At 47.1% G+C, this 72,089-nt stretch overlaps 1 protein-coding gene and 1 pseudogene across 1 annotated transcript; both read left to right on the top strand.

The window, feature by feature from the left end:
* The first annotated feature begins 35,762 nt into the window (after window positions 1-35,762).
* Window positions 35,763-38,534, top strand: LOC123133609 (putative F-box/FBD/LRR-repeat protein At5g22670). The gene is made up of 3 exons (XM_044553063.1): window positions 35,763-36,844; window positions 36,933-37,067; window positions 37,336-38,534. Exons 1-3 carry the CDS (start codon window positions 35,966-35,968, stop codon window positions 37,696-37,698), a joined length of 1,377 nt encoding a protein of 458 aa, XP_044408998.1. The 5' UTR covers window positions 35,763-35,965; the 3' UTR covers window positions 37,699-38,534.
* A 9,196-nt stretch (window positions 38,535-47,730) lies between these two features.
* Window positions 47,731-49,195, top strand: LOC123138887 (putative F-box/LRR-repeat protein At3g58880; annotated as a pseudogene).
* The last annotated feature ends 22,894 nt before the right edge of the window (window positions 49,196-72,089 follow it).

Here is a 72,089-nt window from a genome sequence, read left to right as displayed (position 1 = left end):
GCACCGGCGAAGTTTGCACCAACTCTCAAGGTGAGAAAGGGCAATGCACGGTACGAAGAGGCTAGCAATGATGGAAAGGTAAAAGTGCGTATAATCCATGGACTCAACATTAGTCATAAGAACTCATATACTTATTGAAAAAATTTAGAAGTCATCAAAAACCAAGCACTATGTGCATGCTCCTAGGGGGATAGATTGGTAGGAAAAGACCATCGCTCATCCCCGGCCGCCACTCATAAGGATGCACAAGCCAGGTACACTTCATGCTTCAAATTTGTTACACAACTTTATGCATGCTACGGGAATTGCTAACTTGAACACAAGCATTCTTTAAATTCATAATCACCCAACTAGCATGACTTTAATATCACTACCTCCATATCTCAAAACAATTATCAAGTATCAAGTTGATCATAGCATCCAATTCACTTCCTATGATAGTTTTCATTCAAATTACTATGCTGTTTAAGACTCTCAAAATAATATAAGTGAAGCATGAGAGTTCATTAATTTCTACAAAGTAAAACCACTGCCATGCTCTAAAAGATATAAGTGAAGCACTAGAGCAAATGACAAACTACTCCAACAAGATATAAGTAAAGATCAATGAGTAGCTAAATAATTATGCAACTATGTGAAGATTCTCTCTCATTAAAGAATTTCAGATCTTGGTATTGTATTCAAGCTGCAAGCAAAGGAAAACAAAATGACATTGCAAGGATAGCACAACTCATGTGAAGAAGCAAAAACTTAGGCTCAACCGATACTAACCGATAGTTGTCGAAGAAGAAAGGTGGGATGCCTACCGGGGCATCCCCAAGCTTAGATGCTTGAGACTTGTTGAAATATTATCTTGGGGTGCCTTGGGCATCCCCAAGCTTGAACTTTTGTGTCTCCTTAATTCCTCTCATATCATGGTTTCTCTTCTTTTCAAAAGCTTCATCCACACCAAACTCAACAAGAACTCGTGAGATAGGTTAGTATAAACCAATGCAAAACCTTATCATTTTCTACTGTAACAAATTACTAACATTATTATTAAACATTAAATACTAAATGCCTCTGCATATTTAATACTCCTATTCTCAAATATAATCATTAAACAAGCAAGCATATGCAAACAATGCAAACATAATAGCAATCTGCCAAAACAGTACATTCTGTAAAGAATGCAAGAGTATCAATACTTCCCTAACTCCAAAAATTATAAGAAAAATACTACGCTGTAAAATATTTATCAGAGCTCATTATGCAAAAAGATTCAACATTATATCACTCTCTGACTTTTCTAGGGAATTTTTGCAACAGCGGTAAACTTTCTATTTTCAAACAGCAACATGTATACTAGCAAAATAAGCATGGTAAAGGCTATCTTGACATTTTTATTGAAAATATAGATACAAAAAATTAATATAAATAACATCAAGCAAACACTAACAAAATAAAATGATGCTCCAAGCAAAACACATATCATGTGGCGAATAAAAATATAGTTCCAAGTAAAGTTACCGATGAACGAAGACGAAAGAGGGGATGCCTTCCGGGGCATCCCCAAGCTTAGTTGCTTGGTTGTCCTTGAATATTACCTTGGGGTGCCTTGGGCATCCCCAAGATTAGGCTCCTGCCACTTCTTATTCCATAGTCCACTGAATCCTTACCCAAAACTTGAAAACTTCAATCACACAAAACTAAACACAAAACTAGTAAGCTCCGTTAGTATAAGAAAATAAATCACCACTTAGGTACTGTAATGAACTCATTCTAAATTCATATTGGTGTAATATCTACTGTATTCTAACTTATCTATGGTTCATACCCTTACATACTAGCCATAGATTCATCAAAATAAGCAAACAACACAATGAAAACAGAATCTGTCAAAAACAGAACAGTCTGTAGTAATCTGTAACAAACATATACTTCTGGAACCCCAAAAATTATTAACTAAATTGTTGGACCTGAGGAATTTGTCTATTAATCATCTGCAAAAAGAATCAACCGAAAAGCACTCTTCTGTAAAAAATGGCAGCTAATATCATGAGCGCTAAAGTTTCTGTTTTTTACAGCAAGATCATATAGACTTCACCCAAGTCTTCCCAAAGGTTCTACTTGGCACTTTATTGAAACAAAAGCTATAAAACATGATTACTACAGTAGCATAATCATGTGAACACACCAAAACAGTAACGATAAATATTGGGTTGTCTCCCAACAAGCGCTTTTCTTTAATGCCTTTTTACCTAGGCATGATGATGGCAATGATGCTCACATAAAGGATAAGAATTGAAACATAACGGGAGCATCATGAAGAATATGACTAGCACATTTAAGTCTAACCCACTTCCTATGCATAGGGATTTTGTGAGCAAACAACTTATGGGAACCATAATCAACTAGCATAGGAAGGTAAAACAAGCATAACTTCAAGATTTTAAGCACATAGAGAGGAAACTTGACATTATTGCAACTCCTACAAGCATATGTTCTTCTCTCATAATAATTTTCAGTAGCATCATGAATGAATTCGACAATATAACCAGCACCTAAAACATTCTTTTCATGATCTACAAGCATAGAAAATTTACTACTCTCCAAATAAGCAAAATTCTTCTCATTGGGAATGGTAGTGGGAGCAAACTCAACAAAGTAACTATCATGTGAGGCATAATCCAATTGAAAACTAAAATCATGATGACAAGTTTCATGGTTATCATTATTCTTAATAGCATACAAGTCATCACAATAATCATCATAGATAGCAAGTTTGTTCTCACAATCAATTGGAACCTCTTCCGAAATAGTGGAATCATCACTAAATAAAGTTGACATTCTTCCAAACCCACTTTCATCAATATAATCATCATAAATAGGAGGCATGCTTTCATCATAATAAATATTCTCATCAAAACTTGGGGGACAAAACATATCATCTTCATCAAACATATCATCCCCAAGCTTCTGGCTTTGCATATCATTAGCATCATGGGTATTCAAAGAATTCATACTAACAACATTGCAATCATGCTCATCATTCAAAGATTTAGTACAAAACATTTTATAGATTTCTTCTTCTAGCACTTGAGCACAATTTTTCTTACCATCATTCTTGCGAAAGATATTAAAAAGAGGAAGCGTATGAGACAAACTCAATTCCATTTTTTTGTAGTTTTCTTTTATAGATTAAACTGGTGATAAAACAAGAAACAAAAAGATTCTTGCAAGATCTAAAGATATACCTTCAAGAACTCACCTCCCCGGCAACGATGCCAGAAAAGAGCTTAGTTGATGGGGTGTGAGTACTGTTTACCTAGCCTCCCCGGCAACGGCGCCAGAAAAGAGCTTGATGTCTACTACACAACCTTCTTCTTGTAGACGTTGTTGGTCCTGCAAGTGCACAGGTTTGTAGGACAGTAGAAAATTTCCCTCAAGTGGATGACCTAAGGTTTATCAATCCGTAGGAGGCGTAGGATGAAGATGGTCTCTCTCAAACAACCCTGCAACCAAATAACGAAGAGTCTCTTGTGTCCCCAACACACCCAATACAATGGTAGATTGTATAGGTGCACTAGTTCGGCGAAGAGATGATGATACAAGTGCAATATGGATGGTAGATAAAGGTATTTGTAATCTGAAATTATAAAAACAGCAAGGTAGCAAGCAATAAAAATGAGCGTAAACGGTATTGCATTGATAGGAAACAAGGCATAGGGTTCATACTTTCACTAGTGCAAGTTCTCTCAACAATAATAACATAGATAGATCATATAAAAATGCCTCAACATGCAACAAAGAGTCACTCCAAAGCAACTAATAGAGGAGAACAAACGAAGATATCATGGTAGGGTACGAAACCACCTCAAAGTTATTCTTTCGGATCAATCTATTCAAGAGTTCGTACTAGAATAACACCTTATAAGACACAAATCAACCAAAACCCTAATGTCACCTAGATACTCCATTGTCACCTCAAGTATCCATGGGCATGATTATACGATATGCATCACATAATCTCAGATTCATCTATTCAACCAACACAAAGTACTTCAAAGAGTGCCCCAAAGTTTCTACCGGAGAGTCAAGAACGTGTGCCAACCCCTATGCATAGGTTCATGGGTGGAACCCGCAAGTTGGTCACAAAAACATACATCAAGTGGCACATGATATTCCATTGTCACCACAGATAAGCACGGCAAGACATACATCAAGTGTTCTCATAAAAGACTCAATCCAATAAGATAACTTCAAGAGGAAAACTCAATTCATCACAAAAGAGTAGAGGGGGAGAAACATCATAAGATCCAACTACAATAGCAAAGCTCGGGATACATCAAGATCGTGCCATAGAGGGAACATGAGAGAGAACACGAGAGAGAGAGAGATCAAACACACAGCTACTGGTACATACCCTCAGCCTCGAGGGTGAACTACTCCCTCCTCGTCATGGAGAGCGCCGAGATGATGAAGATGGCCACCGGTGAAGGATCCCCCCTCCGGCAGGGTGCCGGGAAGGGCTCCCGAGAGGTTTCTGGTGGCTACAGAGGCTTGCGGCGGCGGAACTCCTGATCTATCTTGATATTCGTTGTTTTTAGGGTATGTAGGCTTATATAGGCGAAAGAAGTCGGTCGGGAGGTGCTCGAGGGGCCCACGAGACAGGAGGGCACGCCCAGTAGAGGGGGGCGCCCTCCTATCTCGTGGCCACCTCGAGGCTCTTTTGACATGAACTCCAAGTCTCCTGGGTGATATTCTTCCCAAAAATAAAGCTGCCGAAGGTTTCATTCCCTTTGGACTCCGTTTGATATTCCTTTTCTTCGAAATACTGAAATAGGCAATAAAACAGCAATATGGGTTGGGCCTCCGGTTAATAGGTTAGTCCCAAAAGTAATATAAAAGTGTATAATTGTTGGGGAACATAGTAATTTCAAAAAAATTCCTACATACACGCAAGATCATGGTGATGGCATAGCAACGAGAGGGGAGAGTGTCGTCCACGTACCCTCGTAGACCGTAAGCGGAAGCATTAGCACAATGCGGTTGATGTAGTCATACGTCTTCACGATCCGACCGATCCAAGCACCGAACGTACGGCACCTCCGAGTTCAGCACACGTTCAGCTCGATGACGATCCCCGGGCTCCGATCCAGCAAAGCTTCGGGGATGAGTTCCGTCAGCACGACGGCGTGGTGACGATGATGATGTTCTACCGGCGCAGGGCTTCGCCTAAACTCCGCGACGATATGACCGAGGTGGAATATGGTGGAGGGGGGCACCGCACACGGCTAAGGAACGATCCGTAGATCAACTTGTGTGTCCTAGGGTGCCCCCCTGCCCATGTATATAAAGGAGCAAGGGGGGAGGCTGGCCGGCCCTTGTGGGCGCGCCAAGGAGGAGGAATCCTCCTCCTAGTAGGAGTAGGACTCCCCCTTTCCTACTCCTACTAGGAGGGGAAAGGAAGGGGGAGAGGGGGAAGGAAAGAGGGGGGGCGCCGCCCCCCCTCCTAGTCCAATTCAGACCAGAGAGAGAGGGGGCGCGCGACCCACCCTGGCCGCCCTCTCTCTTTCCACCAAGGCCCATGTGGCCCATTATCTCTCCCCGGGGGGGGGGGGGTTCTGGTAACCCTCCGGCACTCCGGTTTTCTCCGAAAACGTCCGGAACACTTCTAGTGTCTGAATATAGTCGTCCAATATATCAATCTTTATGTCTCGACCATTTCGAGACTCCTCGTCATGTCTGTGATCACATCCGGGACTCCGAACAAACTTTGGTACATCAAACCTTATAAACTCATAATAAAACTGTCATCGTAACGTTAAGCGTGCGGACCCTACGGGTTCGAGAAGTATGTAGACATGACCTAGAACTATTCTCGGTCAATAACCAATAGTGGAACCTGGATGCCCATTTTGGTTCCTACATATTCTACGAAGATCTTTATCGGTCAAACTGCATAACAACATATGTTGTTCCCTTTGTCATCGGTATGTTACTTGCCCGAGATTTGATCGTCGGTATCCAATACCTAGTTCAATCTCGTTACCGGCAAGTCTCTTTACTCGTTACGTAATGCATCATCCCGTAACCAACTCATTGGTCACATTGCTTGCAAGGCTTATAGTGATGTGCATTACCGAGAGGGCCTAGAGATACCTCTCCGACAATCAGAGTGACAAAACCTAATCTCGAAATACGCCAACTCAACATGTACCTTTGGAGACACCTGTAGTACTCCTTTATAATCACCCAGTTACATTGTGACGTTTGGTAGTACCCAAAGTGTTCCTCCGGTAAACGGGAGTTGCATAATCTCATAGTTACAGGAACATGTATAAGTCATGAAGAAAGCAATAGCAATATACTAAACGATCAAGTGCTAGGCTAACGGAATGGGTCATGTCAATCACATCATTCTCCTAATGATGTGATCCCGTTAATCAAATGACAACACATGTCTATGGTTAGGAAACATAACCATCTTTGATTAATGAGCTAGTCAAGTAGAGGCATACTAGTGACTATATGTTTGTCTATGTATTCACACATGTATCATGTTTCCGGTTAATACAATCTAGCATGAATAATAAACATTTATCATGATATGAGGAAATAAATAATAACTTTATTATTGCCTCTAGGGCATATTTCCTTTAGTCTCCCACTTTCACTAGAGTCAATAATCTAGATTACATAGTAATGATTCTAACACCCATGGAGTCTTGGTGCTGATCATGTTTTGCTCGTGAGAGAGGCTTAGTCAATGGGTCTACAACATTCAGATCCGTATGTATCTTGCAAATTTCTATGTCTCCCACTTGGACTTGGTCCCGGATGGATTTGAAGCGTCTCTTGATGTGCTTGGTCCTCTTGTGAAATCTGGATTCCTTTGCCAAAGCAATTTCACCAGTATTGTCACAGAAGATCTTCATTGGTCCCGATGCACTAGGTATGACACCTAGATCGGAAATGAACTCCTTCATCCAGACTCCTTCATTTGCTGCTTCCGAAGCAGCTATGTACTCCGCTTCACATGTAGATCCCGCCACGACGCTTTGTTTAGAACTGCACCAACTTACAGCTCCATCGTTTAATAAAAACATGTATCCGGTTTGCGATTTAGAATCGTCCGGATCAATGTCAAAGCTTGCATCGACGTAACCATTTACGACTAGCTCTTTGTCACCTCCATATACGAGAAACATATCCTTAGTCCTTTTTAGGTATTTCAGGATGTTCTTCACCGCTGTCTAGTGATCCACTCCTGGATTACTTTGGTACCTCCCTGCCAAACTTATTGCTAAGCATACATCAGGTCTGGTACACAGCATTGCATACATGATAGAGCCTATGGCTGAAGCATAGGGAATATCTTTCATTTTCTCTCTATCTTCTGCTGTGGTCGGGTATTGAGTTTGACTCAACTTCACAACTTGAAGCACGGGCAAGAACCCTTTCTTTGCCTGATCCATTTTGAACTTTTTCAAAAAAAATTCAAGGTATGTGCTTTGTGAAAGTCCTATTAAGCGTCTTGATCTATCTCTATAGATCTTGATGCCCAATATGTAAGCAGCTTCACCTAGATCTTTCATTGAAAAACTTTTATTCAAGTATCCCTTTATGCTATCCAGAAATTCTATATCATTTCCAATTAACAATATGTCATCTACATATAATATCAGAAATGCTACAGAGCTCCCACTCACTTTCTTGTAAATACAGGCTTCTCCAAAAGTCTGTATAAAACCATATGCTTTGATCACACTATCAAAGCGTTTATTCCAACTCCAGATGCTTGCACCAGTCCATAAATGGATCATTGGAGCTTGCACACTTTGTTAGCACCTTTTGGATCAACAAAACCTTCTGGCTGCATCATATACAACTCTTTTTCCAGAAATCCATTCAAGAATGCAGTTTTGACATCCTTTTGCCAGATTTCATAATCATGAAATGTAGCAATAGCTAACATGATTCGGATAGACTTAAGCATCGCTACGGGTGAGAAAGTATTATCGTAGTCAACCCCTTGAACTTGTCGAAAACCTTTCGCAATAAGTCGAGCTTTATAGACAGTTATATTACCATCAGCGTCAGTCTTCTTCTTAAAAATCCATTTATTCTCAATGGCTTGCCGATCATCGGGCAAGTCAACAAAAGTCCATACTTTGTTCTCATACATGGATCCCTTCTCAGATTTCATGGCCTCTAGCCATTTTGCAGAATCTGGGCTCATCATCGCTTCCTCATAGTTCGTAGGTTCATCATGGTCAAGTAACATGACTTCTAGAATAGGATTACCGTACCACTCCGGTGCGGATCTTACTCTGGTAGACCTACGAGGTTCAGTAGAAACTTGATCTGAAGTTTCATGATCAATATCATTAGCTTCCTCACTAATTGGTGTAGTTGTCACAGGAACCGGTTCTTGTGATGAACTACTTTCCAACAAGGGAGTAGATACAGTTATCTCATCAAGTTCTACTTTCCTCCCACTCACTTCTTTCAAGAGAAACTCCTTCTCTAGAAAGGATCCAATTTTAGCAACAAAAATCTTGCCCTCAGATCTATGATAGAAGGTGTACCCAATGGTCTCTTTTGGGTATCCTATGAAGACACATTTATCCGATTTAGGTTCGAGCTTATCTGGTTGAAGTTTCTTCACATAAGCATCGCAGCCCCAAACTTTAAGAAACGACAACTTTGGTTTCTTGCCAAACCATAGTTCATAAGGCGTCGTCTCAACGGATTTTGATGGTGCCCTATTTAACGTGAATGTGGCCGTCTCTAAAGCATAACCCCAAAACGATAGCAGTAAATCAGTAAGAGACATCATAGATCGCACCATATCTAGTAAAGTACGATTACGACGTTCGGACACACCATTTCGTTGTGGTGTTCCAGGTGTCGTGAGTTGCGAAACTATTCTGCATTGTTTCAAATGTAAACCAAACTTGTAACTCAAATATTCTCCTCCACGATCAGATCGTAGAAACTTTATTTTCTTGTTACGATGATTTTCCACTTCACTCTGAAATTCTTTGAACTTTTCAAATGTTTCAGACTTGTGTTTCATCAAGTAGATATACCCATATCTGCTTAAGTCATCTGTGAAGGTGAGAAAATAACGATACCCGCCGCGAGCCTCAACATTCATTGGACCACAAACATCAGTATGTATGATTTCCAACAAATCAGTTGCTCGCTCCATAGTTCCGGAGAACGGCGTTTTAGTCATCTTGCCCATAAGGCACGGTTTGCAAGTACCAAGTGATTCATAATCAAGTGATTCCAAAAGCCCATCAGTATGGAGTTTCTTCATGCGTTTACACCGATATGACCTAAACTGTAGTGCCATAAATAAGTTGCACTATCATTATCAACTCTGCATCTTTTGGTTTCAACACTATGAATATGTGTATCACTACTATCGAGATTCAATAAAAATAGACCACTCTTCAAGGGTGCATGACCATAAAAGATATTACTCATATAAATAGAACAACCATTATTCTCTGATTTAAATGAATAACTGTCTCGCATCAAACAAGATCCAGATATAATGTTCATGCTTAACGCTGGCACCAAATAACAATTATTTAGGTCTAAAACTAATCCCGATGGTAGATGTAGAGGTAGCATGCCGACCGCGATCACATCGACTTTGGAACCATTTCCCACGCGCATCGTCACCTCGTCCTTAGCCAATCTTCGCTTAATCCGTAGTCCCTGTTTCGAGTTGCAAATATTAGCAACAGAACCAGTATCAAATACCCAGGTACTACTGCGAGCATTAGTAAGGTACACATCAATAACATGTATATCACATATACCTTTGTTCACTTTGCCATCCTTCTTATCCGCCAAATACTTGGGGCAGTTCTGCTTCCAGTGTCCAGTCTAATTGCAGTAGAAGCACTCAGTTTCAGGCTTTGGTCCAGACTTGGGTTTCTTCTCTTGAGCAGCAACTTGTTTGCTGTTCTTCTTGAAGTTCCCCTTCTTCTTCCCTTTGCCCTTTTTCTTGAAACTGGTGGTCTTGTTAACCATCAACACTTGATGCTCCTTCTTGATTTCTACCTCTGCGGCTTTTAGCATTGCGAAGAGCTCGGGAATAGTCTTGTCCACCCCTTGCATATTATAGTTCATCATGAAGCTCTTGTAGCTTGGTGGCAGTGATTGGAGAATTCTGTCAATGACACTATCATTAGGAATATTAACTCCCAGTTGAATCAAGTGATTATTATACCCAGCCATTTTGAGTATGTGTTCACTGACAGAACTATTCTCCTCCATCTTGCAGCTATAGAACTTATTGGAGACTTCATATCTCTCAATCCGGGCATTTGCTTGAAATATTAACTTCAACTCCTGGAACATCTCATATGCTCCATGACGTTCAAAACATCGTTGAAGACCCGGTTCTAAGCCGTAAAGCATGGCACACTAAACTATCGAGTAGTCATCAGCTTTGCTCTGCCAGACGTTCTTAACGTCGTCAGTTGCATCAGCAGCAGGCCTGGCACCCAGCGGTGCTTCCAGGACGTAATTCTTCTGTGCAGCAATGAGGATAATCCTCAGGTTATGGACCCAGTCCGTGTAATTGCTACCATCATCTTTCAACTTTGCTTTCTCAAGGAACGCATTAAAATTCAACGGAACAACAGCACGAGCCATCTATCTACAACAAACATAGACAAGCAAAATACTATCAGGTACTAAGTTCATGATAAATTTAAGTTCAATTAATCATATTACTTAAGAACTCCCACTTAGACAGACATCTCTCTAGTCATCTAAGTGATCACGTGATCCAAATCAACTAAACCATGTCTGATCATCACGTGAGATGGAGTAGTTTCAATGGTGAACATCATTATGTTGATCATATCTACTATATGATTCATGCTCGACCTTTCGGTCTCCGTGTTCCGAGGCCATATCTGTATATGCTAGGCTCGTCAAGTTTAACCCGAGTATTCCGCATGTGCAACTGTTTTGCACCCGTTGTATTTGAACGTAGAGCCTATCACACCCGATCATCACGTGGTGTCTCAGCATGAAGAACTTTCGCAATGGTGCATACTCAGGGAGAACACTTCTTGATAATTAGTGAGAGATCATCTTAAAATGCTACCGTCAATCAAAGCAAGATAAGATGCATAAAGGATAAACATCACATGCAATCAATATAAGTGATATGATATGGCCATCATCATCTTGTGCTTGTGATCATCTTTGAAGCACCGTTGTGATCACCATCGTCACCGGCGCGACACCTTGATCTCCATCGTAGCATCGTTGTCGTTACGCCATCTATTGCTTCTACGACTATCGCTACCGCTTAGTGATAAAGTAAAGCAATTACAGGGCGTTTGCATTTCATACAATAAAGCGACAACCATATGGCTCCTGCCAGTTGCCGATAACTTCGGTTACAAAACATGATCATCTCATACAATAAAATATAGCATCACGTCTTGACCATATCACATCACAACATGCCCTGCAAAAACAAGTTAGACGTCCTCTACTTTGTTGTTGCAAATTTCACGTGGCTGCTACGGGCTTAGCAAGAACCGTTCTTACCTACGCATCAAAACCACAACGATAGTTCGTCAAGTTAGTGATGTTTTAACCTTCGCAAGGACCTGGCGTAGCCACACTCGATTCAGCTAAAGTGAGAGAGACAGACACCCGCCAACCACCTTTAAGCACAAGTGCTCGTAACGGTGAAACCAGTCTCGCGTAAGCGTACGCGTAATGTCGGTCCGGGCCGCTTCATCTCACAATACCGCCGAACCAAAGTATGACATGCTGGTAAGCAGTATGACTTGTATCGCCCACAACTCACTTGTGTTCTACTCGTGCATATAACATCAACGCATAAAACCTGGCTCGGATGCCACTGTTGGGGAACGTAGTAATTTCAAAAAAATTCCTACGTACACGCAAGATCATGGCGATGGCATAGCAACGAGAGGGGAGAATGTTGTCCACGTACCCTCGTAGACCGTAAGCGGAAGCGTTAGCACAACGCGGTTGATGTAGTCGTACGTCTTCACGATCCGACCGATCCAAGCACCGAACGTATGACACCTCCGAGTTCAGCACACGTTCAGCTCGATGACGATCCCCGGGCTCTGATCCAGCAAAGCTTCGGGGATGAGTTCTGTCAGCACGACGGCATGGTGACGATGATGATGTTCTACCGGCGCAGGGCTTCACCTAAACTCCGCGACGATATGACCGAGGTGGAATATGGTGGAGGGGGGCACCGCACACGGCTAAGGAACGATCCATAGATCAACTTGTGTGTCCTAGGGTGCCCCCTGCCCCTGTATATAAAGGAGCAAGGGGGGAGGCCGGCCGGCCCTTGTGGACGCGCCAAGGAGGAGGAGTCCTCCTCCTAGTAGGAGTAGGACTCCCCCTTTCCTACTCCTACTAGGAGGGGAAAGGAAGGGGGAGAGGGGGAAGGAAAGAGGGGGGGCGCCACCCCCCTCCTAGTCCAATTCGGACCAGAGGGAGAGGGGGCGCGCGGCCCACCCTGTCCGCCCCTCTCTCTTTCCACCAAGGCCCATGTGGCCAATTATCTCTCCCCGGGGGGGGGGGGTTCCGGTAACCCTCCGGCACTCCGGTTTTCTCCGAAAACGTCCGGAACACTTCCGGTGTCCGAATGTAGTCGTCCAATATATCGATCTTTATGTTTCGACCATTTCGAGACTCCTTGTCATGTCCGTGATCACATCCGGGACTCCGAACAAACTTCGGTACATCAAAACTTATAAACTCATAATAAAACTGTCATCGTAACGTTAAGCATGCGGACCCTACGGGTTCGAGAACTATGTAGACATGACCTAGAACTATTCTCGGTCAATAACCAATAGCGGAACCTGGATGCCCATATTGGTTCCTACATATTCTACGAAGATCTTTATTGGTCAAACCGCATAACAACATACGTTGTTCCCTTTGTCATCGACATGTTACTTGCCCGAGATTTGGTCGTCGGTATCCAATACCTATTTCAATCTCGTTATCGGCAAGTCTCTTTACTCGTTACGTAATGCATCATCCCGTAACCAACTCATTGGTCACATTGCTTGCAAGGCTTATAGTGATGTGCCTTACCGAGAGGGCCCAGAGATACCTCTCCGACAATCGGAGTGACAAAACCTAATCTCGAAATACGCCAACTCAACATGTACCTTCGGAGACACCTGTAGTACTCCTTTATAATCACCCAGTTACGTTGTGACGTTTGGTAGTACCCAAAGTGTTCCTCCGGTAAACGGGAGTTGCATAATCTCATAGTTATAGGAACATGTATAAGTCATGAAGAAAGCAATAGCAATATACTAAACGATCAAGTGCTAGGCTAACGGAATGGGTCATGTCAATCACATCATTCTCCTAATGATGTGATCCCGTTAATCAAATGACAACACATGTCTATGGTTAGGAAACATAACCATCTTTGATTAATGAGCTAGTCAAGTAGAGGCATACTAGTGACTATATGTTTGTCTATGTATTCACACATGTATCATGTTTCCGGTTAATACAATTCTAGCATGAATAATAAACATTTATCATGATATGAGGAAATAAATTATAACTTTATTATTGCCTCTAGGGCATATTTCCTTCAATAATAAAGCCCATAATCCTTCAAAACAGATAATATAATAGCATGGAACAATAAAAAATTATAGATACATTGGATACGTATCAAGGAGAATGCCCAGTTGAAAGAGCAATTGAAGAAAGGTCTTGTGACATGCATTCAAGGGGAGAAAAACCTCAATAACCTTTTGAGCAATCAAAAGGAAGTTGTGGCCAAGGAGGGAGTTGGGTTTGCCCCTAAGTCCAAGAACAAGAAGAAGAATGACAAGACCAAACGACCTCCTCCTCTCAAACAAACATTTGTGAAGGAGGGAGAGGGTGCTCCTAAGGAGAAGAAGAACAATGTGAAGGGTGGTGACGTCAAGAAGGGCAATGCCACCCCTTCCAACAAAGCCAGCGACTTTAACCCCTCTTATGTGTTATGTCATGCTAGTGGTGGACATGTTTATGCTAAATTTGTTGGTTCTCCTTATGAGTACATTGAATGGTCTATTTGGGTTCCCAAGACCCTTGTTGCTAACATCAAATGACACATTACTCAATGGGTACCTAAAACCAAGCATTGATTTCGTGTAGGTGTTTGCTTCCGGTGGGGGATCATGGTTGCTCGATAGTGGAGCAACAAATCATACGACCGGAAGCAAGGAGTTGGTGGTGGATGTGCACAAGATCCCATCCATGCCCACCAACATCGAGTGGGGTGATGCCTCGTCTTCTAAGGTATTGGGTCTTGGCAAGGTTGTCATTTCTCATGATCTAACGACCGAGAAAGTCATGCTTGTCGAGTCCCTTGCATACAATCTACTTTCCGTTCGTCAACTTGCACTCATGGGTTTTGCCACTTTCTTTGATATTGATATCGTGGCCCTCTTGTGGAGCAAGACTCTTAAAGTAGCCTTTGTTGGGCATGTCGAGAACGGTCTCTATGTGATTAACTTTTCGGAGCGACCCACTAAGACCGCTACATGCCTAATGGCTAAAGTTGATGTGGGATGGCTTTGGCATCGCCGTCTAGCCCACGTCAATATGAGATCTTTGCAAAGTCTTCTCAAGGGGGACCATGTTCGTGGACTAACAAATGTTAGTTTTGCCAAAGATCGTGCTTGCAGTGCTTGTATCGAAGGAAAGCTTCATGAAAAGGCTCACCCTCCCACGACTATCATATATTCGAAGAGACCCTTGGAGCTCCTTCACATGGATCTCTTTGGGCCTCCATCCTTTGATAGTCTTGGAGGTAGAAAGTATTGCTTGGTGATTGTGGATGATTATTTAAGATACATTTGGGTATTTTTCTTCAAGAGGAAGAGTGAGACTCAACAAACCGTCATCGACTTTGCAAATGAAGCTCAACGTCAACATGGTGCAAAGATCTTGACAATAAGAAGTGACAACGATACCGAGTTCAAGAACTACACCTTGGATTAGTTTCTTAGTGATGAGGGGATCAAGCATCAATATGCTGCTCCGTATACTCCTCAATAAAATGGTGTCGTGGAGAGGAAGAACCGGACGTTGATGGATGCGGCAAGGACCATGATTGCGGAGTTCAAGTCTCCATACAACTTTTGGGCTGAAGCCATCAACACAGCATGCCACTCATCCAATCGGCTATATCTCCGCAAAGGCTTGAACAGGACTCCTTATTAAATTGTTACAGGTAACAAGCCCAACCTCAAGTACTTCCGGGTGTTCGGGTGTAAGTGTTTCATTCTCAAGAAAGGTGTTTGTTTGTCTAAATTTGAGGCTAGAGCTTATGAGGGCATATTTGTTGGTTATGCTACAAACTCTCATGCTTACCGTGTCCTCAACAAGTCCACCGGACTCATTGAGGAGACGTGTAACTAGGGGTGGGCATATAAACCTAAAACCTAACGACCGAACCGATTTAACCTGAACCGAAGCCGAAGTGACCGAAACCGAATTGTTCGGTACCATGCTCGGTTAGCAATTCTGAGAAACCGAACTTTGTTCGGTGATTCCCGTCTGCACAGTCGGTCAACCGAATTGACCGAAGCACCGAGGCCCACCACCAATTGTCTCGCGCGTCTCCATAAATTAGTTCCCATTTGTACGATTTGTGCTACCAGCCAACGAACATCAATTACCCCTGAAAAAATCAAATGAATTGATGGCGCGTTAATGTGATTGAGCGGCGAATAGTACCATAGGCTGGCCGGTTGTCGCGAGGTTCCCTCCATGCTTCTCGTCACGTGTACTGGACGCCCGCCTGCTTTCTTTTTTTATTGAACCTAGGTGCTGTTTGTTGTTGCGTGTTGTCTCGCTCATAGCCTGTTATCTTTTTTTTTCTTTGAGCATAACATGTGTTGTTATATAGCCCACACAAACCATATCTCTTAGCCCAGCGGAGACAAACAAGTATAGCAGCTATCCCATCCGGCCAGCCCAACCCGCCAGCTTTTCGGTCTGTTCGGTGCAAAACCGAGTACCGAACCAGTCGATGAGGGCACCGAGCCTCGGTTTTGTTTATTGCTAGAGACCAATTGGTCCACGTTTTCTAGGAACCAAGAAAACTAAAACACCGAAGTACCGAACCGCTCGGTTTGGGGGAAACGAACGCCCACTCCTACGTGTAACGTGGAGTTTGACGAGAATAACGGCTCCCAAGTGGAGCAAAGTGGTACTTGTGATGTAGGTGATGAAATTCCTCCCCAAGCCATAAGAAGAATGGGTGTGGGTCATATCCTACCCATTGAGGAATCCCTTGTGGCTGAAGGAGAAGGACAATGCTCCACTCAAGTGGAGCCATCACCAACCCAAGACCCACACGCTTCCGAAGAACAAAGTGAAGGCCCTCAACCTCATGAACAAGACCAAGGGCAAGATCAACCTCAAGATGGTGGTGAACCACCAAATGATGCCCAAGGTCAAGTTCTCCTCCTCGAGCAAGTTCAAGATCAAGAGCAACCTCAAGATCTAGAACAAGCTCAAGATGGCGCTCAAGACAATCAAATTAACCCTCCTAATTTCACATCCGAGGAGGAATTAGAGCGTCGTTCCACGAAGATTGCTTCCAAGCTCACCACCAAAGGCCATCTTATGGAGAATGTGGTGGGAAGCCTAAGAAAGGGGGTAAGCACTAGTAGACGATTAGCAAACTATTGTAAACATCATGCGTTTGTCTCTTGTGTCGAACCCCAAAAGGTGTATGAGGCGCTCGAGGACCCGGATTGGCTCAATGCCATGCATGAAGAACTCAACAACTTTGAGCATAACCAAGTGTGGAAATTAGTGCCAAGGCCAACCGGGAATCATAATGTCATAGGCACCAAGTGGATATTCAAGAACAAGCAAGATGCTTATGGGATTATTGTTCACAACAAGGCTCGCTTGGTGGCACAAGGCTACTCCCAAGTCGAGGGTATCGACTACGGTGAAACCTTTGCTCCCGTTGCTCGCCTTGAATCTATTCGTTTGTTGATTGCTTATGCTTCTCATCATAATTTGACGTTGCAACAAATGGATGTGAAGAGTGCTTTTCTTAATGGTCCCATTAATGAGTTGGTATATGTAAAACAACCCCCCGGGTTCGAAGATCCCTATTTCCCCGATCATGTGTACCAACTCCATAAGGCGCTCTATGGCCTTAAACAAGCCCCACGTGCGTGGTATGAGCATCTTACGGAGTTGTTACAAGATCGTGGGTTCGAAATTGGGAAAATCAACCCCACTCTTTTTACTAAGAAGGTCAAAGGGGTGTTGTTTGTGTGCCAACTATATGTCGATGACATTATTTTTGGTTCCCCTAACAAAGCTTTCAATGAAGAATTTGCCGCACTTATGACCTCAAAGTTCAAGATGTCCATGATGGGAGAGCTGAAGTTCTTTATCGGGTTCGAAATCAAGCAAAGAAGAGAAGGAACCTTCATCAACCAAGCGAAATACACTCAAGACATGCTAAAGAGATTCATGCTAAGTGATGTCAAGCCAGCTTCCACGCCTATGCCCACCAAGTGCCAACTTGACATTGATCCCAATGGTAAAGCGGTGGATCAAAAGGTATTTCGCTCCATGATTGGCTCCTTACTTTACCTTTGTGCATCTAGACCGAATACCATGTTGAGTGTGGGAATTTGTGCACGGTTTCAAGCCGCACCAAAGGAAAGTCACTTGGTGGCGGTCAAGCGAATCTTTCGATATTTGGCTCATACCCCAAACTTTGGCTTATGGTACCCAAGAGGAGCAAACTTCAAACTTGAGGGATATTCGGTTTTCGATTGGGCGGGAGACAAAGTGGATAGGAAGTCCACTTCCGGAGGGTGCCAATTCCTTGGTTGCTCTTTGGTTAGTTGGTCTTCCAAGAAGCAAAGTTGTGTGTCTCTCTCGTCCACCGAAGCAGAGTATGTGGCGGCCGGTAGTTGTTGTGCACAACTCTTATGGATGAGGAAAACTTTAAAGGATCACGGTGTCATTTGTGACAAAGTACCTCTGTGGTGTGACAATGAAAGTGCCATCAAGATTTCTCTCAACCCGGTGCAACACTTCCAGACGAAGCACATTGAGATACGCTATCACTTCATCCGGGATCATATTAGGCGAGGGGAGATCGAGCTCAACTATGTCAACACTCATGATAACCTTGCAGATATTTTCACGAAGCCCTTGGATGAAGCAATATTTCGCGAGTTAAGGAATGATCTAAATATCATTGATTCGAGCAATGTGACTTGAACCCATGCACACCCCACCACATTCAACATGTTGTCTAGTTTAGGTGTAGGCATGGACATAGGGGGAGTGTTGTTCTCTCAATGAACTCTCCCTCCCCCCATTATGCATAAATTGATCAAGTCTTTCACATTAACCATTTTTTATGGTACTTGTGCTTCAAGGACGAGTTTTGGTCATGGGCCCAAGGTTAAAATCTTCGCGGCGCCATACCTCTTGACTCAAACATAGGTGGCCTCGGCCACCGCCCTCTCTTGAAGAGGTGGGTCTTGGCCCCTTGCTAGTGCGTTTGCTGCCAAGTTCGTTTTCCCCTCCTTTTTGTTGCAGTTGGTTTTCCTTTTTTTGAGCTAAGCCGTGTTGTCTAGTTGTCGTGGCTTGTTGGGTGGTACTACCGCTGGTGGTGCATCGTACTAGAGCTTTAAGCGGTACTAACTGTTGGGGAACGTAGCAGAAATTCAAAATTTTCCTACGTGTCATCAAGATCTATCTATGGAGAAACCAGCAACGAGGGGAAGGAGAGTGCATCTACATACCCTTGTAGATCGCTAAGCGGAAGCGTTCAAGAGAACGGGGTTGAAGGAGTCGTACTCGTCGTGATCCAAATCACCGGAGATCCTAGTGCCGAACGGACGGCACCTCCGCGTTCAACACACGTATAGCCCGGTGACGTCTCCCATGCCTTAATCCAGCAAGGAGAGAGGGAGAGGTTGAGGAAGACTCCATCCAGCAGCAGCACAACGGCGTGGTGGTGATGGAGGAGCGTGGCAATCCTGCAGGGCTTCGCCAAGCACCGCGGGAGAGGAGGAGTAAGAGAGGCAGGGCTGCGCCAATAAAGGGAGAAACTCATGTGTTGGGCAGCCCCCAGGCCTCAAGTATTTATAGGGCGAGGGGAGGGGGCTGCGCCCCCTCTAGGGTTCCCTCCCCAAGGGTGGCGGCAGCCCCCCCAGATGCCATCTGGGTGGCGGCCACAGGGGGAGAGAGGGGAGGCGCGCCTAGGGTGGGCCTAAGGGCCCATCTGCCCTAGGGTTTGCCCCCCCACTCTCTCTTGCGCCTTGGGCCCCTTGTGGGGGGCGCACCAGCCCACCTGGGGCTGGTTCTCTTCCACACTTGGCCCATGCAGCCCTCCGGGGTTGGTGGCCCCACTTGGTGGACCCCCGGGACCCTCCCGGTGGTCCCGGTACGTTACCGGAAAAACCCGAAACTTTTCCGGTGACCAAAACAGGACTTCCCATATATAAATCTTTACCTCCGGACCATTCCGGAACTCCTCGTGACGTCCGGGATCTCATCCGGGACTCCGAACAACATTCGGTAACCACATACAAACTTCCTTTATAACCCTAGCGTCATCGAACCTTAAGTGTGTAGACCCTACGGGTTTGGGAATCATGCAGACATGACCGAGACGTTCTCTGGTCAATAACCAACAGCGGGATCTGGATACCCATGTTGGCTCCCACATGTTCCACGATGATCTCATCGGATGAACCACGATGTCAAGGACTCAATCGATCCCGTATACAATTCCCTTTGTCTAGTGGTATTGTACTTGCCCGAGATTCGATCGTCGGTATGCCGATACCTTGTTCAATCTCGTTACCGGCAAGTCTCTTTACTCGTTCCGTAACACATCATCCCGTGATCAACCCCTTGGTCACATTGTGCACATTATGATGATGTCCTACCGAGTGGGCCCAGAGATACCTCTCCGTCACACGGAGTGACAAATCCCAGTCTCGATTCGTGCCAACCCAACAGACACTTTCGGAGATACCTGTAGTGCACCTTTATAGCCACCCAGTTACGTTGTGACGTTTGGTACACCCAAAGCATTCCTACGGTATCCGGGAGTTGCACAATCTCATGGTCTAAGGAAAAGATACTTGACATTAGAAAAGCTTTAGCATACGAACTACACGATCTTTATGCTAGGCTTAGGATTGGGTCTTGTCCATCACATCATTCTCCTAATGATGTGATCCCGTTATCAGTGACATCCAATGTCCATGGTTAGGAAACCGTAACCATCTATTGATCAACGAGCTAGTCAACTAGAGGCTTACTAGGGACATGGTGTTGTCTATGTATCCACACATGTATCTGAGTTTCCTATCAATACAATTATAGCATGGATAATAAACGATTATCATGAACAAGGAAATATAATAATAACTAATTTATTATTGCCTCTAGGGCATATTTGCAACAGTCTCCCACTTGCACTAGAGTCAATAATCTAGTTCACATCGCCATGTGATTAACACTCACAGGTCACATCACCATGTGACCAACATTCAAAGAGTTTACTAGTGTCATTAAACTAGTTCACATCATCAAGTGATTAAGACTCATTGAGTTCTGGGGTTTGATCATGTTTTGCTTGAGAGAGAAGTTTTAGTCAACGGGTCTGCAACATTCAGATCCATATGTACTTCGCAAATCTCTATGTCATATTGTAAATGCTGCTTCCACGCTCCACTTGGAGCTATTCCAAATGGTTGTTCCACTATACGTATCATGTTTACTAATCAGAGTCATTCGGATAGGTGTTAAAGCTTGCATCGACGTAACCCTTTACGCCGAACTCTTTATCACCTCCATAATCGAGAAACCTGTCCTTATTTACTCCAAGGACAATTTTGACCGCTGTCCAATGATCCGTTCCTAGATCATTCTTGTACCCCTTGACTGACTCATGGCAAGGCACACTTCCGGTGCGGTACACAACATAGCATACTACAGAGCCTATGTCTGAAGCATAGGGGACGACCTTCGTCCTTTCTCTCTCTTCTGCCGTGGTCGAGCTTTAACTCTTAACTTCATACCTTACTACTCAGGCAAGAACTCCTTCTTTGACTGATCCATCTTGAACACCTTCAAGATCATGCCAAGGCATGTGCTCATTTGAAAGTACCATTTAGCGTTTCTGATCTATCCTCGTAGATCTTGATGCTCAATGTTCAAGTAGCCTAATCCAGGTCTTCCATTGAAAAACACTTTTCAAATAACCCTATATGCTTTCGAGAAATTCTACATCATTTCTGATCAATAATATGTCAACAACATATACTTATCAGAAATTCTATAGTGCTCCCACTCACTTCTTTGGAAATACAAGTTTCTCATAAACTTTGTATAAATCCAACATCTTTGATCATCTCATCAAAGCATACATTCCAACTCCGAGATGCTTACTCCAGTCCTTAGAAGGATCGCCGGTGCTAGCATACCTTTTAGCATCCTTAGGATCGACAAAACCTTTCTGATTGTATCACATACAACCTTTCCTTACGAAAACTAGTAAGGAAACTCGTTTTGACATCCATCTGCCAGATTTCATAAATGCAGCTAATGCTAACATGATTCTGATGGACTTAAGCATCACTACGGATGAGAAAACCTCATCGTAGTCAACTCCTTGAACTTGTGAAAAACTCTTCACCACAAGTCGAGCTTCATAGACGGTGACATTACCGTCCACGTCCGTCTTCTTCTTAAAGATCCATTTATCTCAATGGCTTGCCGATCATCGGGAAAGTCCACCAAAGTCCATGCTTTGTTATGACACATGGATCCTGTCTCGGATTTCATGGCTTCTAACCATTTGTCGGAATTTTGGGCCCACCATCGCTTCTTCATAGCTCATAGGTTCATTGTTGCCCAGCAACATGACCTTCAAGACAGGATTATTGTACCACTCTGAAGTAGTACGCATCCTTGTCACCCTACGAGGTACGGTAGTGACTTGATCCGAAACTTCATGATCACTATCATAAGCTTCTACTTCAATTGGTGTAGGTGCCATAGGAACAACTTCCTGTGCCCTGCTACACACTGGTTGAAGTGATGGTTCAATAACCTCATCAAGTCTCCACCTTCCTCCCACTCAACTTTCCGAGACAAACTTTTCCTCGAGAAAGGACCCGATTCAAGAAACAATCCCTATTGATGTCGGATCTGAATTAGGAGGTATACCCAACTGTTTTGGGTGTCCTATAAAGATGCATTTTATCCGCCTTGGGTTCGAGCTTATCAACCTGAAACTTTTTCACATAAGCGTCGCAGCCCCAAAACTTTTAAGAAACGACAACTTAGGTTTCTCCAAACGGTGTTGTCTCAACGGAATTACGTGGTACCCTATTAAAGTGAGTGCGGTTGTCTCTAATGCCTAACCCATGAACGATAGTGGTAATTCAATAAGAGACATCATGGTACGCACCATATCCAATAGGGTGTAATTATGATGTTCGGAGACACCATCACACTATGGTGTTCCAGGCGATATTGGTTGTGAAACAATCTCCACAATGTCTTAATTGTGTGCCAAACTCGTAACTCAGACACTCATCTCTATGATCATATCATAGACATTTTATCCTCTTGTCACGATGATCTTCAACTTCACTTTGAAATTACTTGAACCATTCAATAATTCAGACTTGTGCTTCATCAAGTAAATATACTCAGTATCTACTCAAATCATCCGTGAAGTAAGAACATAACGATATTCACTGCATGCCTCAGCACTCAATGGACTGCACACATCAAAATGTGTTACTTCCTACAAGTTGCTTTCTTGTTCCATTTTACTGAAAACGAGGCTTTCAGTCATCTTGCCCATGTGGTATGATTTGCATATCTCAAGTGATTCAAAATCAAGTGAGTCCAAACGATCCATCTGCATGGAGTTCCTTCATGCGTATACACCAATAGACATGGCTCGCATGTCTCAAACTTTTCAAAAACGAGTGAGTCCAAAGATCCATCAACATGGAGCTTCTTCATGCGATTTATACCAATATGACTTACATGGCAGTGCCACATGTAAGTGGTACTATCATTACTATCTTATATCTTTTGGCATGAAAATGTGTATCACTACGATCGAGATTCAATAAACCACTCAGGTTTAATACTAATCTTGATGGTACAGGGAGCGCGCGATGTTTGATCACATCAAACTTGGAAACACTTCCAACACATATCGTCAGCTCACCTTTAACTAGTCTCTGTTTATTCCGTAGCTATTTTGTTTTGAGTTACTAACACTTTAGCAACCGAACCGGTATCTTAATACCCTGGTGTGACTAGGAGTACTAGTAAAGTACACATTTACATAATGTATATCCAATATACTTCTATCGACCTTGCCAGCCTTCTCATCTACCAAGTATCTAGGGTAATTCTGCTCCAGTGGTTGTTCCCCTTATTACAGAAGCACTTAGTATCGGGTTTGGTTTAAACCTTGGGTTTCTTCACTAGAGCAGCAACTGATTTTCCGTTTCATGAAGTATCCCTTCTTGCCCTCACCCTTCTTCAAACTAGTGGTTTCACCAACCATCAACAATTGATGCTCCTTCTTGATTTCTACTTTCGCGATGTTAAACAATGCGAATACCTCAAGGATCATCATCTCTATCCTTGATATGTTATAGTTCATCACGAAGCTCTAGCAGCTTGGTGGCAATGACTTTGGAGAAACATCACTATCTCATCTGGAAGATCAACTCCCACTCGATTCAAGTGATTGTTGCACTCAGACAATCTGAGCACAAGCTCAACGATTGAGCTTTTCTCCCTTAGTTTGCAGGCTAAGAAAATTGTTGGAGGTCTTATACCTCTTGACGTGGGCATGAGCCTGAAACCCAATTTCAGCCCTCGAAAACATCTCATATGTTCCGTGACATTTCGAAAACGTCTTTGGTGCCTCAACTCTAAACCGTTTAACTGAACTATCACGTAGTTATCAAAACGTGTATGTCCGATGTTCGCAACATCCACAAACGACGTTTGGGGTTCAGCACACTGAGCAGTGCATTAAGTACATAAGCTTTCTACTGTCCGCATAATCGATACTGTCAACTTTCAACTATATTTTCTCTAGGAACATATCTAAACAGTGGAACTAAAGCGCGAGCTTACGACATAATTTACAAAGATCTTTTGACTATGTTCAGGATAATTAAGTTCATCTTATGGACTCCCACTCAGATAGACATCCCTCTAGTCATCTAAGTGATTACATGATCCGAGTCAACTAGGCCGTGTCCGATCATCACGTGAGATGGACTAGTCATCATCGGTGAACATCTTCATGTTGATCGTATCTACTATACGACTCATGCTCGACCTTTCGGTCTCTTGTGTTCCGAGGCCATGTCTGTACATGCTAGGCTCGTCAAGTCAACCTAAGTGTTTCGCGTGTGTAAATCTGTCTTACACCCGTTGTATGTGAACGTAAGAATCCATCACACCCGATCATCACGTGGTGCTTAGAAACGACGAACTTTCGCAACGGTGCACAGTTAGGGGGAACACTTTCTTGAAATTTTAATGAGGGATCATCTTATTTACTACCGTCGTTCTAAGAAAATAAGATGCATAAACATGATAAACATCACATGCAATCAAATAGTGACATGATATGGCCAATATCATATTGCTCCTTTTGATCTCCATCTTCGGGGCTCCATGATCATCATCGTCACCGGCATGACACCATGATCTCCATCATCATGACCTCCATCATCGTGTCTTCATGAAGTTGTCTCGCCAACTTATTACTTCTACTACTATGGCTACCGGTTAGCAATAAAGTAAAGTAATTACATGGCGTTGTTCAATGACACGCAGGTCATACAATAAATAAAGACAACTCCTATGGCTCCTGCCGGTTGTCATACTCATCGACATGCAAGTCGTGAATCCTATTACAAGAACATGATCAATCTCATACATCACATATCATTCATCACATTCTTCTTGGCCATATCACATCACATAGCATGCCCTGCAAAAACAAGTTAGACGTCCTCTAATTGTTGTTTGCATGTTTTACGTGGCTGCTATGGGTTTCTAGCAAGAACGTTTCTTACCTACGCAAAACCACAACGTGATATGTCAATTGCTATTTACCCTTCATAAGGACCCTTTTCATCGAATCCGTTCCGACTAAAGTGGGAGAGACTGGCACCCGCTAGCCACCTTATGCACCAAGTGCATGTCAGTCGGTGGAACCTGTCTCACGTAAGTGTACATGTAAGGTCGGTCCGGGCCGCTTCATCCCACAATACCGTCGAAACAAGATTGGACTAGTAACGGTAAGCATATTGAACAAAATCAACGCCCACAACTACTTTGTGTTCTACTCGTGCAAAGAATCTACGCAATAGACCTAGCTCATGATGCCACTGTTGGGGAATGTAGCAGAAATTCAAAATTTTCCTACGTGTCACCAAGATCTATCTATGGAGAAACCAGCAACGAGGGGAAGGAGAGTGCATCTACATACCCTTGTAGATCGCTAAGCGGAAGCGTTCAAGAGAACGGGGTTGAAGGATTCGTACTCGTCGTGATCCAAATCACCGGAGATCCTAGTGCCGAACGGACGGCACCTTCGCGTTCAACACACGTACAGCCCGGTGACGTCTCCCATGCCTTGATCCAGCAAGGAGAGAGGGAGAGGTTGAGGAAGACTCCATCCAGCAGCAGCACAACGGCGTGGTGGTGATGGAGGAGCGTGGCAATCCTGCAAGGCTTCGCCAAGCACCGCGGGAGAGGAGGAGTAAGAGAGGCAGGGCTGCGCCAATAGAGGGAGAAACTCATGTGTTGGGCAGCCCCCAGGCCTCAAGTATTTATAGGGGGGGGGAGGGGGCTGCGCCCCCTCTAGGTTTCCCTCCCCAAGGGTGGCGGCAGCCCCTAGATGCCATCTAGGTGGCGGCCAGAGGGGGAGAGAGGGGAGGCGCGCCTGGGGTGGGCCTTAGGGCCCATCTGCCCTAGGGTTTGCCCCCTCCCACTCTCTCTTGCGCCTTGGGCTCCTTCTGGGGGCGCACCAGCCCACCTGGGGCTGGTTCCCTCCCACACTTGGCCCATGCAGCCCTCCAGGGTTGGTGGCCCCACTTGGTGGACCCCCGGGACCCTCCCGGTGGTCCCGGTACGTTACCGGAAAAACCCGAAACTTTTCCGGTGACCAAAACAGGACTTCCCATATATAAATCTTTACCTCCGGACCATTCCGTAACTCCTCGTGACGTCCGGGATCTCATCCGGGACTCCGAACAACATTCGGTAACCACATACAAACTTCCTTTATAACCCTAGCGTCATCGAACCTTAAGTGTGTAGACCCTACGGGTTCGGGAATCATGCAGACATGACCGAGACGTTCTCCGGTCAATAACCAACAGCGGGATCTGGATACCCATGTTGGCTCCCACACGTTCCACAATGATCTCATCGGATGAACCATGATGTCAAGGACTCAATCGATCCCGTATACAATTCCCTTTGTCTAGCGGTATTGTACTTGCCCGAGATTCGATCGTCGGTATCTGATACCTTGTTCAATCTCGTTACCGGCAAGTCTCTTTACTCGTTCCATAACACATCACCCCATGATCAACCCCTTGGTCACATTGTGCACATTATGATGATGTCCTACCGAGTGGGCCCAGAGATACCTCTCCGTCACACAGAGTGACAAATCCCAGTCTCGATTCATGCCAACCCAACAGACACTTTCGGAGATACCTGTAGTGCACCTTTATAGCCACCCAGTTACGTTGTGACGTTTGGTACACCCAAAGCATTCCTACGGTATCCGGGAGTTGCACAATCTCATGGTCTAAGGAAAAGATACTTGACATTAGAAAAGCTTTAGCATACGAACTACACGATCTCTATGCTAGGCTTAGGATTGGGTCTTGTCCATCACATCATTCTCCTAATGATGTGATCTCGTTATCAGTGACATCCAATGTCCATGGTCAGGAAACCTTAACCATCAATTGATCAACGAGCTTGTCAACTAGAGGCTTACTAGGGACATGGTGTTGTCTATGTATCCACACATGTATCTGAGTTTCCTATCAATACAATTATAGCATGGATAATAAACGATTATCATGAACAAGGAAATATAATAATAACTAATTTATTATTGCCTCTAGGGCATATTTCCAACACTAACGCCCACCAGCGCGGTACTACTGCTGCGGGGCGGGACTAGGGGGTTATTTCGGGGCAGGGGGAGATTTCTTGTCCCCCATACCCATTCGCTTTGCCCCCCTTGTTCCTCTTCGTCTCTACAGCAACGCCACGCCGCGGGAGTGCTCCGGCGGATCTTCTTCTCCGGGGCATCCCTCTCCATTTCCTTTGGTGTAATCGATCCACACCTCGTCCTCTTGCCATGGATGCCGGTATTGCCCCCATTCCTCCTCTCTTTTTGTCTAGATTTCAGATCTAGCGTCTTAGGGGCAATAGTGGTTGCATCTCTAGATTTTTGGCTAAATCTAGGCTTGAGTAGGTTGGAGAAGGCAACTAGACTATTTGGATTAGTGTTTGGTAGGAGTATTTTTGAATTTGGCAGACCGGTAGTGCTGGATCTGACCATGGCAGTAGGGAACCGATGTTTCCCCGTCTCGAGCGGTACTACCGCTCTCCTTGGAGCGGTACTACCGCTTGGGCGGTACTGCCACTACAAGCCATGGTACTACCGCTGCCTACCAAGTTCCTTCATATTCCTACCATTCCTTGATCTCTTTCGTTGTGTTTGTTGGCTTATTCTCTTTCTTTCTGGTTGTTTTGTGTGTTCGTGTATTTGGTTCCAGGTGATGAGCATCCTGAGAAGCAAGGCCGCCGTGTCAACCCCGGTCGTGCAACGTCAAAGCGCTACCGCACTTCTAAGTCAGTAGGGGGTTCATCTAGTGCTCCACCGCCGCTAGCGGGTGCTTCCTCAAGTGCTCCACCTCCGCCTCAGCTCAAGAAGAAGTCTATCGTCAAGCCGAAGCCGAAGGGAAAAACTGTGTCTGAAATGAATGCCAAGGATTTCTGGGAAAGGCGTCGGCGCAACCCCTATGTGGTTGACCAAGAACCCTCTTTGGTCAACCGTCCGTTCTGGAACCGCTTTCAGTTTGCCATCTTCTTTGATGTGATCAAGGCCAAGAAGAATCTCTATGTTGATGTGTGCTCCATCGGCACAGAATTTATGGAGAAGGACCCTGAGTACGTTGGTGAAGCCCTTCAGATGTGCTCGCAGCTGAACATTCTCAGGATCATGCAGTTCAACAAGGACTTCGATGCTGATATTGTAGCTCAATTCTATGCCACTGTCCATCTTGGGGCGGATGAGGATATGACTCTGACGTGGATGACAAATGGCAAGTTGTTTTCTGTCAAGTGGAAGGCCTTCATGGAGTTACTTGGAGTGGAAGATCACGGGCTTGAGACTCCAGCCGGTTTCCACCCTACCGCAATGCAACCTCCACTCACAAGCAAGCTCTCTGGCCCTATTGTTCAGTGAAGATTCACCCCGAGACTCTAAAGCGAACCTATGAGATGCCTGCCTTTCTGGACATCCTTCACCATGTCTTCTGAGAGACTCTCTTCCCTCGCATCGGGAATCTGGATATGGTCCACTCCTATCTTGTGGATATGCTTCTCTTCTGTCAGCACGAGAAGGAAGAGAACACTGGCGAGTCCCTGGACATCTCTCATGTTATGTGGTCCGAACTTCTATCTGCTGTCTCTGAGCGCAAGTGCCCGATGTATGGACCGTTCATCATGTTACTCATTGAGAAGGCCTGGGCGCATGTCTATCCCAAGGCCGTACTGGAAACTGGAGAGTTGGTCTCTCATGAGATCAAGCGTCTGAGGAAGAAGGACAACTGGGGCACCCCAGCCCCTAAAGCTGGGGGTTCCTCTTCTGCTGCTGCCATGGAGATCGCGGACGAAGCTGATGTTGATGATGACACTGACTATGAGCCTTCTGGAGCAGAGCCTTCTTGGGCAAAGAAGCTCAAGCTCAAGATGAAGAAGCTTTTCTGCATTGAGTCTCATGGTCAGTACATGACTCATGTGGCTGAGAAGAAGGCCAGGGGACATCACAAGGAGCTCATGCATCAGTTGGGTGCGACGGTTAACAGTGGATCGGAGGATCAGATAACTGAGGAGGAGGAGTGGATTCAGCAGCACTGCCCATGGTCAGATTCAGACGCCGAGCAGTTTCCAATCGAGGACGGCAGTGCAGACGATCCCGCCGGGATATGATGCTTGAGATCCTCGCTTGCTATCACCTGGTGCCGTAGCATCACTCTTTCCCTTTTTGGTGTCTCGATGCCAAAGGAGGAGAGAGTCTAGGGATTTGTGTCGTTGTTTGGTTTGCGAGTGTGTCTTTGTGGTGTCGTTGTGTTTTCTCGTCATTTGCTTTGTTTGGTTTTGTGCCAGTGAGACCTAAGTTCCAGACATATGGTGTGATATACCTTCAAGCACTCACCTCCCCGGCAACGACACCAGAAAAGAGCTTAGTTGATGGGGTGTGAGTACCGTTTACCTAGCCTCCCCGGCAACGGCGCCAGAAAAGAGCTTGATGTCTACTACACAACCTTCTTCTCGTAGATGTTGTTGGGCCTGCAAGTGCACATGTTTGTAGGATAGTAGCAAATTTCCCTCAAGTGGATGACCTAAGGTTTATCAATCCGTGGGAGGCATAGGATGAAGATGGTCTCTCTCAAACAACCCTGCAACCAAATAACAAAGAGTCTCTTGTGTCCCCAACACACCCAATACAATGGTAAATTATATAGGTGCACTAGTTCGGCGAAGAGATGGTGATACAAGTGCAATATGGATGGCAGATAAAGGTATTTGTAATCTGAAATTATAAAAACAGCAAGGTAGCAAGCGATAAAAGTGAGCGTAAACGGTATTGCAATGACAGGAAACAAGGCATAGGGTTCATACTTTCACTAGTGCAAGTTCTCTCAACAATAATAACATAGATAAATCATATAACAATCCCTCAACATGCAACAAAGAGTCACTCCAAAGACACTAATAGCGGAGAACAAACGAAGAAATTATGGTAGGGTACGAAACCACCTCAAAGTTATTCTTTCGGATCAATCTATTCAAGAGTTCGTACTAGAATAACACCTTAAGACACAAATCAACCAAAACCCTAATGTCACCTAGATACTCCATTGTCACCTCAAGTATCCGTGGGCATGGTTATACGATATGCATCACACAATCTCAGATTCATCTATTCAACCAACACAAAGTACTTCAAAGAGTGCCCCAAAGTTTCTACCGGAGAGTCAAGAATGTATGCCAACCCCTATGCATAGGTTCATGGGCGGAACCCGCAAGTTGGTCACCAAAACATACATCAAGTGGCACATGATATCCCATTGTCACCATAGATAAGCACGGCAAGACATACATCTAGTGTTCTCAAATAAAAGACTCAATCCGATAAGATAACTTCAAAGGGAAAACTCAATTCATCACAAGAGAGTAGAGGGGGAGAAACATCATAAGATCCAACTACAATAGCAAAGCTCGGGATACATCAAGATCGTGTCATAGAGGGAACACGAGAGAGAGAGATCAAACACATAGCTACTGGTACATACCCTCAGCCTCGAGGGTGAACTACTCCATCCTCGTCATGGATAGCGCCGGGATGATGAAGATGGCCACCGGTGAAGGATCCCCCCTCCGGCAGGGTGCCGGGAAGGGCTCCCGAGAGGTTTTGGTGTCTACAGAGGCTTGCGACAGCGAAACTCTCGATCTATCTTGATATTCGATGTTTTTAGGGTACGAGGGAATATATAGGCGAAAGAAGTCGGTCGGGGGAGCTTCGAGGGGCCCACGAGAGGGTAGGGCACACCCAGGAGGGTGGGCGTGCCCCCTATCTCGTGGCCTCCTCGATGATCCCCTGGCTTGCACTCCAAGTTCCTGGGATTGGTTCTGTTCCAAAAATAACTTTGCCGAAGGTTTCATTCCGCTTGGACTCCGTTTGATATTCCTTTTCTTCGAAATACTCAAAGACAATAAAACAACAATATGGGTTGGGCCTCCGGTTAGTAGGTTAGTCCCAAAAGTAATATAAAAGTGTATAACAAAGTCCATAATCATTCAAAACAGATAATAAAATAGCATGAATGCTTCATAAATTATAGATACGTTGGAGACGTATCACGCTCCTCAGCGGTAGTACCGTTTGGAGCCTTCCGCCGTAGTACCGTTGCGGCCCCGTGCTCCTACCGCCTCGACTCGAGGGCCCTTTTTCTCGTGTCGGGCTTTGCGGCACTAGCTGCGACCGTAGAGGCGGTAGTACCGCCCCCAAGCGGTAGTACCGCCCTTACCACCGCGGTAGTACCGCTCCGGGTCCAGACGGCAGCATCGCTAGGTGGGACGGTAGTACCGCTGGCTCAACGGTAGTACCGCCCACCCCAGCGGTAGTACCGCTCTCTACGGGGCTGCTAAGGGGGGTAACAGTTGGATTGTTCCCCCCACTATATAAGGGGGTCTTCTTCCACAAAGTTGACCCACCTCTTCCCCCAAAAGCTCCATTGTTGCTCCAAGCTCCATTTTTGCCCAATCTCTCTCCCTAGCCAATCAAACTTGTTGATTTGCTCGGGAGTGGTTGAGAAGACCCAGATCTACACTTCCACCAAGAGAAATTTGATTCCCCCCACTAATCCCCAGCGGATCTTGTTACTCTTGGGTGTTTGAGCACCCTAGACGGTTGAGGTCACCGCGGAGCCATAGTCCATTGTGGTGAAGCTTCGTGGTGTCATTGGGAGCCTCCAATTAAGTTGTGGAGATTGCCCCAATCTTGTTTGTAAAGGTTCGGTCGCCGCCTTCAAGGGCACCAATAGTGGAATCACGACATCTCGCATTGTGTGAGGGCGTGAGGAGATTACGGTGGCCCTAGTGGCTTCTTGGGGAGCATTGTGCCTCCACACCGCTCTAACGGAGACATACTTCCCCTCAAAAGGAAGGAACTTCGGTAAGACATCCTCGTCTCCACCGGCTCCACTCTTTGTTACCTCGTGCCTTTACTTGTGCAAGCTTATTTGTGTTGTATCCCTTGCTTGCGTGTGTACTAGTTGTTGTTGCATCATATAGGTTGCCCACCTAGTTGCATATCTAGACAACGTACTTTGATGCAAAGTTTAATTTGGTAAAGAAAAGTATAAAAAGGGTTAGTTGCCTATTCACCCCCCTCTAGTCAACTATATCGATCCTTTCACCAAGTCTACCCGTGCTTATTCTTTTTTTTTTGTTCATCCTCGCGCTCATTCAGCTGGCGCCACCACATGGATCGGCAATTTAGTAGGGTAGTGGTGGCGACATGGTTGCTGCTCAGATGCTTTCAATAAGTTTTGTTGCTGGTGTGCAGGTTGCTTTTTGATATTATGCTCAGTAGATTTTATTGACTAAGGCTAGCACTTCTTTTCTTTTCTTTGAAACCCTGCTAAGGGCCACAGGTATGACACGAACATATAGCAATTCTGAACATTTTTTTATGTCAAGTTTAGCGATACTGAGATGGTAATTTTGTTGTCAAGCATTGGCAACTTTCTTTTAGGATGGCAAGTTTCAGTTTTTTTATTTGTTTTTTTCTTTTTGGGTGGCAACTTTAGTTTTAAAAAACGTCAGAGCCGGAGTCACACATGTGGCACTTATCATTTGGATTTCCTTTTGGTTTCTTGTTGAACTCTTGTAATGATGTCGGTTTCTTCAATAGAAATCGATCGATAGCCCCGTAACTTAGAGAAAATACATTCGACCCAGCTGATATGGGAATCTCATTGAGCATCTGAGCATAAAAGAAAACACTCCTACTTTGGCAGCAAAAGGCGTGTGGCAAATTACCTTTTTTTCACTCAGCACAGCAAAATGCGTGTGACAAAGTATCTTCTTTTAACTCGTTCTACTTTTTTACCGATAATCTGCGTCGATCTACCAGCCGGTAGCCCAGGCTAGTCGCGAGCGAGCCATTAGATCTGACATGTTGGGGGGGGGGGGGGGGGGGGGGGTGCGGGTTGCCCCCACTTCCCCCCTCGCGCGCAAACGCGCACTCGACGTTGTCGAGTAACCATCTCACCTGCAAACACACCAACATTATAGCAAGGCTGCCCCCACCACTACTCATGAAACACCTTTTAGGCTTGTCGCTCCTCGCCATGCAACACCATCAAGCATAGCTGTCGGTTGCAGCTCTGCCATGGGATGACTGTAGCACGCTCTGGTGCCAGTCGCAACACATCACCTCGTTGATTGTAGCATGTCGTGCGTTGTTGGTCCCCGTATGGCCCGGCACAGCTCGTGGCATCCCATGCTCATGCTACAGCTAGTTGTAGCATTGGCACCGATAGTTACAACTCCCTTGGTGACCGTTTCCAGCATCCTTAGTCTGATGTTTCGCCATTGCAACTCTCCGTGTGGTCGGCTCGAGCTTGGCATGCTAGTGCTTGTAGCATCTTAGTGCGATGGTCACAACATCCTCTTCTAGATAACTGTGCATAGTTGCACTTTCCCAGTCACTGCTCTTCGCACCACCTCACGTCGGTTTCAGCTTTGCCGATGACCGGTTCCAGCATTGCTGGTGGACGGTCGCAGCTCTGTCGATGGCCGGTTCTAGCACTGCTGGCACTGGCGGTTGGTTCTAGCAAAGCGTTGCCCTCGGTCACAAAGTTCAGTGGTGTCGTCTCCAGCACCGGCATCTGGTTCCTAGTGATGTCTCAAGCACCTGTTCGAGGCTCGTTGTTCGCAACTTCAGCCGACACCGATCACAACTCCGGCCATGCCCAAGGCAATGGGCTTCAGAGACGGGGGAGGTCGACCATGCTTCATCGATTGGAGCGAGCAGCGCGACACTGCAAGAGGAGAAAGGAGAATGGAATATGTGGTGCAGAACAAGCCCGCGTGCAAAGAGATAATTCAGAGGGCGTGGTGCACGATGGCATTTGCGAGACATACGATCCGGCCCGATCCAATGGGCAGCTCGCAACCGGTGGAGGCTCTGGCCGGGCAACCGAAGAAAATCGTTTACTGTGTTTTTTCTTAAATTAGTAAGCAAAATATGTTAATCAACTTTCTTTTAACATCAGTACAGACACAAGCCCTCGTATACACGCGCATACACTCACCCCTATGAACGCACACACGCACACTCTACCCCTATGAGCACCTCCGAAAGACTGAGCCGACATATCATCTTGAAATTTATGAAGTCACCATAGGCACCTCGTCGTTGACGAGAACGTTTCCTCCCACTGAATGCGCATCGCCGGAAATCCTGAAATAAATCCAAAAATAAATGCGAGCACCAGGATTTAAACCCTAGTGGGTTGGAGATACCATAGTCCCTCTAACCATCCAACCACAGATTGGTTCGCTATTAATCAGCTTCTTAAAATGCCTGAAAGAAACGGTGCTCTCCACCTCACAGGTGGTCTTTTTCTATCGACTCCCTACCAACTGCGGCCTCTTTTTTCATGTAAAAGAAAAAAGAGTTAATTACACAAAACCACAACTCCAAAATAACTTATAACACTTTGCCATAATATTTGAGTTTTTTAACACAAAACCACAACTTCGCGACAACTTATAACACTTTATCACAACTTTTGAGTTTTTTAACACAAAACCACAACTGCTGGACTAATTCTCAACATTGAGCCCAAATCTATCGGTCAACTTCTTTTAACAGCCAATCTGAATGATTGGGCCCACATGTCAGGCTCTAGGCGACAAGATCCCTCCTACGTGGCGCCGACAGAATATGTGTAACATAGCAGTGTGCATACAACATCGCCGTCTCCTCGAGGACGCGTTCATCTGCATCTTCTACGCCATCTATCCCGGAAAAGAAAAAAAAATCTACTGTCTTCACCTTCTTTGTCTGGCGCACTCCGCCCAACCATGTTGTCGTTTGGACAACCGCAACTAGCACATGCATTATACCGTGTTGTGCATAGACAAGGCTCCTGCCTTGTGCTCCACGGTCATAGAGACGCGCTCGACCTCCCCACTGTCTAGTTCACACGCCCCGACCAACCATGCCATAGTCCGGACGGGCGCTGCAAGCACATCTGTGTCGCCACATTGTGCACAATCAGGGTTGCCACCTCGTGCTTCACAACCACTGCAACGTGCTCGTCCTCATTGATTACGACGTTGAGATCATTTGTAACTCCATAGCCAACGACGGTGACATGCGGGCGCGGGTTTGCGACGCTAGGAACCTCACCATCGAGGACGCTTGGAATGATCGTCCCGTGGCAGAATTTTGACCACCCCAACAACACGCAGCTCCCTACTCAATGCGTCGGTGGAGTTCATAGCGCCGGTACGGGATGACAAGAGGAGGAAATTGTAGGCCACATAGGAGATGCGCACATGCCACCTTTTTCCTGCTTAGGTCGTAAGATGTGGACCCAATCAATCAAATTTTCTATTAAAATAAGTTGACTGATAGAATTGAGCACAATGTTGAGAATTAGTTCAAAAGTTATGATTTTGTGTTAAAAAAACTCAAAAGTTATGGTAAAGTGTTATAAGATGAGCTGAAGTTGTGGTTTTTTTTTTTAAAAATCTCAAAAGTTGTGGTAAAGTGTTATAAGTTACCCTGAAGTTGTGGTTTTGTGTAATTAACTCAAGGAAAAAAAACTGCGCCCCCCTTTCCCAAATGCCCAAACCCTGAGCCTCTCCGTCGAGGCGGGCGGCGGCGGCCAAAACGAGCCCTCCATCCCGGTTCCGACCACCCCGCTCCAACCCCAGCCGCGTCGAGCGAGCGAGGCAGGGAGTGGCCACCGGTGGCGAGGAGCGGCGGGCGAATCTTGCGGCCAAACCGTCTCGCCAGTCGCCGGACATGGAGAAGGAGGAGGTCCCGCGGGCCGCGCCCGGCAAGAGAGAGCCCGGTGGAATCGCGGCGCAGCGAGCGCGGATCAGCGACTCCGGCGAGACCGCGGACGATTTCATCAGCAGGCTCCCCGACGTAGTCCTCTGCACCATCATCTCCCTCCTCCCCACCAAGGACGGCGGCCGCACGCAGGCCCTCTCCCGCCGGTGGCGCCACCTGTGGCGCTCCGCGCCCCTCAACCTCGAGGTCCTCACCCGGCTTCCAGACGACCCCATCCCCACCCACTCCGTCTCCCCCTCCGCCGTCTCTGACATAATCTCCCGGCACCACGGCCCCGCCCGCCGGTTCTACTTCCACTGCCTCCGGGACGACGAGGTCTACGCCCAGGCGGAAAGCTGGTTCCTCTCCAGGGCCCTCGCCAACCTCCAGGAGCTTGATGCCAGCTACGGCAACCTCCCGCTGCTGCCGTCAGCGCTCCGCTCGGCGTCCACCCTCCTCGTTGCCAAGATCAGCCACTGTGATCTCCCAGGCGAGATTGTTCCAAGCTTTCCCCTCCTCAAGCAGCTCACCCTAGTGTACGTTTCCATCTCAGCGGACGGCTTCCACACACTGCTCTCTAGTTGCCATGCCTTGGAGAGCTTATGTATGTCCCAAGTTCGTGCTGCCGGTTGCCTCCGTGTTAGCTCGCCAACTCTTAAGAGCATTGGCTTCCGTGATAACCACAGTGAGGAAACAGAGCTGGTCATAGAGGATGCTCCTCGCCTTGTGAGGTTACTATTACCCTATTGTTATCTAGATGATTGTGTGACTATCAGGGTAATTTGGGCGCCTAAGCTGGAGATAATGGGCCCTTTTGCAGCCTTCGTCTCCAAGCTCCTACTCTTCCAGGTAGCTGCAGCATCATCCTCGAATCTTGCATTTGGACATGCAGATAATGAGATAATTATTTGTTATGTTCATTGTTTCTTGTCTTCAGAGAAAAAGCCCAGTCAGCTCAGCAAACTCGATGCACACTGTGAAAGTTTTGGCTCTCAAATCTTCTGAAAATAAATTGCACGCAGTTCTTAACATCCTCAGGTGGTTCCCCTGTTTGGAAAAGCTCTATGTCACTGTGAGTACTCATCTTTGCTTGCTTTAAATGTCTGATAGTATGGTTGATATCTTATATAGTCTACTTCCTCCATTCCTAAATATAAGTCTTTTTAGAGATTTCAAGAAGAGACTACATACGAAGCAAAATGAGTGAATCTACACTCTAAAGTATGTCTATATACATCCGTATGTAGTTTGTATTGGAATCTCTAGAAAGACTTATATTTAGGAACGGAGGGAGTAGTTAGCAAGAGCTCCAACACATCCCTCTTCTTTCCATTTTGCAGTTTCATAAACGCTATGAGATGGGTGCGAAAGATGAGCCTCAGTATGACCCACAGCATCCAATTGAATGCCTACAGACCCATCTCAAAAATGTGGTGTTTAAGTTATATTCGGGCAATGGGAAACAGGTTGACTTTGCCAGATTCTTTGTTTTGAATGCGGAAGTGCTAAACAAAATTGTATTTGAAGTACATGGTGACTACAGCAGTGAATCAGTGGCTTTTCAGCACGGGCTGCTACATGTGAAAAACAGAGCTTCTCGAGATGTTCAATTTGAATTCAGGAGTACACATGTTCGTAATAAGTACCTTGGTGACGAGCATATCCATGATTTGTCAGTGTCCGACCCCTTCAGACAGCCATAGACAGGGTTGATGCCTGAAGATTACACTGTCTTGTGCTCATTTTGTAGATGGTGTTGATGCCTGAAGATTGTCATTTGCATAAGTTTGCTCTATATCATTTGCAAAAGTACCGTATGAAGTCGCGCCTGTTAACACTGAGGAAAAATCAAATGGGGAGGGATGCGAAAAAATAACGCTGTAAGTTGTATCTGGAGGCAGCTGGTAAGTGGTAAGCCCATCTGCCAAAAACTCCCCTGGTCTTATCCTGTGCAATCATGGCTTTGTTCTGCCTATGCTGGGCTAGAAACACATGCTTGTGTTGATACTCAATTGTCTTTTCAGTTGCCTGCAGAAGCACTGAGATGTTTGATGCTTAGGAAAGGTCACCTCTGGCCTAGACCTCTATGATTTTCTAGCTAGGAAGGAGATGCTTCTGTAGTTTTCAAGGTGTTCTATCAGATAGAAATTTTGCTAATGATCAAGATGCTTCGGTTGCCTACTGGTTGATCCGTTATTCAGGTTGAGTTTACTGAAATGAAATTGGTCGCATCCTTGTAAGATTTGCAAGTAATTTGCCTAACAGCATTGAATTGGGGCTAAAGGCCTGACAGGAGAGTTGGCTTTGCCTGGGACTCTGATGTAGTACTATACTGCTTCTTAACCTGTTATCAACATTAATACAGTACTAGATAATTATTCATTCTGAACATCTTTTTTGCTTGCGAAAACCAGATTGTTGCTGGATCTTTGTCACTGTGTATTGGGTACCCTATGCACTGTTGTACATAAGAGAGGCTTGAGATCTTGAACGTACTATCAGCGGTTTCGATGGAATTGACGACATTTTAGCATATATCTTTCCCACGGACATAAAATAATTTGCAAGAAACCTTGTGACTTGTTGTGGGCTCTGGTAAATTAGTAGCACGGAGAAATATTTTGGGGGACAGCAAGGTTCTGACGCCACGGTCACACCTACCCGTGTGTGTCGTGGCAGGCTAAGTCTAGTTGGCTGTCTCGAGCATGTGGCGCACTTGCCCGTGGAGTTTGTTGGCTATTTGAGCCTGAACCCTGTACTAGATTCGTTTTCTCTGAAGAAAAGGAAACGTTCTGAACTCACCTGCTTCTCTGTTTCTGTGACGATCCAACGAGGAACGGATCGCACGAAGGGGGATGGGGGATGAGATTCAGAGAAGGGAAAGTAGTTTTGCTGGGATGAGAGGAAAGGTTCAGATTACAGAGAGATGACAGAGTGATCACATCATACACGCATGCCTCACGCGCCCACGCAGGGGCTTGGTTAAGTAGCTACTCTCGGCTGGGTCCCACCGCTGATCTGGCCATCGATGACTTGTCCCTCTCCTTCCTATTGGCTGCTCAGGTCCACCGTGGCACTTGTAGGTGCAGGTGTGACATTTCCCCCTCCATCAGAAGGAGCGTCACCTGGCGCTCCGGCCGTCTCTCGCCAGATTGCAGCGGCCGGAAAACGAAGCTTGAGCGTCTCGAAATCTTCCCATGTCACTGCTACGGGTGAAGCGGAGTTCCAGCGCACTTGAATTTGCACCAAGGCAGCGTCGCCGCGCTTCACCATGCGTCTGTCAATGATCTCCACGGGCGCCGTCTCCACCATGGACAGGTCCGGTGGCTTGGGCAGCTCGGCGAAGACCGGTGTATAGTTGGGCGTGTATGGCTTCAGTTGGGAGACATGGAAGACGTTGTGGATGCGACTGTCCGGTGGCAGAATCAATTTGTAGGCGAGTGTCCCGATCTTGGCCTCCACCTTGAATGGCCCGAAGAACTTGTAGGCCAGCTTGGCGCAGGGTCGATTGACGACGGAGGACTGCGCGTACGGCTGTAGCTTGAGCAGCACGTCCTCGCCCACCTGGAAGGTTCGTTCCGTGCGATGGCGGTCCGCCTTCTTCTTGAAGCGGTGTTGAGCTCGCAGCAGTTGTTGACGGAGGCGAGCGGTGTGCGCGCCCCAGTCCCACTGCTCGTTGTCGAGGACCGGCGCCGGCTTGTCGTCCAAGAGCGCCGTGGCCCCCAAAATTGGGCTCGGTACCATACAGAGCTTTGAACGGGGTGCAGTTAAGGGAGGCGTGAAAGGAAGAATTGTACCAAAATTCAGCGGCCGGAAGCCACCGGCGCCAGCGACGGGGGTCATCGTGGATCGCACAGCGCAGGTACATCTCCATGCATTGGTTGACCCGCTCGCTCTGGCCGTCCGTCTGCGGGTGGTAAGCCGTAGAGTAGAGCAGCTTGGTGCCCGCGGCCGCGAACAGCTCGCGCCAGAGCGCGCTGGTGAAGACGCGATCGCGGTCGGAGACGATCGAATTTGGCACACCATGGAGCTTGACGACATTGTCCCAGAACGCTCGCGCCACCTTGGTTGCGTTGAATGGGTGACGAAGGGGAATGAAGTGAGCAAATTTGGTAAGGCGATCGACGACCACCATGATGGAGTCGTATCCTTCCGAGGTAGGCAGCCCTTCGACAAAGTCCATCGTGAGCTCCTGCCAGGTTGCCGTGGGAACAGGCAGTGGAGCCAACTATCCAGGCGGCCGGCAGTGCTCGTGCTTAGCCTGCTGGCACACCAGGTATTGCTTGACGAAGTCGTCGACGTCACGCTTCTGTCCGGGCCAGAGGAAGAGCTTCTTGACACGCTGGTGCATGGCGGTGATGCCGGAGTGTCCCCCCACTGCGCTGTCATGGAACGCGCTGATGAGCTTGGTGCGGAGCGCCGTGTTGCTGCCGATCCAGAGCCGGTCGCCGCGGCGAATCAATCCTTTGTGCAGCTCGAACCCCTCCTCGTCTGGACTGTGAATGGCGAGGCGGGAGAGCATCTCTTGCGCTGTGGCATCCGTCGCGTATGAATTGGCTACCTCCTGCACCCAAGCTGGCTGGTAGAGGGAGAGCGCGGCCACGCTTAGTGCAGCGCCCACCCGCGACAGAGCGTCAGCTGCTCCGTTTTCTGCTCCTCTTCGGTACTGAAATGTGAACTGCAGCCCTACCAGTTTGGACATCGCCTTGCGTTGCAGATCCGTCTCCAGTTGCTGATCCCCCAAATTAGACAGACTTTTGTGATCTGTAAGGATGGTGAACGGCCCGCGCTGAAGATAGGCACGCCACTTCTCCACTGCCATCATCACTGCCAGAAATTCTTTCTCGTATGCAGACAGTTTCTGATTCCGGACACCCAGAGCCTTGCTGAAATATGCCACGGGATGGCCCTCCTGGACGAGCACCGCGCCGATGCCAGTGTCACAGGCGTCTGTCTCGACGACGAACGGCTTGTCAAAGTCAGGCAGAGCGAGAACCTGTGTGCTTGCCATGGCATGCTTGAGCAGGTTGAACGCAGTCTGCGCCTGTTCAGACCACGTGAAGCCCTTCTTCGTCAGTAAGTTGGTGAGCGGCTTGGCGATAATGCCATAGCGCGCTACGAACTTTCTGTAGTAGCCCGTTAGGCCGAGGAACCCGCGGAGCTCAGTGGCCGTCGTGGGCACGGGCCACTGCAGCATCGCCTGCGTCTTGTCGGCGTCCGTGGCCACCCCCTCCTTGGAGATGATGTGTCCCAAGTATTCGATGTTGTCCTGCGCAAACGAACACTTGGAGGCCTTGACGAACAACTCATTCTGACGAAGAAGCTCGAATACTTGCCGCAGGTGCTCCACGTGCTCTTCCAAGGTGCCGCTTAAGACCAAGATGTCATCGAGGAAGATGATGACGAACTTGCGCGCGTGCTTGCCGAAGATCGCGTTCATCAGACACTGGAATGTTGCTGGTGCGTTCGTTAGGCCAAACGGCATCACTCGAAACTAAAAATGGCCGTGGTGCGTTTTAAACGCGGTCTTGTGCTCGTCTTCTTCTCTCATACGGATTTGGTGATAGCCGGCGCGGAGGTCGAGTTTGGAGAAGTAAGCCGCGCCGGCCAGTTCATCAAGCAGTTCGTTGACGATCGGTAAGGGAAACCGATTCTTGATGGTGATGTCATTGAGCCGCCTGTAATCGATGCAGAAACGCCAGGTCCCGTCCTTCTTCTTGACGAGGAGGACTGGTGCTGCGAAGGGGCTCACACTATGGGTGATGACGCTAGATTGCAGCATTTCTTCGACTTGGCGTTCGATCTCATCCTTTTGCAGCGGCGAGTACCGGTATGGCCGACCGTTCGCTGGTGGTGCGCCGTCCACCAGGGTGGCTGCATGATCGTACTGCCGGTGTGGTGGCAGCTTCTTGGGGTTGCCAAACACATCGGCAAAGTCGTCGAGGACCGCTTGCACTGCTGGGGGCGGGGGCTTGTCCTTGTCCGTGCTCGGCGCGCGCCAGTCCACTACGACCATGTACTAGATACCGTTTCCGGCGTGCCACTTGGCGAACTGATCTGGCTCGATGTAGTCGATGTTGGTAGTTGTGCCCTTGGGACGAACACCTTGCAGTGTCACAGTCTCGCCCTGGTGCGCGAAGGAAATGGTCTTGTCCAGCCAGTGACAGTTCATGGGGCTGTTTTGTTCAAGCCAGTCCATGCCCAGTACGCCATCGTATGCCCCGAGCGCAAGCTGATGCATGTCCGTACTGAATGTGTGTCCTTGGCACCACCACTGAACGGCCGGAATCATGCTGTCGCAAACCAGGCGCTCCCCATTGGCGACGCGCACTTCCACGGGTGGCAGAGGCGTGCTAGTGGCCTTGATCCGTTCCACGAACGCCTGGGAGATGAAGCTGTGTGTGCTGCCCGAGTCCACGAGCAGCAACATCACCTGATTTCCCACCATAGCTCGCAGGCGGATAGTGCGCGGAGAGTCCCCACCAGAGACCGCATGGGTGGAGATGAGGCAACACTCTGGCGCAGGTTGCTCTGGCTCGGGCGCGTCCAAAAGGTTGAGTGCGTGCACGACATCGTCAGTGAGCACCTCGCCGTAGTCACCCACTTGGATGGTGAGCAACTGCGTCTATTGCTTGCAACGGTGCTCGCGGGAGTATCTGTCGCCACACTTGAAACAGAGCCCATTGGCACGACGGAAGTCGCGGAGTTGGCGCTCGCGAGCGAACTTGTCGTTGGCCGGCCGGGGCACTGCTGCCGCTGCTGGTGGCCGCGGGGGAATCGCGGCGGGCAGAGGCGGTGGCCGTCCGGCTGGAATCAGTCTAGGACGCGGGCGGCGCACGCCATTTTCTTCCTCCTGAATGCAGGCCAACACCGAAGCGCGCGTGATGCTGGTCGGAGCCTGAAGGCGTACCGCAGCACGGAGATCGTCCCGTAATCCGAGGAGGAACTGGGTGACGAAGAAGCGCGGGCTCAGCGAGGCGTCGAGGGCGAGAAGATGGTACATGTGAGCTTCAAAGGCCGCTCGATACTCTGCCACCGAGCCGGTTTGCCGCAGATGTAGAAGCTAATTCATCTCCAGCTCGAACTCATCCGCCCCGAATTCTTCTCGGTCGCTGCGCAGAAGGCGTCCCAGCCCAGTGCACGGTGAGCCTGACGGTATGCCTGAAGCTAGTGGGCTGCCTGTCCTTCGATGTACAACGTCGCCGTGGTCACCCAATTGTGTGGCGGAACGCGGTACAGCTCGAAGTAGGCAACGCAACGATCGATCCATAGGTACGGCGCGGAGCCGTCGAACCTTGGGAAATCATGCTTGGGAGGCTTGGTGAAATACTCCTCTTGCCGTGGCATCTCCGTGTCGTGGTGGCCCGGAGCGAAGTCCCCGTGGTGTGGGCCGTCCGCGCGCCCCTCGTCGTGCAGAGTTGAAGCAGAGGAGGACCGTTGTTGACGAGGCGAGGTTGTGGCGCGTGTGGATCCGCCGGTGCCGCAGAGGAGCCGGTGAGTGGGCCGCCCCGGGGTGTACTTGGTGGTCGGCCACGCGGCGAGGTCGCGGGTGGTGGTGGTGCGGTGTCGCGCTGTTGACGCACCTCGCCGACGTCGGCCTGCGTCAGATCCACCTGGCGACGCAGGTGCGCGAGATCGACAGTGACCTGTTTGTTGAAGGCGAGCTGCGCCTCCGTTTGCTTGTCGCCGGCGATTTTGCTCTCGTCGAAGCGGGTAAGCAGGGACGAGAGCATGGACTTGATTTCTTCCGACGATTCTGCCATGGCGAGAAGGATATGCTTGGTTTGCGCTGAGGGTTTGGAAGAAGGCGCCGTGCCTGCTCGGCCGATCTAACCCTGCTTGGGATTTTGTGTCGATCTGCCGGAGCAATTCGACACCCAGAGCAGTGGATGTTACAGATCGATCTCGCAGCGGTGTGGGTGGAAAGAAAATTCAGGCCGGAATCGTAGGTGGCTCTGATTACCAGTTGTGACGATCCAACGAGGAACGGATCACACGAAGGGGGAAGGGGGATGAGATTCAGAGAAGGGAAAGTAGTTTTGCTGGAATGAGAGGAAAGGTCAGATTACAGAGAGATGAGAGAGTGATCACATCATACACGCATGCCTCACGCGCCCACGCAGGGGCTTGGTTAAGTAGCTACTCTCGGCTGGGTCCCACCGCTGATCTGGCCATCGATGACTTGTCCCTCTCCTTCCTATTGGCTGCTCAGGTCCACCGTGGCACTTGTAGGTGCAGGTGTGACAGTTTCCCAACTGTCCTCAATTCCCCCAGCAGCTACTGGATCACAATGTCGGTGTAAATTGAACGGCAAAATTCGTCCACCACAATGACTGTTCGAACTCTTGATCCTCTGAATGTTTTCTTCTCGTCCATGCGGTCCTGGTGATAGAAGGGTTCGGCCAGGGAAGCTATGGCACAGCAGCGATGATCACCTGCTACATTGCATGTTTAATGCATTGTACAACACGTGAGTTTCGTTCGGGTGAGTAAAGAATACCACTCTTCCTCCCGGAGAGGATTTGGGGCACCCAAGTGCGGGGGCATCCATGTCCCTGGTGTCGGTTTTTTATTTTGGCTTCCGATTTCTAGTGTTAACGAAATTTCAAATTAAGTTCTCTTTTTATATTTGAGTTTTTCATGACCAACATATATTTTGACGACTTCAAAAAATATGTTAAGTTCCAGTGTTGAAACTTAGTACAAGCGACCAATAAAAGTTAATTATTTTGGATCTACGACCGACTGAAAAAATTACTTAAAAGTATATCTCTGAAACTGCTTGAAACTTGGCAGTTTTAAATGAAAAACCTGTAAGTTTCAACGTTGAGACTTAAAACTTATTGTGGCCTTATGCGGGATTGAACTACTGTGTGGACCGTGAGGCAAAACGAGTGGATGGCAGGACTTTGAAGGTGCGTGCCTCCGCACTAGTGTGCCCCTGCGAATTTGCGCTCTTCATCCGCGATGGGAACCTAGAGTGGCTCTTTGTTTGTGACAGAAACGACCGGGGTGATAAATTTAAATTTTTTTCAAACATAGATTTAACATCGATATTTCATTTAAAAAAAGGTCATACTTTAAAAAAAAAATCTCGACCCAGTGTTTTTCTATGAATAATACTACCTAAACCATAAATACTTTTTTCGCGTATACGCAAAGGTTGCTATCTTTTCATTGATAGAAGAAAGGAGAATGAGTACAATCAAGGATACACCACATGACTTGAACGCAAGGAGGCATGAGCATGGTACCCAGAGAAGAGAGAGACGGGGTGCTCAGCCCGAATAGGGTAAAAGACACAACTAAACCCACCAAACCTACGACTTGAGGAGCAGGCCGAACCAGCAGGACGTGGAACATCTCGAAACCAAACATTGGGGACACCACGAGCGAGTAAGATAGTGCCTTCAAGAAGGAAAATAACGTCGTGACGCCGCCGCCATCATATCCGGAAGAAGCAAACCTAAGGTTTACCCTGATGCTCGAAGAGGGGCACAAACAAGGGCCATGGCAGCACCTTCAGGAAGGGAAAACGACACCCGTGAGACTCGACACTGCCAGCATCGACAAGCCGAGCATGGATTTTACCTAGCCTGCGTTCGAGAAATCCCAAAGCCAACAGCTCAGGTCTGAAGACATCGTAGACAACAAGCTTGTCGACCGCTACCTTAGAAGGGGGTGGGGCTGCACCTGTCGCCAATGAAAAACGCAGGCTTTGGAACCGACATGGCCTGTAGGTGGACGGGGTCGGAGAGGCGGTGGGGTAGAGAGCCGACGTAGATGGAAGGATGATAGTCGACGCTGCCGGCAATTTGAGGCCGAAGGGGGATGCAAATCCGTGCTGCAAGGGGCGGAGCCACCAGAACCCCTACGAACTGAAGATACGGGAAGGGTCGCAGCTGTCGGTGCGTCGGGTCGCAGCTGTCGGTGCGTAAGGGCCCGAAAGCACACGGGTAGAGGACGCCAGCAGACCAAGGACTAGAGAATGCAGGTCCATGGACGCCGGGACCAAAGCAGTGTCGACAAGGATCCACCGCGAAACTTCAACAACCTGCCAGAGGACCGCTGTGACCACACAAACATAGAGACGTGACCGTAGCTCGGAGGAGGTGCCATCGGGGACGGAGGGTGGCCTGCACCTAAGCAGGACCTAGCCCCGACCACCCCCAAAGGCTACGCCTGCCCCAACGGACAACAACAATAAGAGGAATTGCACCAACAAGGGGCAAGGGGCGAACTGGAGGATGATCACCACGGGCGCAGGCACGTCGCATGTAGGATCGGCAGGAAGTGCTGCAGCAGCTGGACAGGGGGAGGGGGTGGCCGTAGCATGCAAGATCCGATCTGTGACAGGGGAGGGAGGGTGTCCTCCAGCACGAGGAGGAGGGGCAGTCCGCCCACCACAACCATCCCCAGGTAGGACGTGGCCACACGGGCCGACCCTCTAGCGATGTGAGGAGGCGGTGGCGGAGGGAAGGGGCCGGTGCGGGACGGGGGAGGGCCCGGAGCAAGAACGAAATCGCCCCGTCTCTGCCATCCCCGGGCTGGGCACGGCATTGCCGGCCGGCCCTTTGGCGGCGGCGGTGCGAGCGTGGCAGTGGCGGAGGGGAGCTCCCGGCGGTGACGATGGTGTCCCGAGTGATGCCAGACACCTGCGACCCGCGGTGGAGATTTTTTCGATGGTTTGCAATACTCATCATATGTATAAAAATCATGGTCATTTCGATTAACAAAATTTAAAGCTTTAGATATCTATATCTATTAGTACACTACGCTCCTTAATTTTTAAGGCCTCACAATCAATTGAGGTCTCAAATTTGAAATTAGGTCACTCGGTTTGACCGGATCAACAATTTCTTAAGGAGTTCTCTCATTTTATTCTTTTAATTCACCATGTTCCCTAGTTTTAGAGATCTCCCATTTGATTGGGATATTCAATTTTGAATTTTGGAGATCTTCCATTTGATTGTGGTATTCAATTTGGATTAGGTTCACATTTTGACCGGGTCGACGATTGTTTTTTTTAAATCAATCGGCTTCAAACCGGTCTATAAGAACATATATATCAATCCCATGCACCCACTCGCCACCTAGAAAAAAGAAGCACAAACATGTGATGCTATAGTACCAATATAGTATATGCATCCACCGACATAGAATTTTTTTCCAAATAAGTTTGCGCTGATTAGCAATTAACCCAGAATCACACCGCGAAAGGCCAGGCAAAGAACCGCATATAAATAAAAATAAAACACCACTCCATCATCTCATCAACTCACCAAACCAAATACTCCCTCGGTTTCAAAGTATAAGGTGGATTAGTTTTCAAAGAAGACAAGTTTAGAGCCAAAAAATATCGGCATCCAAAATACTAAATAAATAAAATATGAAAGTCCTTTTCATGATGAATCCAATGACACCGGTTTGATATTATGGATATTGATACATTTCTCTGTAAATTTGGTCAAACTTAAAAGAGGTTTGAAGTATTTCTTCTTTTTTACCAGATAAATTAAACACAGAAAAAAAATGTTTGCATTTAGTTCTGTATGTGCATGGCTGATGTTATGTTTGGAGTCAAATTTATTAGTTGTGGTGTTTCAGCAGATCCACACATGAATTCTGTATTAGCCATGTTAGTGGGCTGGCTTTTTTTCTCTCCTGTTTTTTTGGCAACGTGATCTGGGGTGGGAAAGCATACCAACAGTCTCTGATGGCAAACTGCGAAGAAGATGCCCGTTCTGCTACTGCCCGATCTCATCAGCACGCTCCCCGACGCCATCCTCGGCAGCATCATCTCCCTCCTCCCCACCGTGGACGGCGGCCGCACGCCGGTCCTCTCCCGCCGATGGCGCCACCTCTGGCGCTCCGCGCCTCTCAACTTCGAGGTCCGCACCCGAACCCCCGGCGTGCCCGTCGCCACCTCCTCCCCGGTCTCACCCGCCGCCATCTTCAAGATAATCTCCCAACACCCTGGCCCCGCCCGCCGGTTTTACTTCAACTGCCGTGGCGCCGGCTACCTCTACCGCAATACCCAGAGTTGGCTTCGCTCCCCGGCTCTCGCCAACCTCCAGGAGCTCGATCTCAGCTACGCCGAACCCCGGCTGCTGGCATCAGTAGTGCTCTGCTTTGCAGCCACCCTCCTCGTAGCCAAGATCGAGCATTGTGATTTCCCTGATGAGATTGTGCCGCCCATGAATTTCCCACTCCTTACCAAGCTCACCCTTTCCAACGTTTCTGTTTCCGAGGACGTCTTCCACAGACTGCTCTCCGGCTGCCATGCCTTGGAGAACTTGTACGTGGCCAAAGTTCGTGCTGGAGGTTGCTTCCGTGTTAGCTCCCGGACTATTAAGAGCATCACCTTCGGTCATAGCTCTAGTGAAAAAGCGGAACTGGTCATCGAGGACGCTCCTCGCCTTCTAAGCTTGCTATTAACTGACTGTAACCGAGATGATCGTGTGACTATCAGGGTAATTAGGGCGCCTAGCTAATTTGGAGATATTGGGCCCTTTCTTAGTTGTCGTCTCCAAGCTCCTGCTCTTCCAGGTAGCTAGCAGCAGCGTCATCTTCGAATCTTGCATTCTGCATTCCTACATACATGCAGATAACATTTTGTTCATTGTTTGTTTTCTTTAGGGAATAAGCCCAGCCGGCTCCACAAACTCGATGCGCACTGTGAAGGTTTTGACTCTCAGGTCTTCTGGAGATAAATTGGATTCAGTTCTTAACATCCTCACGTGCTTCCCCTGTTTGGAAGAGCTCAATGTCATTGTGAGTATTCATCTTTGCTTGGTTTAAATGTCTGCTTTGGTAGTATGCATAAAAAAAATGTCTGATTTGGTTGACATATTACAGTCAAGTTAGCAACAGCTCTAACATATGCCCCGTCTTCCTGTTTCGCAGTTTCAGGAATTCTATGAGATGGATGAGAAAAATGAGCCTCGATATGACCCACTACATCCAGTCGAATGCCTTGAGATGCATCTCAAAAAAGTGGTGTTCAAGTCATTCTTGGGCTATTTGACACAGAGATCCTTTGCCAGGTTCTTTGTTTTGAATGCAAAGGTGGTAAACAAAATTGAATTTGAAGTAAACAAGGACTACTACAACATAGCGGAGACTCAGCGCTGGCTGCTACGACTGGAAAACAGAGCTAATCGAGATGCTCAGTTTGAATTCAGGAATACTTCAAACTAACTGAATTCCATGTCAACAAGGATATCCATGATTTGCCAGTGGCCGACCCCTTAAGACAGCCATAGACTAGGTTGATGCCTGAGGATTGCACTGTCTTGTGATCATCTAGCAGATGGTGCAGATGCCTGAAGATTACATCTCTTCCTGCATAAGTCTGCTCTATTTCAGCCTAATAAAGTTCCTCTGTAGTAATTCCAGTAACTTACGAGGGTTACCCCTATTAAAACTGCGAAAGATGTTTTTGGATGCAAAATTAGTGCACTGCGGAAAATAATTGTGGGGAGGCGGTGTAAGAATATTGCTGTTCAATTCCAATTAATATATCTTCCAGGGGTACCATTATTGCAGAGAAACTCATCGCATGCCATGGTGCCAACAGCTAGTGCTGAGGTGTTCACGAATTCAATGAGTGTAGAAATGTTCCTCACACACAAAAATGCGTCTAGTTTTACCACGAACTAGGATCGAACGATCTTTGATCCTGTATTGTCCCATTTACTTGGTTTCACTCCATTTTGAGAAACGGATCGGTTGTTGAATTTGTTAACGATAAAGGGTTTTGTTGATGGTTGTGTGCATCAAATTACCAATATAAATTTATGATAAATTATAAATGCCTCGTATTATTGGGACTTCGCCAAGAAAGGACCCCTTACTCTGCTTTGTCCAAATTGACGCATCCTACCTTTTATTGAAATACTAACTTTAGATCAATTTGATGTATATTTCAAGCCCGTGACCAAGTAGGAAATCACCATTTTGTGCCATTAAGGGGCTGTTTGGATGGTAGCCAAGAGCTCACAAAATGGAGGCGTCAGTTTCTCTCGCCAAAAAATTGGCTTACCCTGTGTTGGTCCAGCTAGCTTGGGCGAAATCCGAACAACCCCTAATTCTCCATCCACTTTTATTCACATATATTCCTTTACTAAAGTCTCTGTTTCCTGTTATTACCTGAACCAGCATCAATACTCCTAACAACACTATCAATATCATCATTAGCTTCACCTTGATCCGCATCATCAGAAAATCCTGCTCATTTTCATTGTCAAAATTTGAGCTTTAGATGTGCCAACTATATGAACAACTCTATTTTTCCTGTTACTTGCTCGAAACATTTCACATATGCCTTCCTCTAAATCTTAAATAATTTGTAAATTGTCTGGAAATCTAATCCTATTACTAGAAGCATCTTGTTATTCTCAAAGTATCAGGAACCAAAGGGACAACGAACTTTTTCGACAATGGGTGAATTTTATTAGCTTAAAATATAGATCAAGAGGATACAGACACAATAAGCACACACCCGGCCTCTGCATATATAAGATGCACATAGCTAACACCAACACACACAAGCACACCAACAACTAGCAAAGTTATATAAACCAAAGCTATGTGTAGGCGAGAGAGAAAAAAAGAAAAAAGTTTCAAAGCGATCGGATCCGCGATCGGCAAACTGTAGCAATGACCATATCCGCATCAACCATCTCATGACAACACACAGAAGATGAATTTTTCAAGAGTAAAGCCTTCAGGAAGGAAGCAACGCTCATGCGCCGACATCACCGGATCAAAACATCAATGCCAAAATCTAGGATTTAACCCCGAAAAATCAGTCTGCGCATATCCGAGCAATGCCTTCAACAAGGTAAAGACACAAAAAAGTTCATCATTGCCAGGTATAACCAACTCAAGTCAGACCTAGTGAAAGATCGTGGATGTCGCCTAGAGGGGGGGGGGATATGCGCTTTAAAATAATTACGGTTTAGGCTTGAACAAATGCGGAATAAACCTAGCGGTTAATTTCTCAAGCACAAAACCTACAACAACTAGGCTCACCTATGTGCACCAACAACTTATGCTAAGCAAGATAAACAACTAAGTGATAGCAAGATATATGACAAGAAACAATATGGCTATCACAAAGTAAAGTGCATAAGTAAAGGGCTCGGGTAAGAGATAACCGAGGCACGCAGAGACGACGATGTATCCCGAAGTTCACACCCTTGCAGATGCTAATCTCCGTTTGGAGTGGTGTGGAGGCACAATTCTCCCCAAGAAGCCACTAGGGCCACCGTAATCTCCTCACACCCTCGGACAATGCAAGATGCCGTGATTCCACTAAGGGACCCTTGAGGACGGTTACCGAACCCGTACAAATGGCAACCCTTGGGGGCGGTCACCGAACCCGTACAAATGACAACCCTTGGGGGCGGTCACCGGTACCCGTCAAATTGCTCGGGGCGATCTCCACAACTTAATTGGAGGCCCCGACGTTTGCCCGGAGCTTTACACCACAATGATTGAGCTCCGAACAACACCAACCATCTAGGGCGCCAAGGAACCCAAGAGGAAGAAGCTCTAGGGTGCCCAAACACCCAAGAGTAATAAGCTTCTCAAACTTCACTTCCACGTATCACCATGGAGAACTCAAGCCGATGCACCAAATGCAATGGCAAGAGCACACAGAGTGCCCAAGTCCTTCTCTCCCAAATCCCACCAAAGCAACTAATGCTAGGGAGGAAAATGAGAGGAATAACGAAAGAAGAACACGAAGAACTCCAAGATCTAGATCCAAGGGGTTCCCCTCACTTAGAGGAGAAAGTGATTGGTGGAAATGGGGATCTAGATCTCCTCTCTCTTTTCCCTCAAGAACTAGCAAGAATCATTGGAGGGATTGGGAGTTAGCAAGCTCGAAGAAGGTCAACAACGGGGGAAGAACACGAACTAAAGAGATAAGGTTCATTGGGGAAGAAGACCAACCTTTTATAGGTGGGGAAAAATCCAACCGTTATGCTCACAACCCGCACAGAGTGGTACTACCGCTCGACCTCACGGTACTACCGCAAGGGGTAGCGGTACTACCTCAAAGGGTAGCGGTACTACTGCTTGCGAGCGGTACTAAAAAAAATACATCCGTGCCTATCACCGCTGGACTTGTGACGAGTTTTTGGTCCGGAGCGGTACTACCATCCGCTCCTGTCCGCGGTAGTACCACTGTAGCCTTTTCAGAACACCAAAACTGCCATAACTTCTGCAAACAGACTCCGAATTCAACGAAACCAAGTTTGTTGGAAAGCTAGCGACAAGCGCTAACACAATCTTGATAGAACTAACAATAAGAAGGAAATTAGAGAAGGCCCAAGAAAAAATGGTGAGAACCATTCCTTGAAAAAGGCCGGTAAAACCTCCAACACCGAAAACGCGATAGGAGAATCATATGAAATCCGTTTTCGATGTACTAGAGCTTGTCACGAAGATAACCACAAGCTCTAAAACCTAAAAAGAAAATACAAATAAGAATCAAGAAAGATGATGCAAGGATGCAATGGTTTGATCTCTCGACAAACGATATGATCACGCTACTCACTTGAGAGCCCCCCTTCATAGTACGGCTATCGATCCTATAACCCGGTCTCCAAACTATCACCATGAGACCGGTAAAATATAAAACCTATCAAGGGCAAACCTTTGCCTTGCAGGAAGTCCACTTGAGCTAGATGATTACGATCTTGACTCCCTCAAGTTGGACCACCTTTCTTGATTGCGTTGGTTCGATGAAGACTAGATGATTGGTCCCCCATACTCCACTATGTGTGAGCCACTCTTCGGCACATCTTCACAAGTCCATTGACACCACAATGGACGGCAAGCATCAAGCACTTGATCTCTTCGTGATGCTCCACTTGAACATGCGCACGGAAATCTTGATGACGATCACCACTTGATGTCATCCTCTCCATTGGTTGAGTGATATCTTCCTCTTGACGCAAGCCCATGAACATGTACCTAACCCCACAAAGAACTCTCACATAGACCATGGGTTAGTACACAAAGCACAATGGACAATGCTTACCATACCATGAGATCACTTGATCCCACTCGGTGTATCTTCTATGCTTTGTGTGATGATCAACTTGAATCACTCTCTATACTTAGTCTTGATCAACCTTGATTCTTTCCAACTCTATGACCAATCTTTGGGTGATTCCTTAATACCACCTTGTTCAACTCATAAACTCCTCGAAACCAACACATGTACTTCAAGAAATGCCTATGGACAAATCCTTCAAATATAACTCAATGCAACCATTAGTCCATAGAGAATGTCATCAATTACCAAAACCACACATGGGGGCACTGCATGTCCTTTCAATGTCCCCCATTTTGGTAATTGATGACAATCACTTTCAAGAGAGTTTATATAAGGAATTATGCATCACCATGCAATGCAACAACCAGTGATGCAGGAGAATGAGATGCAAATGCTTAGGAACAAAACCAAAGCAAGGACAAGACACTGAAAACCTTCTCCACAAAACTCTCTGAAACTTCTCCCCCATTGTCATCGATTACCAAAATGGGCGAAAAGCTTAGAAGGCCAATATAAAAAGTGTTCCTCCATAAATTGTGTATTTCTCAACAAGATAGTGGAACGCCATACACATATCCAAAGGTAAATACTTGGAGTAACACAAACTATATTGTGGCACAAAGATTGCTAAAGAATGATATGCCACAAGGACATAACAAAGAGAGACACAAGCAATCAAGCAATCAAAAGATACCAATTGAAGCAAGCAATCAAAGGATATCAATTGAACCAACTAGACCAAAGATCCTACGAGCCACATGAATAAAGGATATTATGATATGAGCGAAGGAGTGTTCTAAAGAAACTAGAGAAGCTCCCCATGATTTGTGCACACATAAGATTTTTTGTATTTGAATACAAAGTGCACAAAATAGGATCATAGCTCCCCCAAAATCAATAGAAACTTACAACAAGTGCAAGTGAGCATGTAGGAAACAAATCCTAGCACTTGCAACAAACAAATGGTTGAGCAATCATGTAAAAGAGGCAACTAAGAATAGGATCAACCAAAATGATGTGTGTGAGTCATGGAAAAGCACTTGAGAAGACTAAAATAAGGATGAGCATTAAGCATCAACATAGTCTTGGAAAAATGAGATACACGGTCCATGACATGTCCTCTCCACACACACCTAACTAGCAAATGGGTTCACAAGCTCACTAAAATGATAACAATATAGCTTGCGACAACCCATGTTAAGGATAGAAGATGAAGGCCTCATCAAGACGAGGGTTACCAATTAAGATGGCAAAGCCTCGTAAAGATAAGCATGAGGAAAATAATCTTCACCACACAAGAGTGCATCAAGATGCAACGATATAAGACACACACTCAAGGCAAAAGCTTTCACGGAGCCACCAAAGAAATAACATAAGAAAGACAAGGTGGATGTGAAGAAAGGATATCATCTAGATATGCAACTTCTCTCAAGTGTATAAGATTCTAGGTAGACGAAATCATGATGATATATATCTACAAAGAAGGATGTACACCCAAAATAGTTACAACAAGAAGGAACAAGATATCCAAAAGGAAGTCATACATATACCAATAAGATATTTGCTTGGAAGCATAGCACATGGCTAGATATGGTCTTATTGTATATAAATGAATTCCTACCACGCAACCATCAAAGACATCACAACTAGCAACATGAGATTATCGTTGAGATGCTTTGATAAAGAAAACAAGTATCACAAGATGGAATGAATAGCATGCCAAGATGCAACCTACACAAGGTTGAATTCAAGAAAATAATGTGTGAAAAGATACTTGTTACCGAGATATCATTGGAAGGATGTAGAAGAAACCAATTGAAGGTAGTAGATAGTAGTTCATTGGGCATCCTAGCTTGACTCCAATAAGTTCATGCTGACACCACCTTCCTTGTGAGTGAGCCGAGCATCCAATGTATCTCCAATTGTTCCTAGAGCAACAACACAAACAAAATGGTACCTAACCTCATTGGGACCAAAGAGTTAGAGAACCAACAATACATAGGACAAACTCCACATAAATATGTGCATATAGATATGAAAATGAATTTCATGCACATCTCATCCAATTTAAGACTTCGTGGAGTTTCCCCTATATATTGGGTCAAAGAAAGAAAGCATGCCAAAGAGACTACATGAAGTTAATATACATGATCAATACTTTCAAGAACCGAAACCAATTGACAAAGAAATACCAAGTGAAGAAAAGATACCAAATGAATAAATCAACACTTGGAGGATATCCATAACAGATACATCGAGGAATGAGATATCCATTGATAAACACTAAATAAAAGATATCAAACTCCCAAAAGATAGGATGGTTCCAAACAAACCTAGCTCTCTACATAGTTTCATGATGGCACAAAGTGCCAAAAAGAAAATGGTTTGCCTTCCACCAACACACACTTGATAAGGATCACAAGATGATTGTTTTATAGAAAATAGGATAGCTCCCCTAAGACTAGTGCATTATAGGGAATTTGCATTTCAATACAAAATGCACAAGGTGGGATCACCACTTTCACTATATCTAGAAAACACTAGATAAGGTCAAGAAATTAACAAGATCCACAAGTGGTATGGAAGACAAAGGGAGTTGATGCATTCCTTGGCAAGAGAAAAGGCAAAAATGCAAAAGACAATGTAAAGATGATCAATAAACTCTAACACACATAAGTGAGTACCAATTGTTAAAAGGCAAGAAGTATATGAAAATAATTCCCAGTGGTAGATAGCAAGGACATCCAACATCATCTTCACACCACATACAAGCAAACTGCAACTTGTAGAGCTAACATGCCACCTAGGAACAAGATAATTTACAATATCAACTCTAGGTGACAATATCTCAAATGTACACATTTTCTAGGCTAGTAATATGTTACTCCCCCATAATGTGATACCAATTAAGTATAAACAAGAGGCAAAAAAAGATCCAACAAGAGATAATTAATGGCCAATTTAGAATTGGAATTTCTGATGAGAAGACATACCACATAGCGACTACATAATCTTGTAATATCAATACTAGGTGGTATTCCTCATGTACACACATTTATAGGATTGTGAAGTGCACAAAGCACATCACTCCCCCCAAATGGGATGTTCCATTAATCTCTCAAAAGATCCAGCTAAGACACAAACAAGATGCACAAAGGCTCAACGTACGACACACAAGTACATGATGTGCAAACCAACACACACATACTTGATTACTCAAGATAAGAAAATTGGAAGCACAACATATACACCACATGCAAGGAACAAAACCAAAACATGCAAAGGGGCAAGTAACTTTCAATGTAAACAACTTAAGTACAAGTTACCGGAAGGAGGCACATTGGATATAGTATAGAAACTTGATAACCCAATTAACTTGGCTTGCGACACTAAGAATGATGAAGTCCCCTTAATTATTCATAATGTAGCCAAGTCTCCAATGCCCTCCAACAACACCTATTGGTCAAGTTTGAGCTAGTTGGTCCCCAACCAAGTTGGGTCCTAAGAGATTAGTCACAATAGGCTTGGCTACCCAAATGGTTCTTTTCCTGACACCACTTTGAGTACCAACAACTTTGGCAAACACATTGCCAACCTTATCCTTCCCAAGAGAATAGATATCATCAATAATAATTGGGTTGGATAATTTATCACTGGTGCATGAAGAAGCGAGGTGACCTTTCTCACGACATAGGTAGAAATGTCTACTCTCCACTTTCTTCTCACTTGTTTTCTCAACTTGAGAAGCATTAGGTTGAGTTTTCTTAGGAAGAGGCCTTTCTTCAACTTGAGGTTGAGCATGGGAGTGAACTTGTGGCCGCTTTCCTTGTTGCTTGTCACTAATGGGCTTCTTCTTCAATGGGAAAGATCTAACATGATGCCCTTCTACTTTGCACTTGAAGCAAACAATCTTGGCCGAATTCTTGACTTGTTCTTGGCCCTTATTTTTGTTCATCTTGGACTTCTTGTCATTGGAGTTGAATCCAAGTCCAGCTTTGTCATTGGGGGATTTTTGCACACTCAAGATATTGTTGAGTGTGGATTTCCCTTCCTGACTCTTTTCCAAGTCTTTCTTCAAAGAAGTGACTAGGGCCTTGAGCTCTTTGATTTCCTCTACATGGTTAGTCTCAACATAAGTACTAGAGGAAGTATAAGCTTCGTCGTTAGAGCAACAAGGCAAGGAAAGCAATTCATCACAAGATGTACCAACATTGTGAGTAGACAAATTACATGGACTAGTACATGGCAATATAGTATCTTGACTAGAAGTAGTGCTAGTATCAACATGAGGCTCACTAGATGTTACCTTAGCAATCATGGCCTCATGAGCTATCTTTAGCACATTATGGGATACTAGAAGATCATCATGAGAGCTTGAGAGCTTTTCATGACTTTTTCTTCCAATTTCCCATAATTGCTAGATAGCACCTCAAGTAGAGCCCGTAGCTCAACATTCTCCTACAAAATGGATGATTCACAAGTAATAGAGTTAGTAGCACAAGCATCATCATTTACAACAATAGGAGAGGACAACTTGGCAAGATCTTTTAAATAAGAAGCTTCAAGTTGAGCATGAGACTCGGTGAGTTTGATGAGCTCATCCTTGATGACCCTTGAGCCATTTTCGAGGTGCTCAAAATCCTCAAGGAGTCTAGCATGAGAAACTTCAAGGTTAGCATTTTTAGTTTATCACTAGTACATGAAGAAGCGAGTGACCTTTCTCACGACATAGGTAGCAACATATACTCTTCACTTTCTTCTCACTTGATTTCTCCACTTGAGAAGCATTAGGTTGAGTTTTCTTGGGAAGAGGCCTTTCTTCAACTTGAGGTTGAGCATGAGAGTGAACTTGTGGCCGCTTCCCTTGTTGCTTGTCACTAATGGGCTTCTTCTTCAATGGGCAAGATCTAACATGATGCTCTTCTACTTCACACTTGAAGCAAACAATCTTGGCCGAATTCTTGACTTGTTCTTGGCCCTTCTTTTTGTTCATCTTGGACTTCTTCTAATTGGAGTTGAATCCAAGTCCAGCTTTGTCATTGGGGGATTTTTGCACATTCAAGATATTGTTGAGTGTAGATTTCCCTTCATGACTCTTTTCCAAGTCTTTCTTCAAAGAAGTGACTAGGGCCTTGAGCTCTTTGATTTCCTCTACATGGTTAGTCTCAACATAAGTACTAGAGGAAGTATAAGCTTCGTTGTTAGAGCAACAAGGCAAGGAAAGCAATTCATCACAAGATGTACCAACATTGTGAGTAGACGAATTACATGGACTAGTACATGGCAATATAGTATTTTGACTAGAAGTAGTGCTAGTATCAACATGAGGCTCACTAGATGTTACCTTAGCAATCATGGCCTCATGAGCTATCTTTAGCACATTATGGGATACTAGAAGATCATCGTGAGAGCTTGAGAGCTTTTCATGACTTTCTCCCAATTTCCCATAATTGCTAGATAGCACCTCAAGTAGAGCCCGTAGCTCAACATTCTCCTTCAAAATGGATGCTTCACAAGTAATAGAGTTAGTAGAACAAGCATCATCATTTACAACAATAGGAGAGGACAACTTGGCAAGATCTTTTAAATAAGAAGCTTCAAGTTGAGCATGAGACTCGGTGAGTTTGATGAGCTCACTATCGGTGTCAAAACCGGCGGATCTCGGGTAGGGGGTCCCAAACTGTGTGTCTAGGTGGATGGTAACAGGAGACAAGGGACACGATGTTTTTACCCAGGTTCGGGCCCTCTTGATGGAGGTAAAACCCTACTCCTGCTTGATTAATATTGATGATATGGGTAGTACAAGAGTAGATCTACCATGAGATCAGAGAGGCTAAACCCTAGAAGCTAGCCTATGGTATGATTGTTGTTCGTCCTACGGACTAAAACCCTCCGGTTTATATAGGCACCAAAGAGGGTTAGGGTTACATAGAGTCGGTTACAATGGTAGGCGATCTACATATCCATATCGCCAAGCTTGCCTTCCACGCTAAGGAAAGTCCCATCCGGACACGGGATGAAGTCTTCAATCTTGTATCTTCATAGTCCAGGAGTCCGGCCAAAGGTGATAGTTCAGCTATCCGGACACCCCCTAATCCGGACACAGGACGAAGTCTTCAATCTTGTATGAAGATACAAGATTGAAGATCTCCCGTGTCCGGATGGGAATTTCCTTGGCGTGGAAGGCAATCTTGGCGATACGATATGAAGATCTCCTCCCATTGTAACCGACTATATGTAACCCTAGCCCTCTCCGGTGTCTATATAAACCGGAGAGTTTTAGTCCGTAGGACGAACAACAATCATACCATAGGCTAGCTTCTAGGGTTTAGCCTCTTTGATCTCGTGGTAGATCAACTCTTGTACTACCCATATCATCAATATTAATCAAGCAGGAGTAGGGTTTTACCTCCATCGAGAGGGCCCGAACCTGGGTAAAAACATCGTGTCCCTTGTCTCCTGTTACCATCCGCCTAGACACACAGTTCGGGACCCCCTACCCGAGATCCGCCGGTTTTGACACCGAGATTGGTTCTTTCATTGAGAGTTCCTCTGTGTCGTCACCTTTAGGCCCGATGGCTTCTTCGATCGTCAACCACGACGCGGTCAAGGGCGAGACTTTTCTCCCCGGACAGATCTTCGTATTCGGAGGCTTCACACTGCGGGCCAACTCGCTTGGCCATCTGGAGCAGATCGAAAGCTACGCCCCTGGCCATCAGGTCAGGTTTTGAAGCTTAAATTACACGGCCGACATCCAAGGTGACTTGATCTTCGACGGATTCGAGCCACGACCGAGCGTTCCGCACTGTCCTGATGGGCATGATCTAACTCTGCCGCCGGACAGCGCCCGGAGTGCTGCTCAGGCGTCCGCTTCAATCATTAGCTCGGAGCCGACTGCGCTAGTCGGGGATGGACGGTTGGACGCCGCCCCAGGAGCCGCAATCTCTACGGCGATAGAGCCGAATACCAGCCCAGTCCTTTGCAAGGCCCATGACTCCAAGGTGCCGGACTCCGTTCCGGACTCCGAATCTTCTGCACCCCTTCCGATCGAACCCGATTGGGCTCCGATCATGGAGTTCACCGCCGCGGATGTCTTTCAGCACTCGCCCTTTGGCGATCTCCTGAATTCCCTAAAGTCTCTCTCTTTGTCAGGAGAGCCCTGGCCGGACTATGGCCGGCAGGGTTGGGATGCGGACAACGAAGAAATTCGAAACCCACCCACCACCCACTTTGTAGCCACTGTCGACGATCTAACCAACATGCTTGACTTCGACTCCGAAGACATCGACGGTATGGACGCCGATGAAGGAGACGACCAAGAACCAGCACCTATAGGGCATTGGAAGCCACCTCGTCATATGACATATACATGGTGGACACCCCCAAAGCAGGGGATGGCGATGAAAAAGGGGAGGACGACCCCTCCAAGAAGCAACCCAAGCGCCGACATCAGCGCTGCCGCTCAAAATCCCGCCAAAGCAAGAACGGCGAATTCGGCACCGGAGACGTCAACACCCCGAACAGTGCCGAAGACATCCCCCTCCAGCAGGATTCAGCGCAGGAGGACGAAGGAGCCAGCCCTCATAAGAGAGTGGCCGACAGAGAGGTCGAGGACGACAATTATATGCCTCCCTCCGAAGACGAGGCAAGCCTCGACGATGACGAATTCGTCGTGCCATAGGATCTCGTCGAACAAGAGCATTTCAAACGCAGGCTTATGGCCATGGCAAGCAACCTCAAGAAAAAACTGCAGCAACTTAGAGCTGACCAAGACCTGCTAGCCGACAGATGGACTGAAGTCCTGGCGGTCGAAGAGTATAAACTCGAATGCCCCTCCAAGAGTTACCCAAAGCGCAGGCTGCTACCCCAACTAGAGGAGGAAGCAACTAAACCTACATCACCAGCGTACGATGTGCCCGATCAGCCACCCCGTGGCCGCGACAGAGAGGCCATTCGGCCCTCAATCCAAGCCGCACCCCGGTGCCGCTCTAAGAATACCAGAGCATGGGGAAACACAACAGACCTGCGAGACATATTGGAGGATAAGGCAAGGCAGACAAGATCGATCTACGGATCGCGTGGGCTCCCCACATCACGTGACGATAACCGTCACACCGGATATGATAAATACGGCCAGGCCGAATACAACAGACCAAGCTCATCCGAGCTGCGTCGTGATATAGCCCAGTACAGGGGCGCCGCACACCCACTATGCTTCACAGACGAAGTAATGGATCATCAAATCCCCGAGGGTTTTAAACCCGTAAACATCGAATCATACGATGGCACAACTGATCCCGCGGTATGGATCGAGGATTATCTCCTTCATATCCACATGGCCCATGGTGACGATCTACACACCATCAAATACCTCCCGCTCAAGCTGAAAAGACCAGCTCAACATTGGCTTAACAGCCTGCCAGCAGAGTCAATTAGTTGCTGGGAGGACCTGGAATCTGCATTCCTTGACAACTTCCAGGGCACTTATGTGCGACCACCAGACGCCGATGACCTAAGCCACATAATCCAGCAGCCAGAGGAATTGGCCAGGCAATTTTGTACACGGTTTCTAACCAAGAAAAATCAAATAGTCGACTGTCTGGACGCCGAGGCCCTTGCAGCCGTCAGGCACAACATCCGAGACGAATAGCTTACCCAGCACCTAGGACAGGAAAAGCCGAAATCTATGGCAGCCCTCACGACACTCATGACCCGCTTCTGCGCGGGCGAAGACAGCTGGCTAGCTCGTAGCAATAACATAGCCAAGAGCCCTGGCAATTCGGATACCAAGGACAACAATGGCAGGCCACGTCGCAACAAGCACAAGCGCCGCATTAATGGCGACAGTACTGAGGATACGACAGTCAATGCCAGATTCAGAGGCTCTAAACCCGGTCAGCGGAAGAAGCCATTCAAAAGAAGCCCTCTGGGCCCATCCAGCTTAGACCGGATACTCGATCGCTCATGCCAGATACACGGCACCCCCGAACAACCAGCCAACCACACCAACATGGATTGTTGGGTGTTCAAGCAGGCAGGCAAGTTAAGTGCCGAAACCAGAGACAAGGGGCTGCGTAGCAATGACGAGGAGGAGCCCCGGCCGCCGAACAACAGAGGACAGAAGGGATTGCCCCCGCAAGTGCGGACGATGAACATGATATACGCAACCCACATCCCCAAAAGGGAGCGGAAGCGTGCTCTCAAGGACGTCTATGTGTTGGAGCCAGTCGCCCCAAAGTTCAACCCATGGTCCTCCTGCCCGATCACTTTTGATCGAAGGGACCACCCCACTAGCATTCGTCACGGTGGATTCGCCGCATTGGTCCTAGACCCAATCATTGACGGATTTCACCTCACCAGAGTCCTCATGGACGGCGGCAGCAGCCTGAACCTGCTTTATCAGGATACAGTGCAAAAAATGGGTATCGATCCCTCAAGGATTAAACCCACAAAGACAACCTTTAAAGGCATCATACCAGGTGTAGAAGCCAGCTGTACAGGCTCGGTTACACTCGAAGTGGTCTTCGGATCCCCGCATAATTTCCGAAGCGAAGAGTTAATCTTCGACATAGTCCCATTCCACAGTGGCTATCACGCCCTGCTCGGACGAACCGCATTTGCAAAATTCAATGCGGTGCCGCACTACGCATATCTCAAGCTCAAGATGCCAGGCCCTCGCGGAGTCATCACGGTAAATGGAAACACCGAACGCTCTCTCCGAACAGAGGAGCACACAGCAGCCCTGGCGGCGGAGGTACAGAATAGCCTCTCAAGGCAATTCTCCAATCCAGGTGTTAAACGTCAAGACAACGTCAAGCGAGCCCGAAGTAACCTACAACAGAGCCGGCTGGCACGTTCCGAGCAAGCATAGCAGTGCGGCCCCAACCCCAGCCCTCGCCAGATGGTGATATCGGTACCACGCGTACATACTTACGCTTTAGAAATACCATGGGCATAAGGGGAGGGGCACAACTACGACACGCCCAGAATGCGGCTCAACTGCACCAAGGGGCTCCCTATTCCGCCGTTTCTTTTTTATATACTTTCAGACCCAACTATTCGGAAGGCATGTCCGGCAATACACTCGCCGAACACATGATGCAACGGCCAGGGAGAGAACAAGCCGCGTGAAATGTCCAGGTGGTCTCTATAACGAGCTTAATACATGTTTTACTTAAAGTCCCGCAGCTTGCCCCTGGAGGGGGACATGTAAAATAATCCCATCTCTTGCTTATCACACTATTTGTATCGTTCTGCTTTCATAGCAGCCCTTCTTTTAATAAACAATACATAGCTCTTATCTATTATTGTATTCATCTATTTTCTATACAAATATGTCCAGTCATGACATTATGCAACCGTACACTTTGGTACGGCCAATACACCAGGGGCTTAAGCACCCCATAACATGGTGTGAGAAGACCGAACACTCTCACGAGTGTGACACCCTGAACTTATAGCACTATATGCATCGGCTCCGAATCATGTCTTGGGTCAATAGTTGGGTTTGCCCGGCTCCCATGTTTTGGTACCTTACGTTCCGCAATGTTGGCTAAGGTAGCGCTGGGAGAACTACTGCGATTGTGTCCCAGTTGAGCTGGGTTAACACCTCAGTAGAGAAAGCTAAAACTGACCGTCATGATAGTGCAAGAGACCGGTCGCTGTTCGCGAGGTTTTTCGAGTCCTTGAAGACTTATGCCGCTTAGAGCGAGGAGCCGGACTTATCCGGCCTAGGCGTGGATAGCGCCCCGAACTCGGTCTTCCGAATACTAGGGGCTTCGCCGAAATTTAAAATTATAGAATTCTATGGCTAAGTGAGAGTGATAAAGCATTATAAGTCCGATGGCCTGGTTTGTTGTGCTGAGCGCCTCCCTAGATGGACCCAAGAATGGGAATAAGAGCGCTCAGATTTATCCCGAACACCCCAGCACTCGTGGCATGGGGGTAGAAGCCGACGACTTGCATCTCTCAGATTTGATAAACGGCCGCACAGAAGGTAATATTTTAAATTAACAAAGCGTTGCTTAACGCATATGAACAAAGTTTTCAGCGTACGGGATAACAGATGCGAGTCTACTAAAAAATTACATCTTTGGAGCATTCACGCGCTATAAGGCGGACACCCTTCCGGACGCCCTTATAATACATCTCGGGCGTGCGATGCTCCTTTCCCGGCGGTGGCGCGTCCGTGAAAAGCTTCTCCGCATCCAGCTTGCCCCAGTGCACTTTAGCACGGGCGAGGGCCCGACGGGCACCTTCAATACAGACGGAGCACTTGATGACCTCAATCCACGTACATGCGTCCACCAGCCGCCGCACCAGACCGAAGTAGCTCCCAGGCATGGCTTCCCCAGGCCACAGCCGAACTATGAGGCCCTTCATGGCCTGTTCGGCCACCTTGTGGAGCTCGACCAGCTGCTTCAGCTGGTCGCTCAGGGGCACCAGATGTTCGGCCTCAGCATACTGAGACCAGAACACCTTTTCCGTCGAGCTCCCCTCCTCGGTTCGGTAGAACGCGGCAGCATCAGACACACTACGGGGCAGATCGGTGAACGCTCCTGGAGAGCTCCGGATTCGGGTTAGTAACAGATAATTTACTTTTATATTCTTGCTTTCATAAAGAATGCCTTACCCGCTGCTATCTTCTTCATCGCCTCGATCTCCTGGCGGGCCTTCTGGGCTTCGGCCTTAGCGGTTTTGGCACTCTCAAGAGCCAAGGCGAGCTCGGACTCTCGATTCTTCGAGTCACGCTCCAAACTCTCGTGTTTTTTCACGAGTGCCTGGAGCTCTTGCTGCACCTCCGCCACCCGCGCCTCCTGCTTCTCTCGCTCGGTGCGCTCCAAGGCTGCACTGTTTTCGGCCTTGGAGACCGCCTCCTTCAGGGTCGCCACCTTGGCCGTGGCCCCTGCAACATTTACGTTGGTCCTGTCATTATTTGCAGCCAAGTATTTCTATATACATTTACATGCGGTACTACATACCCTCCTTGTCCTCGAGCTGCTTTTTGGCACGGCCGAGCTCGCTCTCGTACCACTCGAGGCTCTCCTTCAATGCATTGACCTCCGCAGTCAATGCAGCAGAGGTCAGCAGCGCAGCCTGCATTCCCATATGGACATATTTTTGTTAGACTCCCGCGTATATCTTTTTAGATCCTTAGCTCGGCTTTTCCTTCCGAACGCCGAACTGAGCATCAGGGGTTACTGTCTATGCGGTAACATTTTTATATATTTTGAACACATACCTCAAAGCCTGCTAACAGACTTGTACAAGCTTCTGTCAGCCCGCTCTTGGCGGACTGAACCTTCTGAATCACCGCACTGATAACAGTGCGGTGTTCCTCGTCGATGGAGGCACCGTTAAGCACCTCCAGCAAATTGTCCGGCGCCTCCGGATGGACGGAGGTCGCCGGCGTCGTAGGCTTGCCCTTCTTATGAAGGTGCCACCTGTCGGACTCTGGAACCGTTGATGGTTCCGGAGCAGTGTCCGGCCCGGGGCCGGACTTAGATCCCTTTGGGGCTTTACCCCCTTTGGGCCTGGAGTCCGGGAGGTCGCCTTGAGGCGCCTCTAGGACCACCTCCTCTTGGTTGAGTCCCTTTTGGGACTCCACCTCGATGTTGTCCGCAGGGAGAGGGGAGGAGGCCGTCGGAAGTGAAGCACTATTCACATCCGACGAATTCAGGGAGCCGCTCGACGAATCGCCGAGCTGAGCTCTGGGCGGACTACATAATTAAATTCGGCGTTAGAAGCTACCGAATAATAGAGGAGTACCATAAGTCATTCGTGTAACCAAACACTTACGATTTTGCCAGGGGCTTGACCCTGGATGGCCATTCCTCCCCGCCGTCTTCGGCATCGAAGGCGTAGTCTGGCAGAAGGGTTTTCCCCTTCTTGGACCCTCCGGCCTCGCAAGTTGGGGTGGCCTTTCTTTTCTTTCCTCCCCCCATTGGAGGGGGAGAGGCTTCTTCTTCTTCCTCCTCCTTGTCTTCAGAGGCGGAGGGTGCTTTGGGGTTGTCGGGCGATGAATCCGACACCACCAGGCGCCGGGAGATCTTTCGAGTCCCCGTGGCATTCTTCTTGGCCTTCTTCTCGGGCACCACGTGAGGTGCCGGAACCAGCAGCCCTGTCAAATCAGGCGTCCGCTGGGTCTTCTGGTAGGGGAGCTGGACAGATAACCTGCCCGGACTTCTTCAGCCAGTCCTGTCAAAGGTAGGGGAGTTTAGATCCCGCATAGAGTCGGACTATGAAAGACAAGAGTCCCATAAAGGGTAGAATAGCTTACCTCGTTGGCCTGGCGCCGCGAGCTGAATCCGCGATCTTCGGTAGCGGATGCGGGGGCCTCGGCGCCCTTGAACAGCACCTTCCAGGCCTCTTCGTGCATGGTGTCGAAGAGCCCGCTCAAGGTTTGGTGCTGTGCCGGATCAAACTCCCACAATTTGAAGGCCCGTTATTGGCATGGGAGGACCCGGCGGTTGACCTGGACTACGTTGACGAGCGTGAGAATCTTGTTCACCAGCTTTTTGACGCAGGTTTGGAGTCCGGTCAGCTCTTTCGAATCTCCCCATGTTAGGCCCGCCTCTTTCCAGGAGGCGAGCCATGTGGGAAAGCCAGGTTGGAATTCAGGGGCCGCTTCCCATTTGGGGTCGCACGGCTCGGTGATGTAGAACCACCGCGATTGCCACCCTTTTATTGTCTCCACAAAGGAGCCCTCGAGCCATAGGACGTTGGCCATCCGGCCCACCATGGCACCTCCGCACTCCGCTTGGCGGCCTCCCACTACTTTTGGCTTGACTTTAAAAGTCTTCAGCCATAAGCCAAAGTGGGGCTGGATGCAGAGGAAGGCCTCGCACACGATGATAAACGCCGAGATGTTGAGGATGAAGTTCAGGGCTGTCACATCCCCAGTTCAGGCCTTGCTTGTCTTTCCATTAGTATCCATGCATCATGTTTACATTTTATGAAGCTTGAAATGGGGATTGCCTAAACCCTAGCACCAAATGAATTCAACTAGGTTCAACTAAAATATTTTTTAGTGAATCCAAATGGCTTTAAAAAATGTTCATCATTTCTGGAAAATGCTGGAGACATAACCAGGGGTGTTGCACATTTTTTCCATGACATATTTGGGCTCTGAATTAAATCTTATAGTATTTGCATTTGGGCATTTAAATGCTATTAAATATTTTAAATGCTCAAATAATCATAAACTAAAATGTTTGCTATTGGTTATATTTCAAACAGTGGCATTGATCAGTTTCATGATTTTTGGGTTTGGTCTAGTATTTTTAATAAAGTCACAAAGTTGCAGAATAATAGCAAACAGAAATTAAAATAGAGAAACCAGAGAGAGAGAGAACTTACCTGGCGCTCACCTGGCAGCCCAGCCGGAGGCCCAGCTCCTGTTCCGGCCCAGCCCACCACCGCCTGGCTCCCTGTCGCCTTCCTCCTCGTGCCAGTAGGCAGAGGAGGGACACCGCGACGCCGCCGAGCTCGCCACGCCACCACCCTGCCTGCCTGCCACTCCCCCTCAACGCCCGGACGCTCTGGATGTCGCCACGCACTCCTTTTCGACCCCCTACGCCTCTCCCCTCTCTCCCTGCATCTCTCCCTCGTCCTCCCCCCGCTATGGCCGACGCGCTCGTCGCCGCCGTTCGTTGCCGCCGTGGCCACCGTCCACCCCACGCCTTTCCGACGCGCCCAGAAGCTCCGCCTCGTCCCTCTCTTCCTCCTCACCGAACCGCTCGACGCCGGAAGCCCCCTGGATGCCGCAAGCACCGCCGTTCCCCTCGACGGCCATCGGAGATCGTCGCCGTCGATTTTCTGCCTCCGGTGCCTCCCCGAGCTCACCGACTCGCCCGTCGTGATCTATGTGAGCTTCTGATCATCCTCCCCCTCTCCATTCTCTCTCTGGCACGCCGTAGCCGCGACGCCCCTCTCGCCCGACTGCGCCGCCGCCTGCACTCGCCGCCGACACGACTCCGGTGACCATTTGGTCCGGGCGTCGTGTCCAACATGCTCACTGCCTCGCGTAGCTGCTGTAGGTGCCACGAACGCGATACCACGACCACTGCAGCCCCGTAGCCTGAAACACCCGAACGCCGGCGCCGCCTCGAGCTCGTTTCCGGCGAGCTCCGACCGTCCCCGCTGCTGCCGCATGCCTCCCTGGATGCGGGCGAGTCCCAGCTTTCTGCGCGTGCTCTCGGCCGCCCGTTTGGTCACCGGAGACGCAAACCCGAGCACCTCCGCCGTCTCTGGCGTCGCCGGCGATGAGCCGTGGACCAAGTCCGGCGAGGTTGACTCGTTTGACCTGGGGTTTGACCCCCCCAAGGTCACTGACGCGTGGGCCTGGCCCCTATTTAGTTTAGGTGTGGGTTTAATTAGCACTAATTAACTTAGTTAGTTAGTTGACTCACTAACAAGTGGGCCCAGGCTCTAATTAACCTAGGTTAGTGCTAACCTAACGCTAACTAACTCTGTTAGTTAGTTGTTACACTGACATGTGGGTCCCAGCCGTCAGGTTTGACCTGGGCTGGCGCCTTTGACCTGCTGACGTCACCCTGACGCACTGCTGATGCAATAACTAATTTCTGGATTTATTTTTTTATACATGAAATTCCAGAAAATGCTCTAAACTTCTAAAATTCATAGAAATTTAACCGTAACTCAGAATGAAATAATTTATATATGAAAAATGATCAGAAAAATCCAATCTATCCATCTGCACTAGTTTCATGCATGTTTAAGCTACTTAACCTTGAAGTTCATATCAAAACATGATAATGCACTTTATGAATTCATAGTTTGAGTTTGAATTTGAATCTTTGGTCCAAATAAGCTCAAACCTTCCTGTTCTTAGCTGCATTAGCCCAAATCACAGCATATTGCCATGTCATGACCATGCATCATATTGTGCATTGCATTGACTGTATTTCTTCTCTGTTGCCGGTATTTGCCCCCTCACGATAGATGTGTTCTGACGATGAGTTCGATGACACCGATGAAGAGCTATATTATCTTCAGAAGTGCCAGGCAAGCAAAACCCCCTTGTTCATTCCGATATAATCCCACCCTCTCACTCCTGCTCTCTTTTAATGCATTAGGACAACAACGATTCAACTGTACTTGCTGCGGTAGCTGAACCCCTTTATCCTTTGCATGACCTGTCATTGCCACAGTAAATAGATGAAACCCACTAGCATGAGGAGGAGTTGTTTGAGCCCTGTTGTGCCTACTCATTCATGCTTGTTTGTCATGCCTGCTACTGCTTAGAGTTGAGTCAGGTCTGATTCATCAGGGATGAATCAGAGGTGTGTGAACATGTCCTACTATGTGTGAGCTAAGTGTGTGAACACGATTTGGTAAAGGTAGCGGTGAGAGGCCATGTAGGAGTACGTGGTGGGTTGTCTCATTGCAACCGTCCTCAGGAACTGAGTTTTGTGTTGGTGATCCATGAAACAGCTACTACCACGCATTGGGCCCGAAACCAATGGACCCTCTCGGCTTCTTAATCACCCTTGTTCTCTGTCCAGGAGTTGCAACTAGTTTCTGGTGTTTGTAGGATATGTGTTGGAGGCCGTGGGCAGCGCTGACCCGAGGGGTGGGCTGTGATGCGGTAGATACACCATGGCACGGTGTACCGGGCGCCCGTTTGGTGTCTCGGGAACCCTGTTCACATCGTTTGGGGCTGTGAGCGAAACCCCGACCGGATCTCCTCGCGGATGGAAGCCAAATAGGCGATAAACCTGGACTAGATACTTGAGTGTTTAGGTAGGTCGTGGCCGACACCCACGTTGGGCTTCCGCTTGAAGGTTGCCGAGTACATGTCGTGTAAACGGCGGTAAGTGGTGAGAGCGTGTGTGAAGAAGTACACCCCTGCAGGGTTAACATCATCTATTCAAATAGCCGTGTCTGCAGAAAAGGACTTCTGGGTTGCCTGTACAGTTCATAGACAAGTGAAAGTGGATACTCTAAAATACGCAAGATAAGCGTGAGTGCTATGGATGGCGTTCACGTAGGGAGACGGGAGCGGATCCATAGTGGTGTATTGATATGGTGAATATGTGGACTCGTGTGCGCCACCTCAAAAGAGTTACTTGTAGTCATATTTCAGGATAGCCACCGAGTCCAAGCTGGTTTGCTGCAGTTAAACCCCACCACCCCCTTTGTTGAAAATGATGCATATGTAGTTAGTTCTGATGTAAGTCTTGCTGGGTACATTTGTACTCACGTTTGCCTATTTTATGTTTTTGCAGAGAGACTTCAGTCTCGCTAGTAGTTCCGCGTGGACTTCGACATTTAGCTTGATACCTCAGCTACGATCTTGTGCCCTCGGCAGAATCTGGTAGATAGTCAGGCTTCTCAGCCTTTTTCATTTGTAGATGTCTGTACTCAGACATGTTAAGCTTCCGCATGTGTTTTGACTTGTATGCTCTGAATGTTGGGTCATGAGACCCACGTTTGTAATATCTCGCTCCCCGGAGCCTAGGGAATAAATACTTGAGTCGTAGAGTCATGTTGTGATGCCATGTTGTATTTGCACATATCGAGCATATTGTGTGTATGTTATTAAAATGCTTGGTATGTGTGGGATCTGACTATCTAGTTGTTTATCCTTGGTAGCCTCTCTTACCGGGAAATGTCTCCTAATGTTTCCACCGAGCCATGGTAGCTTGCTACTGCTCCGGAACACTTAGGCTGGCCGGCATGTCTCCTTCTTCGTTCCTGTGTCTGTCCCTTCGAGGAAATGTCACGCGATGAATACCGGAGTCCTATTAGCCCGCTACAGCCCGGTTCACCGGAGTCCTGCTAGCCCAGTGCTACAGCCTGGATTCACTCGCTGATGACCGACACGTTCGATGTTGGGTCATGGATGCCTGTCCCTGTAAGTTTGTGCCACTTTGGGTTTATGACTAGCCATGTCAGCCCGGGCTCCTTATCATATGGATGCTAGCGACACTGTCATCTACATGTGCCAAAAGGCGCAAACGGTCCCGGGAAAAGGTAAGGCGACACCCGTGGGAATACTGTGCGTGAGGCCGCAAAGTGATATGAGGTGTTACATGCTAGATCGATGTGGCATTAAGTCGGGGTCCTGACAGCTTTGGTATCAGAGCCTGACTGCCTGTAGGATTACCAAGCCAAACTAGTCGAAGTTGAGTCTAGAATTTTTTTAGTTATATAAGGGAATTGATTGCGGGATGGGACGTAAGGCTCTTTTACTCCTTATACCTTGTGCCCTTCTGATCTAAGTCATCTTATCTTTCCTACGGGGTTAAGGAACTAGGCTATCTCTTCTTTCTATCAGGATCACGTGTTACTAATCTGTAGACTTATAGAATTGTTGGACTTAAGCCTCTGTTCAGTTTCTACTACTTCCGTACGTTAACTGTTGATCTCGAAACCTTGATATTGTGCTTCTGAGTGGTTATGCCACCATTTTTGTGAATGTCTCAAATCTTTTCTGAGCATTTACAGCAGTTATGCTGTCCGAGTCATCCCAGGTTTCTACAATATTCTGATGCATTTGCAAATCCCTTCCTCCTGTTCCCGATGTCCCGTTGGGCCAGATTAACCATACTAATCGGTGAGTTGAGGTACTCTATTGCCTCGGAATTTATGTTGGAGCTATTAATATGACCCTAGGTGTCTAGAGGATCATCTAGTAGTCTAGCCATGTTTTGTATTCCCAGTGTGATCATTCTGGCCGTCATCCTCGAAAGCATTCCGTGATGCCACTTAGTTAGTAGGCATTTCACTTCTCAGTTTTGAACCCGAGATTCACCCTACTTACTTCATGTTGATAGTAATTGCTAGCTCCTTTAGGATATTAGTAACCTTTGCGATAGTCCTCGAGGTCCGTGGTATATCGTTCTTCCAAATACCATGAACCATTCTTGGGAGCAGTTCTTTTGAACCAAAAGATCACAACAAGAGTGCTCTCGATGAGTTCTCCATTCATAATTGTGACTCTGCCAGCTCAACCTTTCTGCATGGGTTATCCGGAAGAAATATGTTGAACTCGTTCAA

The sequence above is a fragment of the Triticum aestivum genome, chromosome 6B (genome assembly GCF_018294505.1).
Source record: "Triticum aestivum cultivar Chinese Spring chromosome 6B, IWGSC CS RefSeq v2.1, whole genome shotgun sequence".
In the NCBI taxonomy this organism is placed as follows: Eukaryota; Viridiplantae; Streptophyta; class Magnoliopsida; order Poales; family Poaceae; genus Triticum; species Triticum aestivum.
This window is presented reverse-complemented; position numbering and strand designations above follow the sequence as displayed.

Bases quoted from the DNA above. Each gene is read 5' to 3' on its own strand.
- LOC123133609 (XM_044553063.1), top strand. From the start codon at position 35,966: ATGGAGAAGGAGGAGGTCCCGCGGGCCGCGCCCGGCAAGAGAGAGCCC. The intron at 36,845-36,932 runs GTAGCTGCAGCA...TCTTGTCTTCAG, and splicing joins CCAAGCTCCTACTCTTCCAG to AGAAAAAGCCCAGTCAGCTC. The intron at 37,068-37,335 runs GTGAGTACTCAT...TCCATTTTGCAG, and splicing joins TGGAAAAGCTCTATGTCACT to TTTCATAAACGCTATGAGAT.